This window comes from Pholcus phalangioides, unplaced genomic scaffold (assembly GCF_987345545.1).
Source record: "Pholcus phalangioides strain wild (caught in Gottingen) unplaced genomic scaffold, Ppha-v1.0 ptg000011l_1, whole genome shotgun sequence".
Lineage (NCBI taxonomy): Eukaryota > Metazoa > Arthropoda > Arachnida > Araneae > Pholcidae > Pholcus > Pholcus phalangioides.
The window spans coordinates 60,747,447-60,799,189 of record NW_028301604.1 but is presented as its reverse complement, the minus strand read 5'-3'; the positions used below and the strand labels follow the sequence as shown (position 1 = coordinate 60,799,189).

Genomic DNA, 51,743 nt, shown 5'->3' with positions numbered 1-51,743 from the left:
TGAAACGAGCGCCAGACAAAATTTCTAACAGCCAAAAACCCGTTTCTTTTTCTTTTTATTTACATCAGCGGAAAAGGTGGATGTTTTTTTTTCTGGGGCTAATCAGCAATTTAGTGACGTTGAGTAAACTTCCAGCCATTCACGTTGCGCCACAACGTCCCGGGATATCAAGAAATTTATAAAAGTTCGGTATTGAAGAATTGCTAGTCACTCTGGGTTCCTGCAGTTCGCTTGCTTCAAAAACTCACGAAGTTTCTAGTGAGAAAACAGAAACTACTATGGGAGTCGATATTTACTACGCTCCGGCCAGTGCCCCAGCTCGAGCTGTCATCATGACAGCTAAACATATTGGTCTGGATGTTAATCTCCATATAGTCGACCTGAGAAATGGAGATCATATGAAGCCGGAATATTTGAAGGTAAGCAAATAATTTTAATTTTTTTTTTCGAATTTTACAAAACTCACTTGAAAAAAGTTTTCACAGACAGCTGTTTTAAAGTGTTCACAATTAGTTTTCAATGACAGAAGTAGTTTGAAACATTTTTAGTTTCGTGTACTTTGATGTGCGAGTAATATAATTTCACAGCAAACAACGCCGGTCCTTTCCTCAGGACCGCCGGTCGATTAAAAATACAAGGAAAAAACCTCTCGATAAAAATTTAACATCTTACCAAATCCAAACTTTCATTTTAAATGTTGCACATGATGTTGCAAATCATAATTAAACCGCTAACAGACGCCGGCATTCGCTAAACCGGTTTATAAGAACGTGATCCTTGTGAGTTGATGCATAAAAATTCGTTTCACTTGCGTGAAGTTCGCATCCATCTTCGTTTCAGATTTTTATATACATTATTTTAAATATTTTCCTGGAGTTCCGTGTTTTGGAAAATGTAGCACCATTTTAACGATTAAAGTTTTAACCCTTAAATGTTCAATTTCGTTTTCAAGCGGATACATTTTTGTTTCATTGTTAATAACACGTATTGAAAGACGGAAAAATCATTTAAACAAAAATCTATTTCGAATTGTACTGCTTATACAGGGCCTTAAAGATTACTGACGTACAGAGCCTCAAAAATTACATATGAAATAAATATAATGAACGTTAGATTAAAAATTTGTAAAAATGTAAAAAAATGTGCAAACAAAACATTTCAACAAATTAGTGTCAGATCACAGCCATGTATGTTTTGCCATAAACAGACTTGTCATTAATTGGGACATCTACCAGCAAATTCAAAATATAAAATGGAAAGAATCACCTCACCTTATGTGCAAAGGTAATTCTGAATTTTTATTCTCGAACTGGCTGCAGTAATGAACATTTAAAGAACCATTTCCATACGGGGCTGTCTTAAGAGCATCATGGGCCCCCGGGCCAAGTGATTTTTCTGCGGCACTACCAGGCAAATTCTCAAAAATTTCAACCATATTTCATTTTTGCGAGGCTCCTTCTCTTGGAGCCCCCGGGTTGTGCCCGGATGGGCCCTTGCGTTAAGATGGCATTGTTTACATATATGCAAAGCTACACATTTAAGGGTCAAGTTGGTTTCGATTTTGTTTTGTGTCAACTCTCAAAATACTGAGATGACATTACTATTCAGAATCAGAAAATGCCAAGCCTGTAATAGATGAATATATTTATAGTAAAAGTCGACAAGTTTAAGTTTGAGGGTAAGGTTCTGGTAATTTCACTTGAAAAAAGTTGGTAAAAAAAATGACTTCGTGTTGAAAATCTTTTTATACGTTTTTAATTTTTACTTTCTATTGAATGAAAAAGGCGTACTCGTAAAAAAATAGAATTAGGGCTGGAGAACTCTGGATAGAAATTCATTGAATAAGATTTTTAAAGCTGCAGAATGTTGATAACCATTTCGCTCTATGAATTTTGAACATAGGTGTAAAACACGATGAAGTTGGAAAATGTTTTGTGGCTGCTTCGAGTTATATTTGCAACAGTGTGTAGCTTGAATGAAATTGCGTACTGACTTAGTAATGCATAAATTTAAAACGTTATACATCCTACTTTAGGTACTTTTTTAATTTTGAATCTTTTACTCTATATCGCAATTCAAAACTATCAACATATTACACACATATACCTCCAACTGTTCAGAGTTGCCGTTGATTCGAAATATCGAGTGCTTGTCGAGCTTATCTTCTCTCTATTTTCTTTTTCATCATAAACAGTTTCATTTCTAAGATGGCAAGTTTGATTAATTAAAAATTATCGATCAAAGATTAAATACATCGTTTATAGCAATTTGTTAAAATGGTATAAGGGATCAAATCTATATTCTATCCCATATTTGACTGAGATCAAGATGTTCAGTTGGAATTTTCGAATCTAGAAAACTGACAAAAAATTCCAGATTAGTTTCAGACCCAGATATCACAAACTTAGGGGTTGTTTTCTCTCTGCAGATATATATATTTTTTACCTTAGGAGTTCATCCCTGACTTTAAGGATTGTGGGTGTTTTATCATTGAAATAAGGGCTGAACCGACACCTATATAGATTCTGATATATTCCCTATAAATCTCTATAGTTGGCTGAACTCACCTGAGGTTAAAAAAAGAATATCTACCACGAGAAAAAGCAACTCCACATTAGTGCGCACCAGGCCTGAAATGGGTACGCTATTATATTGAAACATTGATGCAAGATCCTTTTTTCAAGTCAAAATCCAAAAATAAAGTATAGGAAGTCAAAAAAAGTTTTGAGATCAATATTTCTTGAAACGGACTATAAAATCAAGGCGTCCTAAGTATATGATCGATGTCGTGAGAGAAAAAAAGAGGAGGTGCCGAAAAAGAAATTGTTTTTAAACACATAATTAAAAATATATTCATAACCTACTACAGTATAAAATTTTCCAGTTTTTTTCAGCTAGAAATCACAGTGAAAAACGCGTTGTGCTCAACAGAATCGATTCGAATCTAGGACAACAAAACAATCATCATCTACTCTTATTACACAACTAAATTCATTTCCAGTAGTATAGCAACTTTGATTTGCAGAGAAATTTTGTGCCCACATATTTGAACGGAGAAAATAACCTAATCTTTTTCTTGAACCCGATACCTGAACTGGTTCAAAAAAATAAATAAAAATAATAATAAAAAATTATACGACTGAAAAGTAATCTAGTTTGAGGCAGAATGTATGTTTCGCCTGGAAAACTACTCATCCGGTCAGGATATTGATGCCTGACATCGAACCGCGAGTCTTTTATAACGGGGTCAGAACAGACGCTTTAACTGTGTTGATAGTCACAATGACAAATAACCAAAAAAAAACACCCTGACGCCTTCCGTATTTCTTGTTTACGGGTGCCGAAATCCTTCCTACCTGTGGGTACGACCTCTTTTTCGCTTCAAGCTTTTTAATACCTACAGGCATGACTTGGTTTAATCTGCCGAAATTTCAGAGCGTGAAATGGTTTTTACTCTTAATTATTTTTAGGGTGTAATAGTTGTAATTAAATTTTGTGACCTGTATCACTGTTCGACATTCCCAGAGAAAACTTTTATATACTCAACGCATATGTTCTAACTTACTATTCTTTTGGTCCTGTAAATACTTGATACTGGTACTTATTGATTGCTTGTTAAATCAGATATTCAATTTAGGTTCTTTTAATACAATTGTCCAATAATATGGTAAAATTTGTTTATAGTGAATGTAAATGAATGGGTATATATAGTAGCTCACGGAGATATCAAAGAAAAATATACAATATTGTCTGAATTGTTTTACTTATCTGAGCACCTCTTTCCTCCACAAATGCACTTGTAACCTCTTTTTTTAAATTATATATTTTCTGTTTTGTTATTTTTTCTTCTCTTTTGTATTTTTTTTCGTGTTTATTTAACAATTTATTTTTTTTATCATCAACATTTGATTTACTTGTAACAAGCGTTATATATATGATTTTGGTTTCATTTAATTTATATATATATATATATATATATATAAAATTTAAAACTAAAACATTTTATTTTTTGACGTGCATACGTCTTTTAAACTGCTTAAATTCTTTAAACACTCATATCTCAAGTACCTAACGCAAGTCAAAGACAATGATTTTGTCAGATGCACATGGCAGAGGTGCATCCAATATCACTCCGGTTCCAATATCTCTTTCCGTCTGGACACCAGGCCCGCTGCCTTGATTCGTAACAAATTTTTTCCCGCTGTAACTCTAAAAGTTCACAACGAAAATAAACGACATTGGTATCGTTTGTTAGCTAATCTCAAGACAAAGCCGATGATATTAACATAACTTCATTATGTCGGTATTCAACACGCGATCGAAGGCACAAAAACGTATTCGCGTCAGAACTTTTGGCTACGTCACAGACCGTTTCATCATGACATAGCCTACCACAATTTTTGCACATTACGATTTTTGCTCTTTAAAAACCAGATTTTTAAAAAGATACTTTCAAGACAAAGTCAAACTAAACCAATTAACTGATTTTTTTAACTGCTTTTTCATGAACCAGCGAAACTTTCTATGCTGAAATGTAACAATATTAATGCCGATACTAAATGTTGACAATATTCGAGTTGCTGAACGTCTATTACTTTTTTTATATTTAGATATGGCTTTAACTCATTTTTTTAAACTGATTTTATTTTTGCGAGAGGTTAACATGTTTGACTAATTCATCATTCTTATTCCGTGTCTGCTACGCGTCATTATCGTTGGTGGAAAAGTGTAAATGACGTTTCATGAGAGCCGCGAAATAATTTTATTAATTATTTATTCCATAATTATAAAGATCAGTTTGTTTTTCTGCAATAAACGCGAATTAAAAATGCGCAGCATAAATTATTACAGAATTCTGGAAAAAAAAATTGATTCTCCTAAAAAGCTATTTTTTTTTTTTTTTTTTTATTCACTCGGCTTAAACGGGTCAGAATAAATAGAACACTTAAGTATTTCATTCCTAGAATGGTCCTATACGTCTAAGGCCGGTATTACACTATAAAAGTTTGATAAAATCCCTTTTATAAAACTCAAAAAATTCAACCAATAAAGCTCATAGGTTACATTCGAGCAAATGCTACCTATAATCTTATTGGTTGAATTTTTCAAGTTTTATAAAAGGACTTTTAGAAAACTTTTATAGTGTAATACCGGCCTTAGAGACGTAGTTTCGTATAGGCATCAAAGCATAGATTTTTTAGGTACCATTCCTAGGGTTAAGGTATACAACTGCCTTTCTTAGCACTTTTCTATAAATTGGTACTGGAGTCAAGGTTAGAATTTTTTTTTGATAGAAAGTGTCTCAAAATGGCAAAAACAATAAATTTTGGACTATGTTATTTTCTATGAAACTCATTTTTATGTCAAATTTTAAGCAAAATTTATGTGTTATTTGAAACACGATTGCAAAAAATTCTATGAATGAAATATTTTGTTATTTTCGCAGTACATTTATCTAGTGATAATGCAAACTTGGAACTAAAATTTTAATTATTGGATGTGGTAGGCTCATAAGTTACATCCAAATCTGTTGATGTACGTGTGAATTTTTTTGAAATTTCATTTAACATATCGTGTATAAAGCATTGTAATTAGACAAATACATGTGATATACCTTAGATCTTGATTCATAACCTTTACAATATATACATAAAATATTGTATTAAAATTTTGTTACGATACTATCAATATATTTTCAGAAATTAAGTTCCGTAAAATATCAAAAATGACATTCTACGTAGAACACGTTAAAAGTTTTTATTTACAGAATAACGTTGCGTTTTTACATTAAGTAAAGTTAGTGTAACTTAGTTTCGAAGCGTACCATAAACGAAACAAAGACTGTTTTGGAATCGCAAGAAATCATAGGGCATTCCATAAGCACAATTCATTTTATTATGTGAAAATGGATAAAAAAAAAATCTATATATTTTCTAAAAGGGCATTTTAAACGTAGTCGGATACCTTAATCCAGGGGTTCTTAAAAAGTTTCCACCCGCTGCACCCCATTCCCTAATTAACGCTTATTCTCGGCTTCTTGGAGAGGGTTAACAAAGAATCTTTTCGAAAAACAATTGTCAGAGCTGCTGCTCTTGACAAAGGTATTGGTGGTGCAAGGTTTGAGAATCTCTGCGTTAATCTATTATCTTATTGAAAGAAATACTTATTGTTAGGCTACACATGACCTACTCGTATTTGGTCGTACGAGAGTACCAGATGAAGACAGAAATTGCAGAAAACAAGACTTCACCATTGATCAAATTTTTTTGTTAGTCAGTAACGTGTTGCAGAGGATAAAATTATTTTGTCGGCAGATAGAAACGGAGGCCACTGACCAGTCTAGCAATGCAATGCTTGTCGTTCGTTAATTTGATGCTGCTATAACAGAGGTCGTCGAACTCAATTCATGCTTGTATCTATGAAATAGGCCAATCTTTGTCGAGCACGCAAACGGAAATTGGAGAATTTTTTTTACTTTCTCTTTTATAGGATTTAACTCAATATAATGGTTGATGTGGGGGCACTATATACAGAGAAAAAAACCACGCTATTTTCAGAATTAGTGTGTATGCTTTACCGTGGATTTTCTTTTGTTTGATGAAAGGATTAAACATGCTTTATGACGCACGCGGTAATACATGGTTTCTTTGTATTCATTAAAAACTAAGAATAATGGGTTAAAAAATTGGGAGACATAAATTATTACAAATTCATTCTAGAAAGCTTGAAAATATTGTGTCGAATTTGCATAGAAAGAAAATCGCGTAGGCGGAAAATATTGAACATTTGCTGCGAATGAAACAAGATTTTTTAATGAATATTAAGTATCAGTTTATATAAAAAACCTTTTTATTTATGTTTTGGTGATGAAACTGTATTTTTGGAATTAAAATTTTGATTGTCACTCCACGCCGGAACTCTGAACGTACTGTTACATAATTTCGTTTACTCAAATTTTTTTGTTGAACCCTCGATCGATAAGTTTTTTCACATGTACGATTGATATAACAACAAAAATTTGATGTTTTACTATATATTTGACATGAACGGCGAACGTGTATTGTATTCTTTCAATCTATCAGACGGTTAATCAGTCCTCCCACCTGTTACATTTAACCATTGAATGTTTTGATTCACGAACAAATAGTTTAAAAATCAGATAATTAGTTTTGTCTACAATTTATTTTTTTAGGGGCGCGGTAGCCCGGTCGATACGATGCTCGCCTAAAGTACCAAAAGGTGTTTAGAGGTGTCGCGAGTTCGATACCCGGTTCGTCCTTGTCAGAAAACTTTCCTGACACAGGGGTACAACAAAAAACGGTGACTTGACCGCAGCAAAAAATTGCTACCGCAGGGAGTCCTCCATCGAGGGGTTAGCGCACCAACCTCTCGATGAGTATAAAAAACAAGCCTGCCGTTCGGAATCGTCAATAAATTGTAGGTCCCGGTCTAATTAGCCCTCGTGTGCAGGATGATGATCAAATGATGACAAAAATGATCAAATGACAATTTTTTTTAAAACCAAAATCCAAACTTCCACGACAGATTAAAAAACAAAAAGGAAAGAATAAAATGATAATAACAACATATTCAATAAGAAATAATAGGCTTAAATCACACACGAGCAACTCCAATTTCTAAGTCACTTGATTAAAACTCTGGCTATTTTTCGCGTTTTCGATCGTTTTAATCCTACAAGTTATCCACGATGTTTATCCTTCCAATTATTCACATAAAATAAGACTGTATAATACGAAATATTAAATATTTTTTACACCGACATTTATTTTTATATTGTATAAGTATATCTTTACTCGTATAGAAAAATGTATTGAAAATATACGAAATTCTACACGATCCCGCATATCATTCGTCTTGATAACATTTCTGATTTATTTTTGTTTTTTTTTAGATGAACCCACAGCACTGTGTACCCACTATCAATGACAATGGCTTCCACTTGTGGGAGAGGTATGAAGAATAGTTATCATTTTTTTTACGAGATTTCTATGGTGTTCGTGATAACAATACTCTGAACTTCTACGATTATTTTCTGTTCTATATGATAACGATTTAAAAAAGTAATGAAAAACCTCATATAACTCGGATCAAAACCACAGTAACTTTTTAGTTTCTTTATTCAAATCTTAATTTCTCTAAATTAGTTTTTTGGTACACATTTTTTCCCGTAATTCAGGATTTATATTGCAAGCAGGTTTACTGCCTTTGTATCGTTATTTAAATTAGTTTTATATATTATAAATTAGCTTTATATATTATAAATTAGCTTTATATATTATAAATTAGCTTTATATATTATAAATTAGCTTTATATATTATAAATTAGCTTTATATATTAGCTTTATTTATTATAATGGTTATATAGTGAAATCTAAAAATTCTTTCCAAGTTCAAGACGTAACATTTTGTCCTTGACTTGATAGACACTGTGCCTGTAATTTTTAAATTAAAAACTTCATTTTCCACCACACTAAGTCAATAAGAATATCAAGGCTTTTTAACAGAAAAAATTGTTCTTTAATGGATAAAGTGAATATCATTTATGTTCTATTTTGATTCTGACATTGAATAAAACTGTTTTTTCTTGTTTGACCATGGACCATTCCGGAAGGTATTTTTGCTCCAGAGTTTTTCCCTGTTTTAAAAATATTCTTATAGACGGAAAAGTAATTGCAAAAATATAATTGTTTTGGGCACTTGGCACAAAGGTTTTATTGTGATGAGAGATAAACGAGAGTTGGAATGCATAAAGCTTATAGACTGTTTTTGTCTGTTTTTAGCAGAATTATTTTCATTTTATTTATCCTCAAGAACGCTAAAATAGATTTTTTTTTTCCAAATGGTCTGAAAGTCTTATGAAAGGAAACATTTGAAAGGAAAATACATTCACTTATCAGTCTGAACTACTGTATTTCCTTATCTAGTAGACACTTGAACGTGATATGGCATTTACCAACAAAACTTATTTTCATATTTATCCATGAATCGTGTGTGTTTTAGGCTATCTATTTTATATATTATTATAGCCTTTAATTGATATTTCTACAAATGCGTGAAATCTAATTCTCAAAAGTTGAACTAAAATGTTGAATACTTTATGAGAAAAACACTTCAAGAATGGATTCTTCTTGCACTTGAGAATTAAATATCAACAATAATGTAAATTTCTTTTGTTTATTCTATAAATTTTCGTTTTCCCAAGTGAAACATGTTTCATATACTACACGTACAAATGCTCATACTGTATTATGAAAATTATGTATAATTGAATATTATAAGTATATATATTCTGTGTATACATATTTTAGCCGAGCGATTATGACTTACCTTGCGAACAAATACGCTCCAGACAGCAATCTATATCCCAAAGATCCCCAAAAACGTGCTGTTGTTGACCGTCTGTTGTACTTTGACATTGGAACTCTATACAAGGCTGAAGGAGATTACATGGTGAGTGTGGTTTCATATACTGCGAGTGTAGTTTCTAGGAGTGTAAGTAGTGTATACTAGGAATGTAGTTTTGATGGAAAGTTCAAATTTTCGATTTTACTTGCAACTTAATAATAGTTCTAGGGCTAATTGATTTTAGTCCAGTTGGATTGCGTTCCGTGGAAACTGAATGTTTATTAAAACTCAGTCGTAGATAAATGCCGTTACAGAAATAATGCATTCTAGTTTTACAAACAGCACCTTCTTTTAGAAAGGCCCAAGATTTTCAGCCATGCTAATCTCAATTTCCATATTTAACTTGGTTCTAATTTTCTCTCTGATTAATGATTAGACATTGTAACAAACTGAACTATTCAATGTATACCCCATAGGTCTATTAACTAATGTCGCGAGCAAAAGGAATATATATATATATTGGTAATCAATGTGCACCGAGTGTTCAATAAAAAAATTTTCATTTTAAAATAGATTTCTTTTACTATACTTGGGGTGGTATTTACCGACACGGTATATACTGTAGTCATAATTTTTGTGTAGGAGATCGACACGGATTGGTTAATACCCCCGTTAGTGTTTCAAAAGAATTGAAAGATTTTCAGAAACTATAATATATCGTACACCAAATGAAATACTTATAAACATTATTTTTTACGATCACCTATGACTCACGTTGGTTCAATTATGGTTCTCTTTTATTTTACTGTAGAACTACAAAATTATTTTTTTAAAAATTGCACATTGTGTGATTACGTGTACACAAAATAAGATTCACTTCTCTGCCAAACAAATAGTATCACTCACAAAGACCATTTTCAGAATAGAGTATATGATACTTAATGTGAAATTATTTTAAAATGTTGATGTAATGTTTCGTTTTCTAGTACCCATTTTTGTTTGGTGGACAGAAGAAAGACCCTGCAAAAGATGAAATTTTCAAAAAAGCGCTCGCATTATTGGAAACATTCCTCGGTCAGACAAGTTATGTAGCAGGGAGTCACCTCACTCTTGCAGATTTGTCCATCATTGCCAGCTTGAGCTTCATAGAGGCAAGTTATCAATTTATATTATTTACAAATACAAATATAAAGGTCACAACAGGCAAAAATGCTCAACGAGATGGCTGAAAAAAATGCCCATAACTATGGATGTCAAATAGATCTGAAATACAACAACCCATGGTAAAATATAATACACTGCCCACCTCCAAAATTATGATATTCATTCTTTAAATAAGACAAGCTTCTCAACTCAACCCCAATTTATTTTTGAACGTGTGAATTAAGGACAACTGGGGGTAAGACATTCCATTTATTCACAACCCTGTTAGAGTACTGCCATACAACAACCTATCAAACAATACCATTACTACACCGCACATGCACCTCGTCCATATTCTTCTCTACGCAAATTCTAACGAATAAGCACATGTCGGAATGTGCGTGTATGTGTTATGAACCTAACGTGAAGTTGAATAATCCGGTGACTATGCATAATTTCAGATCATTTCAATAAGTTTGATAATTTTTGCAAATTTATCACATTTACCAGTGATTATGTATAATCCCTAGCTGATTTTTGTAAATATGACAAATTGTCAATGAATTGTTTGAATTTCCTGACATTTTTTGCTCAAACTTCAGTCTAAGATGATGGATTGAGTTGGTGATATTGATCCTCGGATATTGATTATGTTTAAAAATGTTCATAATGTGAAGAAAGCTGTCATTAAAAAGACTGATAATAATTTTTACTTATGTCCTTTTTTTTTACTTTTACATAAATCCTTATGACACGTATTTTCATTTAAATTTAATTCTTTTGGCAAAATACGCTTTATGCATCCATCACGTAAACTGATAAGTGGTTGAATTTAAGTGATATTTCCGCATGATTTTCACCATATTTTCATACTTGCCGACTACATTCGGGAGTAATAATCGCCAGTAAAAGTGATATAAACGTAGGAAAATTGATCAAGCTTACCAAGATTATTGACGATTATGGATAATCACCGATTTATCACTTTACCATAACACACACATACAGCATGATTCCATGATTCCCCATACCGCCTTATACTGGTGAACCGTTGATCCTAGAGGCATACTTTCCAATTAGAAAAAAATATCCAAATAACGTGTAAAATTCAGATACGTCATTCATATTGCAAAAGGTTGTATAGTTATTGAAATATAAAAATTAACTTTTTTGGAATGTTTTTTGTACTTTTGTATTGTATGCGTACAAAGTGTTTCACAATCGACAGATGGTTTTCAAAATGGGATAGCAAGAAAACGGTGACGGATTAGTCATTCTTGCGGAATATAAATGAGCGAAGTTAAGAATTTCAGCTACAGCATTTATGTTGAAAGGGAATGTGTAGTTATTGAAATTAAAAATAACTTTTTATATGAACAGCTTGTGCCCAAAACCCCAATTGGAAAGTTGTATTCTGTCTCTCCCGATGCCAACAAAAAAAAGTGTACGTTTCTAAGTGCAATATTTGCTGAGATATTTGAATTCAAACAACGGAAGAAAGTTTGGAAAGAACAAAAACTAACGGACAACGCTTCTTTCCCCACTTTTCTCAGATTTTTGAATCCTGTGTGTGATATCTCTGCGAATATTGCACTTAAAAACGTGTAAATTTTTTTTGTTGGCATCAGGAAAGAAAGGGCAACAAATTCTTAATTGGGTTTTGGGGCACATTTTGGTATCCATTTTCATTTAATTTTAGCAAATATAAAAACCCTTGCAGCATGAATGACGCAGCTGAACTTTCTGACTTCCCACATTTGTATTTCGCAAGAATGACTTAAATATTCTTTAAAATTCCGTCACCGTTTTCTTGCTCTATCCCATTTTAAAAACCGTCAGTCGATTGTTGGACATTATGCACTATGTACAACACATCATAGACCATTCATTGAAATTTTATCCATATTTTATCACTCCAATTTTAAATTTTTGTTACATCTGTAAAAAATTAATATCGAATAGGATTTATAAGAAATTTATATTTCAATAGTGAGAGTATTTGGCAAGAAAAATGTGTGAAACTAAATGTTATTAATTAACTGATCTGGGTAAATGATTAGTCAAAAGAGGTGCAATAAGCTTGCATTTTCAAGAACGGTTTGCAAAAAAAAAATGCAACATCCGTTTCTTTTTATATTCTATTTAAAACCTAAGTTTTAAAATATTCCTATAGATTCTTGATGACTACGACTTCAGTGCATACCCAAAGGTTACTGCTTGGATGAAGAAAGTGAAGGCAGAGCTGCCTTACTACAAAGAAGTAAATGAGGATCCTCTGAATGGATTCAAAGCTGTGATGAAGAAATAACTTTCCGTCCCAGTGGCTTGCTCATTGCTATCTTCGAATACAACACAAAAGAATCAAAATTTTTGTTTCTTTACAATTATTTCTCATAAAAAGTGATTTTGAACTTTCTCTTCATTTGCGCTTTTCTTCTTTTGATACTTTGGATTGAAAGAAAAACATATTTCAAGTTTATAAACGATTGGTATATTGAATTGTCATTGAAATAATAAATAAAATAGTCAAAATCTCTATGTATTTATTTTATTCGTCTTAAACACTTTCTTTTTAAAATGAAGTACAGTAAAACGTCTCGGAAGGGTATTGTCGTGTCTATTACGGTTCTACCTATATTGTAGACTTGGATCTTTCTGGTCGAGACTGTTCAAATTCTCCATCAAAGAGCCAAAGATATGTTACGCCAGTGTCAGGAGGGGGTAACGTTTTAGCTAAATTATTTTTCTCTGACCAAAATATGGAAAGCTTTATTCGATGCTCTAAAAAAACTATTTTGAAAGTTCTGGATACGCAGTTATTTATCAACTTAAATAAATATATATACGAGATTCGGGAAATAAAAACAAAATCAAAACAGATCATAAAAGGCTTTATTACAGCGTGAAATACATATCTATATATATATAAATATAGCAGTTATTTTCAACCCCTACATGAAGATATGAGAACTTTTATAGCCTAAGCTATATTATATTTATATGCACAGACTCCCGAATTTTCCAGTCGTCACCATACTGGGTGAAATTTTTGTACAGTGTATTACGTCGTCTCAACTTTTAAGTGTCATAGCCTGGCTACAGTAAAAATGTTGCTGTCAGGATCAAAAATACTGATCCTGGTCTCTCTGGATCGAGGAATCTCTTTCTTACACAAAGAACTGCTGGCATCTGCACCATCAAGTAGACGCGGTGCGAGAAGCGCTATAGCTGTTGCACCTAGGGGAGCTGTAATCAAAATTGCTAGTACTGCCACAGTGACAATCTGCAATCAAAAAATACAATATGTATAATATATATTAAGAATAATTTTTTTTTCATTTTATCACTCAGATATTGGGTAAAAGAAATGCAGTGTAACCTCGTTACATCGTGGGTGTTGGATGACATGGTTCAGATCCGCACTATAACCTAACGGGGTATATAAGAGAGGATTTACTCTCTTAATTCAAATAATAACATGATACGGGAACATGATAAAGCCCACGATATACCACCAGGGATCTTCACCTTCCGAACACTGCGAGACGGATTGAAATTGCCCAAGAAGTCCGCGGGCCACCAACTCATACTGAGGTATTTGTAATTGTAAAAAGAATTCCCAGATATATTTATAAGAGCTTATAACTCATAAAATTTACACTGACATCTTGATAGAAGGGGCCAATAAGACCTGAGCTGTGTTGGGGCAAAAATAATTGAAGACTTTTACTCATCCTAAAATTATATTTTTTATTGATTATCAATTTCGATGGGCGCGATAGCCCAGGTCGATAAGATACTCGCCTGAAGTATTAAAGGTGTCGAGCGTTCGATACCCGGTTCGTCCTTGTCAGAAAACTTTCACAGACACAGGGGTACAACAGAAACGGCGACATGACCACAGAAAAAATTGCTACCGCAGGGAGTCCCCCATCGAGGGGTTAGCGCACCAACCTCTCGATGAGTATAAAAAACAAACATGCCGTTCGGAATCAGCAATAAATTGTATGTCCTGTCTAATTAGCCCTCGTGTGCAGGAAATGACCGTGGTGCGACAAAAATGATCCAATGATCAATTTCGATTAGTTCTGAAATCACTTTTTTCATTAAATCTGGAAAGTTTCTGATTAATTATTGAGTAGTTAAATTTTGATTATGATTAATTTTAATCTGAAATTACTTTAAATGATTCTTTATTACAATAACTCTGAAATTATTTCTTTCAGTAATTCTAGAGTTAATCATCTTCCAATGTTCTTCTAAAAATGGTCAGCGGGACGCGACAAACTCTGAGGACTAAATGTGGCCCGCGGGCCATGTTTTGAAGACCCTTGCTCTACGCAGTGGTCTATACTAAAATGATTTCACAGATACGCTATTTCTAAAACACTATCACCGGGATGCACAATTCCATTATGTACAGAGGTTTTAACCTGGGATACGCTCATTGGCGAAGATCACGTCATTTAAGATCGAGGGAAATTCTAACTCCGAACCTTTCTCGTGACGTACTAGCCGAAGAGCCGAACATTACCGATTCGGAGCTATGGCTGTTACGTTTGGCAACTTATCGCCAAACACCAGGATTCATTAAAGATCACGATATAATATTACAAAGATATAAAATTTTATAGCAACATAATATAATTATCATAATAATGATATACAATATAATATAACGACTCAAAAAAACATGCTTCCGACTACTTTATTAATAAATGCCCCTGTAGGTCGAACTTCGTTCGGGCTCGGACGTCACTTCGCTCCTCCGGCCGTTACAGGGGGCCCCTGCCCCCGGACTGAAATTATCAACTATGTTGTCACCACAACCGGAAATATGGCAAAACTTGTAAGTTGAAACAAGATATTCCAAAAACAGACCGCGGGTAAAACTATTAAAAAAAGAATTCGAGTGGAATTACATTGATATTCGAACCCACAACCCCCGTACTCTAACCATTACACCGACTGGCACACGCCGATTGCGGCTAAAATTAGATATATGTACTATTAAACGTTGCCAGGCAGTATATTGGCGCCAACCAACAGTCGCCGGAACAACGCGCCAATAAATATGTCGCGCATGCGCATTACATCGAGTTCCGAAGACAAGATCGGGTGTGACGATATAGTGACGAAATAGTGATCTTAGCCAATGAGGCGCATCCCATGTTAAAAAATCCTATGTACGGTATGGAATTACGCCACCGGGGTAGGTATGCAAACTACGAGATAAGAATAAAGTATCAAAAGCTTTTTGGTAACCAATTCAGCATTTTAATTACCTGGACTCAATCTCGCAAGGCAATTGGCAGCCCTTTCCTTACGAAATTTAGATAAAAGCAATATTAATAGAGAGCTATACATGAGGCCTCCCTTACCTGGACTCCATATTGCTCTGCAATCGGTCCAAGTTGTTCTTTTTTAGCAAAAGCCAAAGCGACAGGACCAATAGCTGCCTGAAAAAATAAATACTGAAGTAAATCAAATTCATCTGACCATGGGCGAGTGTCAAGCAAAAATTTATAAAATCGTGTTTTGGAATTTTCTGAGAATTCAGCTATTTTATGATTCAGTCAAATGCATGTAAGAATATTTATTGAAAAACCTGTCAAACGTACTTATTTTTAAAAAATGATGATTTGATGTTAAGAGTAAGGGTTTTTTTTTTATATTTTTGTTTTGGTTATTTATTTGTATAAACAAATAAGGACCTATTCGGAGAGATATTGGACTTATTTCTATAAACAATTCAAGTCCAAGAACAGTATTGCTTTATTGATAGAGAATATCATTAGGAATAAGTCTCAGACAAACCTGCACTGTTGCTTTTGGCATTCCAGCAAAAGTTACGAAAATTTGTTCTTTAAGTGTCAGCCCAGACATATAAGCAGCTACCAATGAACCTACCATTCTCAAAGCTAATCCTAAGAAGAGGATTGCCAGACCAAGTCCTGGAAAAGAAAACATTTTTATTTATTTTTGAGCTTTCATTTTCATTTATTGCAGAACAGGGCCACCGGTGCCGTATCTACGAGTAATTGGTTAAATTTCTTGGTCTTTTATTTTTGAAACATATGACAACCATATTTTTATGGGCATCTTTTTATCAGCCACCTCGTTGGGCATTTTGCCTGTTGTGGCGTTGTATTTGTATTTGTATTTGTATAAAGGCGTTTCGCGGACACCCTAAACAGCGAATCGTAAATAGCTTTTTTGATTTACCAAATTTCTGGATATATAAAAAGCAAGGGGCCCACATAATTCGTCCCTCGAGCCAATCTTACATATTCAGGAATTTTATGAGGCCTGCAAAAAAATTTATAAAATTATGAGTTCGGAATGCAATACGAGACGTGACGTTAAATGTAATACTGTACATATGGGCCTACGTAATACTGTATGCATAGACCTACGAAATACGATCCCGTAAACTACGAAAATAGACGGAAGCTCGTAAAAACCACTGCATAATTTAAAACGAAGTTTTCTATTGGTTTCATTAGTGTTATTAATTTATATTTGGACTGCAAAGAATTTATTTAGGTGTTAGGGTGGATTCACATCTACAGACACTCACCGTGTCGTGCAAGACTATCACCTCCTAGAGATAGAAGGCCTCCGCACGCTGCTCGTGACGTCAGCAAGTAGTCCATTTTCCCCCCGAATAATCAGGGAAAATAATTCCTTGCTCGTGCCAGTATCATTGTTGTGCGGAAAAGAAATGACCAGGCTCAGAATTGGAGATTTCTATGCCCCGTATCCAATCAGCATGCGGTATTTGTGAGCCAACCAGGAAGATTCTAAGCCAACATAAGAAGAAACGAAAAAGGATGCTGTGGTTCAACATATGAGGCAAACTTGCTAGGTAGTTTTAATGACGTTACAGATGAACTTGGCAACCCGTGAGGAGGCCTTCTATCTCTAGGAGGTGCTGGGCAGACACGGCAACCATTCTTTAACATAAAAATGTCTGTCTGTACCTGCGCAGCCACGATAAGATGGTTTTATATTAAAGAATGTTTGCGGTGTCTGAAACGACACGGTGAGTGTCTGTAGATGTGAATTCACCCCAATTGGGACATCAAACGTGATTCTAAGTGAAATATGGCTCACAAGCCGAAAACATTGTACACTCATTAACAGATTAGTATATTGAAATTGACGCTGTTGAACTGTTTAAAACACTATAATGTCAGGCAGAATTCGACAAGGTTTGTCAGTGCTTATGCAGGGCCGAAACTAGAGGGGGGAACTGCGCTGGGTGGAAAAAATTAGGAGTCAGCAGTTTTAGGTGGGAGCAAAGAACAGTGGCTTGTAAGCAAAGAACTACTGTTATCTTTAGTATGTATATTGTGTGAATGTGTGTTTGTACATGGAATAAGAATAGCCCCCACAAGGGTGGGGTTGACAGAGCCCTAGCCCTGGGATCCGGAACGATTGTCATCTTTTTTCGTTTTTTCATGCTATAAATTAACTAAAGAGGGGGCCCACTAAAGGTCCAGCCTAGGGACCCTGCTCCAGGATAAAGGGCCCATGAGAATAAGGCGCATAGATTGCAGGAAATGCATTGAAAACTTTCTGATGGTTTGCGTAATTTTCTGAAATATCGGTGTTCATAGAGGTTATATAACTGTTTTGCTAAAGTGAACAAGGTTCTTGTAGACTGGAAAAACTTTACGCAGGAACATGAGAATAAATAGGATGCGATTCGCAATTATTTGTTAAAAATGCAGATGGTTAGGTTATTGTTTTACCTGTATAAAGCATAAAAAAGGATAAGCTATTTCTCTTTAATTTGGAAGAAAATGCGAAAAAGCGGCTCTTTTATATTTTGGATTTCAAAGAAGGCAAAGCCATTCTTTTTTTCGAAGAAATACTTGCCTATTGTACTTGGTTGTAGTTGGTTCACTCTGATTTCTGATCCGATCAGACCAAATAAAAATGGTTCGATAATTCTCCATACAAATGCCAGAGCATCCCCTACAGGATCCTGAAAAAAAAGTCTTGACTGATGTCTCTAATTCTGTAATTCTCATTTTTATGGCTCATGACACGAGAAAAGAAATTTTACTCACTCAAAATTATATTCATTTATGTATAATGGAAGAAAAAAAAATTCTATATTTACGTCTTCTTCTTTCCAATCTTGTTTTTTCCACCTTATAGCTGCAGTGAATGGAAGACAAATGCATCCCAGAGCACCAGCTGCACCGAAATCTAATTTCTGACTTCCGAACATAACAGATAGGCCCCCAAAAGCCAGAATCACCACTCGGAAGACGTTTCTGTTTTTCTGCACAATGATCAACATAAGATATTAGTCTCCGAACAAAAATAAAATTAATGCTCGCATTAAATTGTTGATCTGATAACCTGGCAGAAAGGGAAATCCATGCATTTAATGCCGCACTAATAAAATAGCATTTGCAACATTCCTGAAACATTCTTAGCACAAATTATATTTTTATCAGCTGGAATTTTATGGGGTCATAAGCAAATGGAGCTGGTTCTATTCGAAAAAAAGGAATGAAAAATATTAAAATTCATCTAGTACCCCGCTGGATTTGTGTTCATATCTATTACAACACAACCTGCTTCATTCGAACTTAGTTAATTTGAATTTTTCGGATAATTCGCACTTTTACGCACTCTACCTTGGGTCATCTATCTAATATAATGTTAAAAACAAAAATACAGCAACCAAAAGTATAGGAGCAATTATCTCGAAAAAACTAATACACAACTCTGAAATAAAACTAAAAAATAATAATTATTATAACAAAATAAAACACACTGTCCATAAAAATAAAACATTATGTTTGTCTTATCCAAGTTAGATAGCTTCTCCATTCATCCCATTATAAACATTGTATTTTTTTTTAAACGAGTCAATTGTGGTAGAATTCACAACTCAGGGGGGTAAGCTATTCCAGTTATTCACGACCCCCGTTAGAGGAAAATTTCCTACAATACCACAACCTGGAGTAATCCCTTACTAATCGATATACTGGTGTCCCCTTGTTGAAACACTCTTGACTGACTGTGTATTACTAACAATCTTTTATTATATTTTTTTTCAATTTTATTATTTAATAATTCTTTGTTAAATATTAAAAAGCAAAAATGTAGATGTTGTTTACCTTGATTTCCAGAAGGCATTCGATCGGGGCCAACATGGTAAACTCTTGAAGCATTTAAATGATATTGTGTATGTGTGTGGGATTGGGAGCAACTTGCTGAATTGGATGGAATCGTGGTTGAGAGATAGGTGACAACGGGTTATGGTGAACGGGGAATTCTCTGATTGGACAGGCGTCACGAGTGGAGTTCGTCAAGGAAGTGTCCTGGGCCCGATACTTTTTTCCCTTTTTATCGATAAACTCGATCAGGGTATCGATGGGAGGGTTAGAAAATTCGCAATGATGTGAAGCTAATGGGGGTAGTCGGGAATCCAAACGATAGGGAGATGCTTGAGACAAACTTGGATATGATTGCAGCATGGGCTAATGAATGAAGCATGACTTTTAGAGCCGACAAGTGCATGTTCACTTGTTTTGGTTCGAACAAACCCACGGTGCTCTTACGAGCTGAATGGTGTCACTATCGCGGATGCAACTAGGGTGACCGATTTGGGAATTCTCATTCACGAGCTGCTTAGGTCTCCCGAACATTGTTAAGCAGTAGTAAAAAAAGAGAATAGAATGCTTGGTTTCACTTTCAAAAAGGTGTCTTCACGTTCTCCTAAAGTCATTCTTCCGCTTTTCCGAGGCTTAGTTCGTCCTGGAATGGAGTATGCGGTAAGGTTTTGGAGACTATACCTACAGAGGGACATAGACTTGATTGAAGGGGTGCAGAGAAGAGCTACGCGTGTCCTCGTTAGCACATGTGGCTTGAGTTATGAAGAGAGACTTCATTTTGGAATATGTTTACATTGGATGGATGCAGATGTCGGGAATATAGGATCGAAGTGTTCAAAATTTTCAACGGTATGGATAGGATGGACCATGATTTATTAATTCGCCGTCAATCGACTGTTTTTACAAGGGGACACCAGTATCGATTGGTAATGGACAATGCTAGTTTATGGTGTCGCAGGGAATTTTTCTCTAATAGGGTTGTTAATAAATGGAATAGCTTACCCCCGGAGGTAGTAAACACAATTGAGACACGTTTAAAAAGAAATACGATAAATATGGTGGGGTAAATTGAGAAGCTATCCATACTTGGAATTAGACAACCATAAATACATTTCATGGGCATCGTATAACATTTTATCATGTATATATATATTGTTTATAATTTTTGTGATTGCATTTTTAATTGGGTTGCTGTATTTTAGTAATATATGACATCCATACTTGTTATGGGCATCTTTTTTTCAGCCACCTCGTTGGGCATTTTGCCTGTTGTGGCCTTGTATTTGTATTTGATTATAATGCCTTTACACGTGCGTGTGTATGTATCTTTTGAATAAATACATTAATTACATTTTGCGTAGTAAAGCTTTGCAATCCCGGCATTCATTTTGACTTACCCTGTACAATGTCGTAGGGAAGTTAGGCCTCCCCCTTAGTTGGTTGGGGGCTCGTGATCGTATAACAAAATACACTTAATCAAATTCATTAAAAACACTCTAAGACACATTCAAGAAGAGTCGAGAGAACGAACGCTAGTTTGAGAACAATATATTCTGGCGTATATCATGTAGCTAATACCTTTGGCGACATAGTGCTAATTATTGTGATTGAATTTACTTTAAGAGAGCTCTTTATAATTAAATTACATCCCCGACCGGCCAGATGAACTGGTAGTTTTTCAGTAATTAAAGTTCCAACCTACATGAATGCGGCTCGTATTTCAGGGAATTATTCTTATATCCGAGAGATTCGTCTCTCTACAAGAAATGTATCTATAGCCGTGACCATAGTCCGGAGGAACTGTGAGGGGTCACTGGAACTCATGGTGGTGATGTCACGTCTAGTAGAGATGAAGCCGATTCCAAATCTCATATCCATCGTCCAGGGAGGAAGCCTATTTTTGTTCTCCGAGTCCAGGAACATAATGCATCAGATGCCGCATCGTGTCCTCAGGTTCGTGTTGATCCTTTCGCATCCACCACATTTGTCGACAGGTTTCTTCGTCCCGGAACTTATGGCATATCAATCGGGTGTTTCGTTATTTCATATTATTATTTTCTTTCTTTTAATGGTGATTATGTTTAACGCACGATTATTCTAGGTGATTACGTTTAAGGCATTACGCTAACACACCGGGAGCCGAGGTGGAGCAGACCTCACTCAATCGCAGCCGTAACCAGAAGGGAAGAGAAAGTTGCTCTGAACTAGCTGCTCCAAAAACTGGGTTTTCCCTCGCTGAGCGAGCTTGGCTTGTGTTGTTACGGCCATTTGGCGCTACGCTCTACATCAATATTCGCTGAGATAGTTGAATTCCAAAACCGGCGAAAAGTTGGGGGAAACCCCACGAAGTAATTTGCGGTGCGTGCTGTTTATGCATCCTGTGTACTTCTCGAATGTATTCAGGTTGACTCCAATGTCTAACAAATAGTTAATTCTAGCATGCACTGTTAGGGTGAGTCACCCGAGTAGCGTAGTGGTAAAATGCTTGTCTACCACCGTGAAGGCTGCCGCCACGATCCCAGGTTCAAAACCTGAGGGAGGATATAGACAAGATATTTTCCCTAACGAACTTGAGGTAACCACCGATATATAGCACCTTCATTTTCAACCCATCTCATTAATGGAAGTAAATAGCAATATAGCGATATGGCACCAGAGTTGGTGTTTGGTGGAATAGTCTATTAGGGTGAGTCGAGTAAAGCTTGAGTATATTAATATGCATATTTAAAGTCACCTAAGCTTTACTTTTACAAAAATTGCCACCAATCAGGCATGTAGTTAGCCAAGATCCCTCGTGTTCAACCAGCACCTCCTAGAGATAGAAGACCTCCGCAGGCTACTCGTGACGCCACCGCAAGTGGTCCATCCGCACTCAAAATATTCAGAAAAAAAAATTCCGCTGCACGTACTAACATAATAGTTGTGCGGAAAAGAAACGGTCGGGCATAGAGTTGGTGATTTCCATGTCCCCCCCCCCCACATCTAATCACCGTACGGTATTTATGAGCCAACCCGGAAGATGCTACGCCAAAATAAGAAGAAACGAAATAGGATGCTGTGGTTCAAAATGTGGCAAACTTGCTACTTAGTCTTACTGGACTACTCTCATGACGTTCAGATGAACTTGGCAACCCGTGCGGAAGCTTTCTATCTCTAGGAGGTGCTCGTTGAGAACGAATTTAACGTGTGTCGTGAATGTATTTTTGAAATAGAAACCTATAACCTGACGTCATAGTCAATTCAAGTGGTAAAAAAAAATACACACGTCTACCACTTAAGCCTAAAAGGCTTATCTCAATTTTTTTTTTTTCATTTTTACGTTTTTCCAGCTTAGTAATGTTGGGGAACTACCTGATATTATTTCTGAGGATGGAGGTCGCATCTTATTTAGAAATAGTAAAAAAAAAAAACCACCAAAGAAATAAGTCATAACTCAAAAAACTTAAAATCCTAAAGGAAATTGGCAGTATCTCAGTTCCCTTTGTTTTTTGAGATTCGCCTTTTAGACGTAGGACGGCAGTATAGTGTCGCAACTAGATAAAAATTACAAAGATATACGAATGCAATCCGGAAATAGTCCAAAACTTCCGCCCATTCCTGTTTTAACTTACTATATAAGTATAAACAATGGATAATAATAAACATTTGACGTATTTCACAAATAATTCTATTTTACATAAGAAGTATAAACTTAAAAAATATATCATATAAAAATTCATTATTTCCGTTCATGCCAAACAATAAGCCATTCTGTTATTTGCCTTGAGTTTTGCGTGCCAAAATTTTCATGTTTCATAATTTCATAAAATAGGTATTTCTATTGTGTATTCACCGTGACTTTTAATTTTCAAACGCAAAACTATGTCAAGTTAATATCCACACACACTCACGCATGTGCGTGAATTCCGTAACTTAGGTTTTTACGTACAGTGTAAATTGTGTTTTATACAGTACTACCACCTCTTAACGGGGACCCCTCAGATGCGGTCACCCCTCTTTTACGGACGAACTTTTTTGTCCCACCGGTGTCCGCAAAAGAGAGGTTTTACTGTATAAAAAAAGCAAAAAGAAACAAAAAATACCTCTTCAGAATTAGGTATGTACCACGATATAAGTCCAAGTACAATACCAAACACGATGCCAGCCAGAACTTCAACTGGCCCTTTGGCTATGGTCCATGCCAAATTTCCTGAAATGGAACAAATCAACCAGTTATAAAGTGGATAAAATTTTTCTCCGAGGATGATGTCACTCTCCGCTATCTATACGAAGGTTTTAAAAGCTGGCTGATGCGAAGATATATTAAGAAGAGAAAATTCAACTGCCTTTGTGCGGGGAAACATCAGACATCACCCGGAAAGTGAAAGGACGTCGGTTCGATTCCCCGTAAGGGCAGTTTGATTTTCTTTTTCCTAAAATATATCTTTGCATCAGCCAGCTGTGAAAAACCGTCATAAAACTTTTCTCGTCATTTGTATCATCAAAAAATGTATGAAAATAATGTAAAAAAGAATATTGGTCCTCAATTTTCACTTTTTTGGTTAAAAAAGAGTCATGGTTACTATTTTCGAACAGTTGGACATAAACCAGCTTATCTCCTAGGCTTCGGAATTTAATGAAGACGGGATTCTTTCTTTTCCGTACAGTAATTCCAGTCATATTACCATAGGGTAATTTACTGCCGACTGAATCTCTGGTCAGAATTGTTTCTAGAGGATATTATAGTGATGTGGCTCCGTTATTTTTGCGGAATGAATGAAAAGACAAACTGACCGGAGGCTGAAATGAACGGCATTGCCATTGGATAAATGAGAATTTACAGCAACATGAGATGAAGAATATCATTTTATTTCTCACCATCTTCACAAGCCACTCGGGTTCGTAGGCGTCCTCATATATGATCTGGTCAGATGATTTCTGCCTCATGCAGATGGAAAAATGTTCTAGAATCTACAATGTGTCTGGTCCGTTGAGTTTGATGTAGTCTCACACTGAGAGAACGTGTGCACTGAAAACTAATCTAGGGTTGTTTTTTTTTAAATGCATTAATAGCTCAAAAATTGTTCCTATTTCTGATTCTCGTGGGGCTTTTCGGAATGTGCAGTCGTAAAAAAAATATAAAATTTCAACGAATATTAATTTTAAGAGACGAAGCTCCACGGTAACCAATAACTATCCACAGCAATAGAACTCCATCACCAGCGTTCTAGCTTGTCAAGCCACTTTTGCTCCGACTCTAGGATGTGATGGGCTAGCACTTCAATATGCACTTTGGTAGCGAGTCTAACAGCAGGTACTGGTTTGCTGTCATAACATTAACTTCATATCGCTTAGCACCATTTCATGTGCTCTTTTGTCCTCTTAATTGACATCTGCACCGTAACTAGTTCCGAAATTCTTATCATCCATTCCGGTTCTTTGTCTCTCCTCGACGATTCCCACCTCTAATTTTGCCAAGAATGCATTCTTATCTAGGCTCATTTTTTCAATATTTTCCATGTTCCGTTCGTGTCGATTACGTGTATCGTTACTCCAAAACCTTTTTTTTTTCTCGTCGAAACCTTAAAAACTTCACCTGTCACCTCAGACATCTCCGCTTCCAAACCTGTATCCTTCCAGGACTTTTACATTCCTTGAAATCTGGGAACCCATATGCTCTACAATGTAGACAAATTATAATCCATTCAAAATAAATCTACCAGCTTCATTTGAAACTGCCGGTCATCCTTCAACTCCGTTACTGAACTTAAGCGCCAACTCAATATACAACCGCTTTCCACTCGTAGACATCTCTCGATTAACGTTTTCAAAATCCTCCACTGCCTTTTTCATATCAACACCTCCAATACTCTAACCCCCAACCTTCAAACTTTTGTAGTATAATTAACCATTCCCAAAAATTGAAACCCATCTTCGCATCCACTGACCGTTCCAAATTTAGTTTCTTTGCTCGAACAATAACCGATTGGAACAATCATCAAACATTATTTATCGTACAAGAGTTTCGGATTTTATTTGTAACATCGTCTCCCCTGTCCAATTTAACCACCGCATTCCATTGCAAGGGCCTCGGCCAAGCAATATTGAATATTGTTTTGAAACGTGCATTAATAGCTGAAAAAATTGATTTCTGATACTCGTGGGGCTTTTCCAAATAAAAAATTGAACGAATATACTCAATTTCTTTACAAGAAACAAAGCCCCACGAAAACCAATAATTCGCTACAAAAATAGAATACTATCAACAGCCACTTTAGTACTTTCTCGTAGCGCTTGGACAGCCGCTGTCGTTCTAGTTTGTGGGACTACAAACCCACTTTCGCGCCGAGTCTTAGAAGTGGTGGGCCTGCACTTCAAGTTCAGTGCGCAAGTCTAACAGCAGCTACTGGTTTACTGTTATAACATTCACATCGCTCAGCCCTATTTCATATTTCATGCGCTTTCTTGCACGCGCCTCAACTGACACATCGATATCTGCCCCACAATTAGTTCCGAAGTTCGTATCATCATTCATTCCGGATCTCTATCAATCTCCTTCACCATCCCCACCTGGTTACAGTTGCCGAGAAAACATATGTGCCGTAGTTTCCCAACCTTTTTGTTCTCCATTGCCCTCTACTTCAAAATTTATTTTCCCTCGTCGCTCCAAACTGAAGCGAACCAATAAGACCGGATGCTATACCCATAGCTTCTATCGCCCTGTGAACCAATCCATCTCCCACTTTGGGAAAAATATTTTATTTTTCAATGTATTACTTCAAAACGAAAGAGGCATTAATAGCTGGAAAAAAAGTTCCGGTTCTTGTGGGGCTTCTCCAAGTATGAAATTTTGATGAATATACTCGATTTCTTCAAAAGAAATAAAACCCCACGGTAACCAATAATTAGCTGCAAAACACCCGTCTAGGCTATAGAAGCTTCTTTCGTTCGCTCGCTCGCTCCAGTTGGAAGCGTTTGGGCAACCGCTTCCTTCCCAGATTGAAGCACTTAGACAGCGGCTTTCGTTCTAGTTGGCGGGCCTGGACAAGCCACTTTCGCCTAGACTCTTAGAAGTGCGGGCCAACACTTCAAGTTCAGTACGCATTTTTTTAGCACAAGTGTAATTGCAGCTGCTGGTTTACTGTCATAACATTGACTTCATATAGCTTAGCCTATTTCAGGTGCTCTTACACGCCTCAATTGGCACCTCGATACCTGCCCTCATAACTAGTTCTGAAGTTCGTATCATCATCCATTCCGGATATCTGTCCGTCCTCTACCATCCCACTTCCTTAGTTGCCGACAAATATATAGGATCACTTTTTAATGTAATGAAAAATTTTTGCGGTTCATGTGGGACTTCTCCAAGTGCCAAGTGTAAAGAAATTGAATATATTCATTCAAATTTCACAAGAAACAAAGCCCCACGTGAACCAATAATTCGCTACAAAAAAGTAGCTGCCTAGACTGTAGAAGCGCTTGGACCCCCGCTTTCGTTCTAGTGTGAAGCGCTTAGACAACCGTTTTCGCTCTAGTTTCATAGCGGTTGGGCAGCCGCTTTCGCTTCGACTGTGGTCTTGCACTTCAACGCGCACCTTGTTAGCGCAAGTCTAACGGCAGCTACTGGTTTACTGTAATCTTTTCATATCGCTCAGCCCTAGTTCATGCGCTCTTGCACGCCTCTTAATTGATACATAGATACCTTGCCCCATAACTAGTTCCGAAGTTCGTATCATCATTCACTCTGGATCTCTCCCAACCATCTCCACCTACTTACAGTTGCCAAGAAAACATATAGGATAGTTTTCCAAACTTTTATGTTCTCCATCGCCTTCAAAATTTATTTCCCTCATCGCCCCAAACTGAAGCCAACCAATAAGATGCTATACACGTAGCTTCTATCGCCCTCTGGACCAATCCATCGCCCACTTTGGGAAACATCTCATTTTTTAATGTAATATTTTATTTCGAAACGAAAGATGCATTAATAGCTGAAAAAATTGTTCTGGTTCTTGTGGGGCTTCTCCAAGTATGAAATTTGGATGAATATACTAGATTTCTTAACAAAAAACAAGCCCCACGGTAACCAATAATTCGCTTCAAAAAGTATTTTACTCTGTAAAAGCGCTTAGACAGGAGCTTTCGCTTCAGTTTGAAGCGCTTGCACAGCCACTTTCGTTCCGACTCTTAGAAGTGGTGGGCTTGCACTTCAAGCTCAGTACGCACTTTGTTAGCAGAAGTCTAATCGCAGTTACTGATTTACTATCATAACATTGACAGCTTCATATCGGTTAGCATATTTCAGGTGATCTTGCAGGTCTCAATTGACACCTCGATACCTGCCCTCATAACTAGTTCTGAAGTTCGTATCATCATCCATTCCGAATCTCTGTCCGTCCTCCACCATCCCCACCTCCTTGGTTGCCGACAAAATATACTGTTTTTAAAGTCAACGGTTGCAGAAATATCCGCTGTGCAAATAATTTGGGACAGCCTGCATATAATATAGTCTGAAAAATAAACAAGAAAATGTCATATTTGCTACCTGTTGCGAATGTGATCCCCAAAACTATCTCAAAACCAGTGAGTGCTAAAACATCATCGATTCCAGCCACAGCAATCACCATAGTTGGAATGCCAGTAGTTGTACCAATACCTCTCTTTTGGAGTTTCAGCATTACCGGAAGAACTACTGCAGGCGATACAGCTGACAACATAAAACTGTTGGGTATATAATTTAAATGAACATTAAAAAGAGAGAGAGAGAGAGAAAAACACGAATATATTCACACAACAAAATCTCAAAGTAACGTAATTTATTGTAAGACCAAAGAAAAAATATTGTATTTCTATCGATGCATTGAGCGAGCTTGCATTGTTTTTATAATTTGCATATCATAAAAAATTGAAAAAAATAATAAATTAGAATTTCATAACACTAAAATGTGTAACACTTAATGCAATAATAGTAAATGAAAATGATCACACACGGGTCCGTTGAAAAACTGCTATACAGTGTACACGATTTTGTTTTCTGCAATTAAGTCAGACATTGTAAAGTTTATCTTGGAATATGTGCAATATTTTTATTCTTAGATTTCGTTTTTCTGTAGTAAATATTTAAAACAGTACACTCTCTCTCCAGAAGTGCATAATAAACATTTATTAAGTACTCGCCTGTACTTCGAGGTCAGAAAATATGAATAAGAGCGAGTTTTGGTATAAAACGGATGTTTTTGATGGGGCGTAGGAAGTGAAGTACTGTATCGAAGTCCGGGCTGTCCGGCTTTTTTGTTATCCGGCGCGCCCTTAGGTGCCACATTAGGTCGAATAGTCCTGAGTCTACTGTGTATTTAATTTTATCGCTCCTTTTAATCGGCGCGGGAGTACGCAAGTTATGGAACAAGCAAAACTTTCGCATATCTATTAAATAGCAAGAAAAAAAAAGTTTATCTATTGAAAGCATATAGAATCAAATCAAATGGATGTTGAGAATCAAACGAACGTTTGTATTTTACCCCATTAAAAAGCTCCATTTCCAAGGCATATCTAGAAGATAGCGAGTTACGACTCCTGCTGTAGCGCATTCTGCAATAAAAGGCACTAAAATAAGACTGATGCATGTTCTTGTGCTGTTTTTTAGTACATCTGGGTCAACTTCCAGTCCTGCTCTCAAGAGAATCAATACCAGCGCTACATTCCTGCGTAACGAAAATATATTAATTATTATTTATTTCACAAAAAATATGATCACACGGGAAAGGCTAACAGGCTTTAGCCCTTGGGGCCGGGACGATTTTATAAAGATTTTTTTTTTTTTCACACTATATATTTACTGCAGAGGTGTCCGGCTGCAGGATGCGGGGGCCATCACGGTGATCTACAACTACCCCATTGTATTCGTATGGAATTATACGTGAAGTACAGGGAGGTAAATTTGTAGTTAAAAAATTCATAGAAATTGAAGGAATTGTTGTATTTGAATGCGGTTTGCGGAAAAGTTATTCTCACGAAGGAGATTGTTCTTTTGGTACTGAAAAACATTTAGTTCAAATTTTTGTTTATATAGGGCGCTGCACGGGAGCAAATCAGAAAATTCTATATAGACCTGGACTTTTCTTCAAACTCTTCTGCGTCCAAAACGTTTGTAAAGCTGCAACCGGCGATTTGTAACTGAGGTAAAACAACTTCATCAACTTCATTATCCACCAATATCAACATTACAATGAAAACCTTATGAAAGAGTTGTCATAGGAAAAAAATTCAGAAATGAGCTGTTAGTCGTACACTTTGCATTTTATAGGACTCTGCTTTGCATATTTCCAGTGATTAGCTTCCGTGCAGTGCCCTTTATCAAGAAAATTTAAAGTATAATTTTTTCTGTACTAAAAAAATCCTCCTTCGTGAGAATAACTTTTTCGCAAACCGCATTCAAATACACTAGTTTCTTAAAATTATATAAATTTTTAAACTCTTCGCGAATATTTGGGGCACCCTTCCAGTTGTGTCCTGGGAGAACTAAATAACTTTCAAAATTAAGTTTTTTAACAAAACACGTGTTCATTTTTTGTAAAATGGATATGTTTAAACGAGGAGAGTAATTGAAGCAGTTCTTGTGTACGCAGGATATTGTTGAAGATTCAGAGAAAAAATTAATCCTATAGTGCAGCGTCTCTCAACCTCTGGTTTGCAGGTAGACTTAGTGATTAAATTCTAACTGACCGAATTCTTGTAATGGATATAAGTACAGTGATGTCGTCATGGTTTAAAATAGAAAATTAGACTTTTGTTCTTAGGCGAGCTCGTCATTTGGAGGGGGATCAGGGGAGCCCTGGCTTTAAAAACCACAATAGAAATGGGCAAGCAAGGTGAAATATATGTATACATATATATTTAGTTTTTTTTTGTTCGGAAAAAGTTGTTCGTTCCTGTTCTTAGGGTAACCATATCTCAGCTAGGAAAGATACGGGAAGGATATAATTGTAAGCAAAAAAATTGAAATTTACGACGAATTCGCTAATTATTTCTGAAATTGGAGGGAGAAGTAACGAGTTGCTGCAAATTTCAGTAAAAGAAAATTAATTTCAATGGAATTGATTACATCATGACTTGGGTGACCATATTTTTTTAGAAAAACACGGGAAATAGGAGTTCTGTAAAAAAGTAATACCGTAAAAATGAAACATCGGCAATTTTCACCTAAAACGTCGCCACGAGTCGGCGAAATCACCAGATATTGCTAAAAACCATCAATTGGTGGGTTATGAAGAAATACTGGAAATCACAGTGAATTGAAATGTAGTTTACGGATAAAAATTTATAACATGACAAATATATTCAGATAAATGAGTGTAATTATCGTAATATAATTTATAAGTGATGAAAATTATTTTCCTTCGTAATTTCAGTAAAGATTACAAATCCAAACATGCTTCGTTGAAAGAAACGGAACAAATCTATGAAACAGTGAGAATGATCAAAATGCAGGAAAATCACTGAAAATACGGCACATTCATGCATATGTATTTTATTAATGAATTTTAATGTCCCGTATTACAGGCATATGGTCTCGTCCCTCATACTGTAAGTTAGTGATCCGTCGAATTGTTTTAGACATTTTACTGATCCTTGGGTTCCTAAAGGTTGAGAAACGCTCAACCTATGCTATGGTGCATACTGTCGCTAACAGCAACATCTACTTTTAATGTTTCTTTTCCGTTGCCAATTGGCAACTTCATGTTTGAGACATTCATTATTTACATTTTTTCATTGTTGTTCGGAAATCATTCATTAGATAGCAGTATTATCCCTCAATTAAAATAAAGAAATGTAGATCTTCTGTAACCTCTCTCTCTCTGTTAAAAAAGAAAATATCGCACTGTAGAGTTGAAATGTTTCGTTTGTGCATTTTTTCTATAGTTTGAGTCACTCAAAGAAGGTAGTTATAAAATTTGGAAAGTAATAATACTTTAATACATTCATTTTATGTGATTTTACGACCTCTGTACGTCGTCTGGAAGATCCTGTATAAGCAGCACAATTCGACATGCACAATTCGAATAATGCTTTCAGAATATGACTCATAAGAACAATATTCCGAATGAGAGACATAATGGGTAAAATGAAGTAAAATATTAAGTAAGATGTCAATTTACCTAATTTGCTACTATTTTCGCTCAAACCGAATTTATTTCGAGTTTAGTAAAACATACTCTGTAACTTTGTACTTGGAGATTTTTTACGATCTCCCGCAGCGTTAAAGATATTGTACATGTGTGTGTATGTGTTTTACTGTAATCACTAGTGAAAATGAATTACTTTTATTGTCCTAACATTACTTTTATTACTTACTGTCTGTTTCCCATTTTATCATATTCGAGACATATCATACCCGTATGAATTCGCTTCAACAAAATACATACAATTTCAATAAAATACATACAATTTCAATAAAATACATACACTACATATTTTTCGTAAAAGCAAATCAATATACCGTATTTTAACCGTGTATAAGGAACTTCTTTTTGCCAAAAATTAGGTTCCATAAATAGAGGAAGAGAGGAGGGTTTCTTATACATATTATTATATATATTATATATATGGATATCAAAAAAAATCCGTGATGAAAGCTTTTTTCCAAATTTTAAGCCCAAAAAATCAGGGGTTCCTTCTACAGGTTAAAATACGGTATGCTGTTAACTTACCGAATGTTTCCAGCCCAATCGTCTGGAATATCATTGGCTACATCGATGTGCGGGGCATTTCGAAGTATGAATCCACATACCATCATACCTACGAATGTTAGACACCAAAATGTTGTTAAAAGAAATAAACTATAAGATGGGGCTCATTTGATCATTTTTGTCGTACCAAGGTCATTTTCTGCACACGGGGGCTAATTAGAATGTTACCTACAATTTATTGCCGATTCTGAACGCCAGCCTTATTTATACTCGAAGAGAGGCTGGTGCGCTAACCCCTCGATGTGGGACTCCCTGAGGTAGCAATTCTTTCTGCGGTCACGTCGCCGTTTCTGTTGTACCCCGGTGTCAGGAAAGTTTTTGACAAGGACGGACTAGGTATCGAACTCGCGACACCTCTAAACATGCTTTGGTACTATAGGCGACTATCTCATCGACCTGGGTTACCGCACCTGCTATAAGATGCGTATCGTTTAAAAAATATCCTCTTGTGTTATTCTCTATGTTGAAACGAATTAATAATAACCCAATAATAGTAATAATTTGAAGCAAAATAAATTGCCTCTAACACTATTGTGTTGTTGTTGTGCAATGTGTGATATCTTTTTTTATTAATTTATTCAGTGAAACTGGTTTTTAAAAAATAAAGAAGAGTAGATGAGTGATCAGTTTGAATTATTTGCACATTACAAGAAGTGCTATATACTGTGTACATGTATCTTTATTATTAACGGGATTCTTTTTTCGTAGATTAAATTCCACAATTCAACAATTTCAATCATTGGAAACACCGTATCATGCTTTATAATTTATTAATTAATGAGAATTTAACAAGTTTTATCTCATCATTGTAGGTCTATAGGTTTCAAGGTGATTGCAGTCGGCTTTACAGAAAAATGGGATTGCAATTACAAAAAAACCAATAGGCCTACGTATTGGTACTCTGAATTTCAAAAGTTGGCGTATCGTTTATGCTTTTATAATAAATGAAAGAAATTTATGAGAGCATAATATGCTAAAATTATACGTTTAGTCAATAGTTTCAAAATTTAATTATATATTCAGTATAGGCGCAAGGGCGGCGAGACACTTAACACCATGAAGGCAACGACAGTCATAGGTACCTGCCACAGCTTCGGAAATGATTATCTAGAGGGTGATTCAAAAAAGATGGGAAAAACTTTAAGAGGTGATAGTAGAAACCAATACAAACAATTGTCATCAAAGAATGCATGGCCTAACATGAAACGCAAACGCGATAGCGCGTTTCGAAACGGCCGCTCCGCAAACGTTAAAACGGCATTTCTGTTGAAATTTATCGGGAGAAAAAGAACACCATTCATGCAAATGTAACCTGAAGAACAAGAAGAAACCGTATGCAAATCTGTGTCACACTGAATAAAAAGCGCGGACGCCAGCCCTGTGAAGGCATTCCAGCGTGCAACCGTTCTAACAGTTGTAACGTACGGGATAATGGCGCACTTTAGTAATACTGAAAAAGCAGACATGCATGAATGAAGTGCATATCTGCCTAATGAATGCGTAAATGAAATGCATGTTTGCTTTTTCAGTATTACTAAAATGCACCATATATTATCCCGTACGTTACAACTGTTGGAACGGTTGCACGCTGGAATACCTTCACAATAGACGTCAAGGAACTTTTGGCGACTTATTGTCGCATCTAAAACACATTCAACCAAAACAACAAAACCCGTTTGACGTTTAACGCGTTAAAGTTTTAAAAACGAAATGTGTGAAAACTTTCGATATTTACGGTAAAACTATGTTCTTAGCATCATTTAGGTTTTTCACATCCTCTCCATGACTTAATACTTTATCACCTATTGTATTATGGTTAATTATGAAATATTTACATACCCACGAGAGAAGGAACTCTGAAAAATCGAAAGATTTGTCCGCCAACATAGCATACAATCACTAGAGCAAAAAGACCGAATATCGGTCCACCAGGTAGAGCAGGATCACCAACAAAGCCCCACAATGTACCGTACAACAGCACGAGAAGTAAGATGAGTGATATCACTGTTGATAGAGGAACCAATGGTGGACATGATGACAAAGATTGCAGCCAGAGATCTTTCTTGCTCTGTTGTTGTTGTTCCTCCAGATGCTCTGTCTCTTTCGGCTTTTCTTCGACATTTTCATGATGTGCATTGGTCATGCTATTGAGTTTCTTTTGATGAAATATTAAAACAAATTTCATTATTCAAATAAAAAATAATTAGCAACTAAAAAAACAATTTATTGAAAGATAAATGTCACACACTACGTGGGTACAATAATTTACATCGTTAACTCATTTAAGAATCAGTAAATGAAAGAATTATGAAACTGTTACATAACGTTTATTTTTGAAATAAGCTGGGGCTTATAATTTGTAAACAGCAAAAATACCTATAAGCCCTTTGACTTCGTATTCCTGATTTTTCAATAGAAGATTTTGCTCATCATAAGCCAATTCGATTCCTCATACACAGGGTAGAAAAGTTACAATGTTTTATCATTTTTAACGTAAAAGCAAAATTGTGCTGTGTCTTTTCAACTGAATGATATCAAGTTACATAAACTATATATATATATATATACGATGGGTTTTCACGACCATCTCGAAAAATATCGGATGCACAAGTGAACTAGAATCTCATGTTATTCGTTAGACGAAGAAATGTTCCAAGGCAAGAGAGTCACCGTTTTTTCGAGATTCTATTCGACGTTCCTATAGCACCATCAGATGACGTCATTGGATCGTGAAATGGTGGAAAATGTATAACTAATTTTACACACGAGTTATCGAATTTAGTGGCTCGACGGAGCCGTTATTACAAAGTTAGAATGAATACTTAAATCAAGTTTCAAAAGGATGCTGTGTTTTCCAATGAGAATGACGAAGCACAAATGCCACAATGAGCCACTGTGGATAATATCTGTATAATATTTTTTTTCGCATTTTCACGTCCACCCATAATCACGAATAACTATATACATATATATTTCCTCCTTTCTATTGTTGAAAAGCAAGTCTTGGTTCATATAAATTAACTGAAATGGGACTTGCATGGTACCGTGATAAAGCAGTTTTTGTTTTTATGAACAAAGAGCAAAACAAACTATTACTTATTTTATTCGTATGATATCATTCATCATGTTCCCATTAGCTTTACTTTCTTTCGACCGTATTTACTTCATAAAAAGGTTGAAGGACTGACTGCATGAATGGATGAAAAGGGATTTACATTATATACTTATATATTTCATAACATCCGCAGAGTAGGGCAAAGTTTTGTTGCAACTGGATATAAAATTACCTAATTAGCTATTGTCATAAGATATATTTCATTCTGATTAATTCAAAAGCGAGGAAAACATAGTGAGAAGAGTTCTTATTTATCAATATACACTAGAGTCTCTATATAACGAACTTCTTTATATTTAACGAAGTTTCCTGAATAACAAAATTTTTACCGGAGCACTCATATTTTTGTTTACTTATATTGAAAACTATTTCTACATTATGAGAAAGGCTTTCTACAAGGTGATACAGAATTCATGGGACAAACTTAAAGAGATTATAGAACATATCTAAACAAGCATTTTTCGTCATGGAATATGTGGTCGAATATCAAAGGTTAAGGTGCAAACTCTGTAATGGTGACACATTAATGACGTCAGTGTGGTGATGAGGCACCTTTAGGCACCCTATCAACATAAACCTTATCTAGGAATCACGTGCGCGATTCCTAGCAGATGGTCTCGCAAAAAGAAGTCAAGAGAGAGGAAATATGGTTGGAGGCGGGTGCCATGTGTAATCCGTTGAAGTAGAAATGCAGTGGTTAAATAATTTAGAAATTTTCCCGGAAGAAATAAGTCTACTTCAATATTTTTCCGAGGATTTGTTCGTCCTGGACTGGAGTATGCCGTAAAATTTTGGAGACCTTACCTACATCGGGACATTGGCTTGGTTGAGGGTGTGCAGAGAAGAGCTACGGGTGCTTTTTCTGGAACACGAGGCTTGAACTATGAAAAAAAACTTGATTCCTTGAATATGTTTACATTGGGGGACGCAGGTGTCGGGGGATACGATCGAAGTATTTAAAATTTTCAACGGGTTTGATAGGATGGACTATGAGTTATTAACACACCGTCAATCAACTACTTCGACAAGGGGATACCAGTATAGTTTAGTAAGGGACAATTCCAGGTTGTGGTGCCGCAGGAAGTTTCTCTCTGATAGGATTGCTAATAAATGGAATAGCTTACCTTCGGGGGGGGGGGGGTCGTAAATTCTAACACAATTGATACGTTTAAAAAGAAGTACGATAAACATATTGAGATAAATCGAAAAGCTATCCCCATACTTATGTAAGACAACCATAATCTTTTTTACGGCCAGTGTATTATGTAGAATTAAGTATCAGTTTTTTTTCTGTGACATATGCTTTTATATTGGGTTGATGTATTTTGTTTATATTTGACATCCATATTTTTTATGGGCATCTTTTCTCATGGAAGAGTAGATCACTTTGCTCAAGAATATTAAGAAGTCAACAACGAACACGACAATACACAAACTCCTAATGCACTTCGACACCAAGGGGTTTTGTCTTCAGAGGAGAAGATATTTAACCACTTACCACGCTGACCGAGGATCCCACTTGGATTGAATACGAAATCTTATCTCTCGTTAGTCAGCGGAAAAAAGTGCGCCTGTTCACTTCAAAAGTCGTGGTCAAAATGAAGCTGGGAGCCTGCGTGTAAGACTAATGCAGCGTCCTAATTGGATGCTTGCGAAATGGAGCAACCCGATTGGTCTATTAAAATTTCTGAGAATTCCCGCTCGTAATGAATCTAGTCCATGGCGCTGCGAAGGGTGGTGTTGACTTATTGTCGTTTACTAATATATTTTTGAAGGCTCGAAGATAAGTGAAATCTAAATCAGCTGTGGACTTTACTTAGTAAAAAACTATCGCTTCCTGAAATTTAAATCTATGGTACCCTTTCCAATAGTGCGCGTTGATGGTCGATTTTTCACATTCCTGGTTCTTAACACAGTGAGCGTGCTCATTTAATTTTGCTTTTATGGGACTCCTTGTCTGTCCTACATAACCAAGAGGGCAATCACCACATGGAATGTAATAAATGCCCCATGCTCCCACTTGAAAAAATTGAAAGAAGTGGTAAAAAAAAGTGTCTCCCTTCCCGAGAATGCAAAAAAAGAGTGTAATTCCATCAAATGTCATTTTGTCACGTACCCAAAGTGCACAAAACAACATTATCTCTTCGTCCCGTAGTCTCTAACATTGGTACAGCTTCAAACAAAATCGATAAATACCTCTTTCCGATTCTCTCCCCACTCACTAAATGAAATAATAATACAGTTAGAAATTCGTAAAGCTTCGCTGAAATAATACGTACCGTTGAACCTAAGGATATTAACATAGTATCTTTTGACATAGTTTCAATGTTTACTAACATTGCCATAACCGGTAGTATTAGTGGTCTAGAAAGACGACTTAAAACACAATTTTTCACAGACTGAAGTAGAAGAAATATGAAATCTCATATTCACATGTGTCTCACAAACAGCTTTCAGTTTCGATGACAAGTTTTACACCCAGACAGACGGTCTAGCAATGGGAAATACCCTCTTCCCGATTTTGTGGGACATATATATGAACGAGTTTGAGAGTAAACTATTGAATGCCGTGCCCTTCTCATTTTATCGGAGACATGTGGATGATACTTTTGTGCTTTGGGAGGGTTCCACACATGACTGACTTAGAGAAATTCTCACTCGTTATGAATGACATAGACCCTCACGTTCAGTTTACAGCCGAATATGAAACAAACAACTAACTTTCTTGGACGTATTAGTAACTAAACAGAAATCACATTTCCAAACCTCTGTCTATCGTAAGCCTTTCTCGGTCTCACCACCACCTCATTTTAGATCTTGTCATCCCATGAAACAGAAACTCTCGGCGTTTCGTACTTATGTAGCGCGAGCATTTACCATGTGTTCAGATCGAAACACATTAGACCGTGAACTTGAAACCATCAGAGCAATTGCGAAAGACAGGGGTTCAATACTAAGATCGTTGACGAAATGAGCAGAAAATTCATAAAACCAACGAGAGAAACTACTTTAGAAAATATTTCAAAGAAAGTGTAGTTGTATCTTACTATCCAATAGTTTCGCTCAAGATCAAACCGATTCTCTAAAAGTTTAACCTAACAACCATAGATGTGCCTACTAAAAACTTAGGTTTCAAGCACCCTAAAGATGGTATACCACAGAATAAACAATGGGGCATTTATTACATTCCATGTGCCCTCTTGCTTATGCAGACAAGGAGACCCATAAAAGCCCACCAAATTTAAAAGCAACAAAAAATTATTAAAATGAAAACACTTGGTTACTCATTGCCTCTTGCACTTGGCGATATCTATATATATGGATTTATTTTCCACTGTTTTTACACTCTTTTTATCTCCTTTTTTCTTTTCTTCCTTTTTTTTTTCTCTTTCTTTTCTGTACTGCATCTGATCTTGTGTTGTTTTTTTGCTTGAATGACGTCACTTTAGGGTTGCAGAATTTTTAAATTCATTCTTGGCCTCTATTGGCGTTCAAAATATTGATATTTAGAAATTGACCCATAGTAATTTCGCCGGCTTTTTTTATATTTCTGTGCACATTTAAATCAGTAGAATCAGCGGTAATTTTTTAAAAACTTTTCGATGACGTCACCTTGGGACCCTTTTCTAATGATCAGAATCTTGGTGATAAAAGGCAAATAAAATAGACGTTATAAAAGAAGTTTAGGTTCAGTACCTCTATGAAAATCCGAACAAGTCACTGTTTACGGATACATTAATTAACATTAATCAATGATTATTAACATTAATCTATGGTAATTAACGTTAATATGGTAATTTACATTAATCTATGGTAATTAACATTAATCTATGGTAATTTACATTAATCTATGGTAATTTACATTAATCTATGGTAATTTACATTAATCCATCTAAGCCAGTGGTTCCCAACCGTGGGTGCGGGAAAACATTTTTGGGGGTGAGAGATGGAAAAAGAAATTACAACGTGTTGATTGATTATTCAAAAAATTCAAATGATGATAAAAATTGAATTTTTGAATTCCTAAAAAATATGAATCACACCAATATTTCGACACCTCATCTTCTGACTTCTACTCGCAAAAATGTGTCATACGAATTTTGCGTCGTAAAAGTTTCTTTTTCGATTAGCGATCGAACTTGTTTTAGATTTCGGTTGAGAAAAAATACTATTATATTTACCATTACATATTTAAACTATTTCGTGGTTTGTTTACATCGGTACATCGTGTCATGTATTAGCATGTTGTGCTTAGATTTGATGCTGTTGTGAACACACGTGACTCAGGAACAACGTCAAAAAATTCAGTGAATTGTCAAAAAAGAAACATTAATATATAGTTGTTGCGGTCGGAATGAATAAGTGAAGAACTATTCAATGTGAATCTTTTTTGTCCAAATCTAATACAAATGTTAAAAAATAGCAAGTTTTTTTTAGTTTCGTTGAATTAATTAAAAAAAAATGAAGCCAAAATTAAATATTAGCTTTAGACGAAAAGCCATTAAAAAATAAGTAAAATAATTCATAGAAATTGATTATCGGATAATTAATGTAATCAATTACGAAAAAAACCCCTGAAAGGGGGTGCGGGAAGGAAAAAAGTTTGGGAACCACTGATCTAAGCACTGGTGTAACGTAGGAGTGTGGTCAGTGAAGATCATAATTTAATGTGAAGATGACCACAATATAAGTAACAATAATAAAACAGAAATGCAGAGGATAATGCAAACACAAAATGAAATGTCCTTTGGAACATCAAAAAGTTTTGCAGATGAAAAAAACAAACGTTCCATACGATACTACTATACATTTATTCACTTTTGAAACGTGAAAATTTTTATAAATGAGTGGTTCATTCATTCTCTGGTTTCATTCTCAAAAAGTAAAAATAAATATTTTTCAAATAAATTAAATGTGGTTATGTATTTGTTGAGAGAGAAATTCTAGTCACCATTTTTTTCCTCCAAATTTACAGTACAAAATTTCAGTTTCGTTGCTGTGTAATCTAAATTAACAACTGAGTATTAAATACGTATGTGTCTTTTTTTCCAATACACGAGAAACGTTAAACTTATATTATTCTAGTTTCGGTTTTTCAAAAACTTAAAAATTTGAAAAAAATTACTCTCAAAGCATTTGTTCTTGTTTAAAAAGCATTTTTGAAAAAATTGAAAATATATGTAACTTAAATTCCAGTAAAAATTCTGTCACGTGGGAAACTTCTTTGAATATAATTTTTTTACTCAGAAAAATCACCAACGAAAAAGGCAAGCTTTACTTGTATTGCCTTTGTAACACTTGCATTTGCCTTTTTCGTTAGTATTTTTCTGAGTATGGTTAGGCAAAGTTTACCTACTCTTCCATATAATTTTTTGTAGCTCTTTCACTACTGTATCAGTATATTATATTTCATATTTTAATATGTATATCAATTTTAGCTTCTGAAATCTGTGCACGGGGTTTTGTTGAATTGAAAGAGTTTCTATTTTTGAAAGCAAAATGTTTTGTGTAAAATCTAATTTGTTTCATGATTTATGGCGATCCCAATCAACATTGACTTCGATGGTTGATAATTCTTTGGTTGAATAAAAGACATTGGATCAGTGAGTCTCGTGGGATTTTTTCCATTTTTGTTCATCATCATTTCTAAATGGATTTTGTTTAGTGAAAAAAAAAGAAATATTTTATAGACGCTGGTTCAGTTATACATTTCTTTCAAGTAGAAAAACAAATATGCAACTGCTGTATAGTCTTAATGGCGTATTCGAAAAAAAATCGGCACTTGTTCTACTAATGTCTTGGGTATCATATTTTAGGATGGAAACATACACCTTATGTAAAAATAGTTAAAATATAGAGAAGAAAAAATTCTTAAGTTTCTTTAATTTAATTTAATTATTATGTAGAAGTAATTCTCATTATTATTCTGATTCATTTGCAAGGCATCAAATGGTCTACCAATAAATAAATAAAATGCCGGATTTTATTGCTTTCACATGAATTAGATCTTGTTGTCCACGAAGGCTGGTGTTTGATATTCCTATTCGAACTCAAACATATAGAATGCTCTGAAACAGAAGAGACGTAGCGGGACATTTTGATAGTATATTAATATGATAATATTGATGAAGACGTCTACTGCACCCGGGGAAATTGAAACTTTTTCAAAAAACACAATATTCTTCATACTTTTACTGAGCTGATTCAAGTTTTGAATGTAAGAATGAATTTGACTGTTTCGAAGAATACATCAGCTACCATTATAATCATATTTATTAAGCTGTGTTCTTTCTTGTATGAGATTTCTAATTTACTTGAAAAACATTCCCGCGAAACATGATTTTACTTCAAAAAAATTGGGCACACAACACTTCTCTAATAGTAGTATGGTGAAGACATCAATATGTTTTCATTCCGTACAAAAGTAAGAACGACTCTTTAATCGACTAGCTTTCTGTGACCGTAAACATTGATTCAGATTTAAATAGGATTCTATGTCGCATTATGTTAAAATATGTTAGATTCTAACACATAGACATACATATAAGCATTCTATAACCATGTGGGGTTAAATTTTTTTATGACAAAATTTCAGTTACTTTTAGGAGTACAAACATTGCAGATATTTATTGTTGAATTTGGTGTTGAGGAATGTGTTGTTCATCATCATAGGTTGGTTATACTCGATGCAGTGTATTTAGGTAATTCATACCAAAGAAACCAGGCCCTGAAATAATTTTTAAAATATTAGGTACTTAGACATTAGAAAATGCTCTTACCGTTTGTCTGGTGGTATCTACTATCATAGAGAGATTAGTTGAAAGAATGTAATGACGGTTACAAAGCACTTTTATAGGGAGCCGTATACACTGGGTTTTTATCGCTCTAAGCTTTCAATTCAGAGCGTAACTTTTACGTTTTTAGTATCCACTGAAAAAATAGAGTCCTTAAATATTTTTTCTCTGCGTTGTCTTCCTCGAGATCCTTTTGTTTTCCTTTTTATATTACTTTGTCCACCAAATCAGCTCGAAAAAGATGAATTCGCATTTTATGATCTTTTATCCACTAACGATTGGACAGAATTTCGAAATGGTACGTTGACAGGCGTGGTTAGAACATCGAGAGTGATTAGGTTATTTTATTTCATTAGTTATTGAAAAATTCTCATCTTATGAAAACAAATCGGTCATGCTGAGTATTGTTATAAGCTACAAAACACTTATGTTTATAGACAGTAAAATTGGATCGACTGCGCAGCTCGTTAAAATTCTTTTTGAAAATGAATATAAATAATATTAAGGACTAGCATAATAGCCGGCGCTGCTTGGGGTTTCTTAAATTACTGGGAAGATTGAAAAAGTGACAAACCATTATAAAGGAATGAACTATTGCATATAACACTGGCAGCATTAAAGAAGTGAAAAACCATTGTAAAGACATGCATTAGTATGCATGCAAAGGTATGCGGGTAACGCGCACTTTTTTTTTAAAATCAGTTTAAAGAAACGAATGAATCGCTTTAGGCAGTTTAATTCATCATTTAAACCCGATGAGAATAATTACCACAGATTTCGTTGATAAAGCAAAATGCATTGGTTAAGGCTGCTATATTATTCGATGATTTTATTTTACTGATGTTTATTAACTACCGTGTTTCTTGGCCTATCCCCTGCGGCACTTATGTTTTAAAAACGTAATTTTGGTGGATTTTCGCGTGTACTTTGTTTTTTGCTTATAAAGAAAAAAACAAAACACTATTTCTGAGATATTGACTATAACCATAATCATTTAACATTAAAATTTGAATTAATTAAATTTTTCTCATTTATTCAAAATTGGCTCCTAGTATATAGCAATAACTTTTTAACGAATGCTTATTTTTAGAATGCAAGTACATATTATTAAAATTTAAATTAAATTATTTCCTGGACAAAATGAGGCAGACACATTGATGCGAAACTTACATTAAGCTCACAAATAGATTGTGATGTTTTTTGCTCACTGCAGCACTTATTCCGAGAAATACAGTAGGCCTAGTATTTGAGTGAAAGCAGTTTTTAACGCTTTACACAGTGTGCCAATTTTCAATTATGCGCATTTTTGTCTTTTTTTTGCGTAGTTATCGGTGGTATATTCTTAACGGAGAATGTTATATCGAATTTTATCAGGAAAACCATTCAGGTTGTAGTGTAGAAATTCATCCATTTTCTAAGACTTCGACAACTAATGACATTTGTATTGGAGAATTATATCTACTACTTAACCCTCAAGTGCGTGGTTTTGCATTTATGTTAAGCATTTTTTAAACTCGTATTGCTGATATTGCACGTATAATTTTATAATTTTGCGCGTATTTTAAAATAAGAGAGGAACAAGAAATGTTACATAACACTTATACATTTATGTACTTTAATATTACAACAAAATTATTATAAATTTTTCTTTTAACCTCAAATGGATAGAAAAAAAAACATAAAATAAAAACTTGAGCATTATTTAAGGGTGAAAGCAATTTCTTCAATCCTAACTTAATCTTTAGAAAGGTGCACACAGAATTCAGTTCAGCTTTGTCCAACAACTTCTTTTCAGCTGGCTTATGATAATATATTCTGCATACTGAAATCACTTTTATTTAGTTTATAGAAATTTGAAACATCTCAGGTGTGTATTTTCCAACTCACCTCTAATTCACTCAAGATAATTGCATTTAAGTTCGTCGTCAGTTTTTGATCGAAGCGTATTGATGCTCAAACAACAATTAAACAGTGATGAAATATGTGTTGCAAGTGAGATTCTTGGAAATCGTACCTATAAAAATAAAATTTACTTAAAATTATATAACTTTATTTTCACATTAGTTCATTCATCTATAAAGAATGATTGACTATGATCATACGATATAGCAACATTTAACATTCCATTACCAAATTTAATGTTCTATCTAACTGCTGTTCAGATTAAGAATCCACTACTTTATTTCTATCTGTGTCAAAAATGACGCCACCATCTTTATTCTTTCGGAATCTATTGATTTTTGGATGAGTACAAGATTTATAATTCTGAAAAGAAAAAGAAGAATAACCAATATTGCAATGATTGTTTGCACAGTAATCTCTTGAATCTGACAAAGCGGGGGGGGGGGAGAGAAAGAATATATGAATCAACCAGAGAAAAAAGTGAAAAAAATTATTCAAGTTACAAAAATTTTGTTGCTATAAAATTAGAAAATGATTAAAGGAAAACATGAAACATTTAATAAGACGATAATTTAATCAAAAAATGTACTTTACCTGTATTTTTTTGCATTGTGCATGTCTTATAATATAAGGTTTTGATTTCTCACAGTCTTCATCCATTCAAGTTCTGAACTCACTCTTATGACGGCGTCTACAAGATTTAAGTTCTCTTAGGAATTTTCTTCATACGAATCAAAGGTGTAGAGAGTGATGCACGAAGTAAGAATTAAAATTTAGTCGCGAACTAAAATCATCATTTCATGAACAAATGTTATTCTTATCAATCAATATATATGTGTATGTAGCATGTTGAAAATTCTGGATTCTTTCAATATCAGCCCCAAACTTCAGTTCTATGTGTAAAAGCGCATCTAAATAGGTAGTATGGATAACGAATATGAGGCATACTGTTCTACAACAATTTTTTTATGCTGTCTAATCAGCTAATAAAATATAATGAACTCATTGTTTAAAACCCGTGCCGATGGTCTGGATCAGCATTTCTCAACCTATGGTCCGCAGGCAGATTTGATAATTCGATTCTAACTGAATGAAATATTATTCAATATTGTTGTAATATCCATATGGGTTCAAATAAAAATTGTGCCTTCGTACTTAGATTCACTATACTTCATCACGGAAAAAGCGGTTAAATTGTGGTTCTGAATACGGGATATCACTAATTGTTGCCAAAAGATGGAATTTACAACAAATTTGCTAATTCAAAAACGGGTGAAGAGAAGAGAAATGAAGAGCTGCTACAAATCATAGTAAACAAAAATGTATTTGATGAAAAAACATTCAAATGATAAGATAACCATACTTCATGCAGAAAAATAAGAAGTACCAAGATCTTAAATACGGTAAAATACGGGACGTTTCTAATTTTCATCAAGAACGTTGCCATAAATCAGCGAAATCCCTAATTGTAGTTAAAATCACTGAAGAATTGAGGGAAAAACGTTGAAACTGGAAAATATGTAAGACGAATATTTGCATTTATAGCCATAATTATCATAACAAGTTATGAAACGTTGTTTATTCACGATTTTAGTGAACATTACAAATTCAAATAGGCATCGTTGAAAAAACTGGATAAATGTATAAAACGATTCGGAACAAATAAAAATACAGGATTGTCCCGTAATACGGGACACAAGTGGTCCGTAAAATTGTTTCAGACATTTTACTGGTTCTTTGGTTCAGAAAGGTTTACAAACGCCAGTCTAGATCAAGGGTACTCAAACTTTATTATATTTGCAGCACACTTTGCGAATTTCATATACGAAATGTTCCCCAAATATGTTGCAGTACCCATGAGATTAACATGCTCACACTTAACAGTAGCAGCACACTATTTGTGAATCACTTAGATAATCACTGTTTTTGTCTCAAGTAAAACCATACCATATATTTTGAAGCAGAGGGAAGTACAATATTTCACTCAGCTGCCACGTCATTAAACACAGCGGAAAACGTTTATAGATACTGGGGCTTATAAATGAAGAACACCTTTTCATTCATTTAACCTGTTTATTAATAAAATAAAGAGAATTCAAAACACGCGTGCTCATATACACCTATACAAATAAATGAAATATTGCTTCATTATACAAGGATGACGTCACTCTCCGCTACCATACGAAGGTTTTTTAACAACTGGCTGTTGCGAAGATATATTTTGGAAAGAGAGAAAATTCAACTGCCCCTGCGGGGAATCGAACCCACGTCCTTTCACTTTCCGGGTGACTACAGAGGCACCGAATCTCTCAATCTTTCCTTGGAGCTCGTGTACACTGAAAGGGACCGTACATGGACGGCCGGACCAGACTCACTATCTAGTGCCTCTGTAGTCTAGTGGTCTAGGGCGTTCACCAGGATAGTGAAAGGACGTGGGTTCGATTCCCCGCAGGGGCAGTTGAATTTTCTCTCTTTCCAAAATATATCTTCGCAACAGCCAGTTGTTAAAAAACCTTCGTATGGTAGCGGAGAGTGACGTCATCCTTGTATAAGTCGCCATCTGGTGGCAGCGTCAGCAGTTGTGAGCTTCGCCTGAGTCTGGTCCGGCCGTCCATGTACGATCCCTTTCAGTGTACACGAGCTCCAAGGAAAGATTGAGCGATTCAGTGCCTCTGTAGTCTAGGGAGTTCACTCGGAAAGTGAAAGGACGTGGGTTCGATTCCCCGCAGGGGCAGTTGAATTTTCTCTCTTTCCAAAATACATCTTCGCAACAGCCAGTTGTTAAAAAACCTTCGTATTGCTTCATTAACTAAATTTATAAGATTCAGAAATCTCAAAAAGTTATAATTATTTTTAATTTTTTAAAATAACTTTTATAAGCATGGAATTGTGAACTCAAATGTTTTCTTCTTGAACAACGTCGAGAAAGCCTCAATAGATCTCATTTGAAATTAGAATAGAACTAAAGCGAAGTGTTACATTGCGTACTTTTAAACATAATTAGAATATTGATTAATTCCTGGCTAAAAGGATTATGAGCTTCAATACCGTGGGAAGAAAATTGATGTTATTAGAAAGTGATCTAGTAGTAGGGTTAGGATGAATTATGACTCTTATCTGTCGGGTTTTAAAATGAATGAAAATTAATTAACGTGAGCGCATATAATTTCTGTGGTTTCTGCCTGGGAAAAGATATAGTAAACGAAATAAAACGGTGATATAAATACAGCGTAAACAGTATGCTTATTTCTTTTCAGCGAAGTGAAAGCATGATGATTATTTAGAAACTGTGAAGAGAAAACTTACACCACGAGTTTCTAAATTCTTAATTTCATACATCAAAGCTATATGCAATTAAAGTGTCATACATTTGAAAAAGTTAGAATTCATACACATTTTATTAATTTTCAATTAAACATTAAGTTGCGCTGTATTGATTATTTTTTTCAGTAATTTAGTAGTTCTATCAATGGTTAGAAAATTTGTTTAAATTTTATTGCTATTTTTCTATAATTTTTCCATTAATAAACGAAACGATTTTAGAATGTTCGGTACATAAAATTGTTATTTTGCAAATTAAGTGTTGACTCTTTAATTAAAAAAGAGACTTGTTATCTCTAATAGTCATTAAATTTTCTAAGAAGATAATTACCGATATATATAGGAAAGCTTTGGGCCAAGAAGATTTTCCTGGATTACATCTCTAACAAAGTCTGTTTGAATAGTTTCTATTTGCTTTGCTGTTTTGGTTTCTTTAGTGACCACATAACTAGTTGAATGAGTTATCCCTAAGTTTAATGAGAACCTTTCCGTGATGGAATTTATTAAGCTTTTTCGGAAACTACATTCAGTAGATCCACTGATCTATCCCGAAAGCCTTTTTGGATCCTTATCATGAAAATTGAAAAGTTTTATTGAAGAAACATATCTCTATCCAGAAGTACTGATTTTTTATTTTCTAACTGTTGAAGAGTGTCGATTGGACTTTGTTCCAGAATTTAGAGCAGCACATACAATAAATACCTTACAAAATACAGTGCATAACAAACTTTCATTTTTTTGTATAACAAGTGATACATGAGTTACTGGTCTGCGGAAGTTCACAACTTCTTATCACTATTGGGATACTAAGCTTCACCTAGCACAACTTTATAGCATCTAGAATATCTATTTTAAGAGATTATACAATGCTGTTATCACGTAACTTACGATCATACAATCTTTGTAGCCATTGTGATCATTCCTTCTTATATTTGTTTTCAACAGATATAATGTCTTCTTTTATCATCGAAACAGAATGTACCAGTTGTGCATATACAAGTCTGAGATTTCGGAAATTCCTTTATATGTAAAAGGGTTGAATTTTTCGGTTCTTTTGTTTTTATTATCTTCCCCTAGTCAGAAAAGCATGCTCTAAGTGTCCTTAAGATTAAAAGATCGTAAAAAAGGAACCATCACGATAACATTGCACTACGCAGAAGATTTTCCCCAAGGTGACCACGGGGACACCCCTTAGATAAAAATATGTGTTAACAATTGTTCTAAATTTCAGTAAAAATGAGGTTACTATTATTGTACTCAAAAATTTACCCATATGACGAATTATATAATCTGTAAACCATATTGTCCCCACTTATACTGTTTATATACGTACATGTAACGATAAAAGCAATAAATCCGGTGTGTGTGATTTTGCAATTTCGCATAAATAATCACGTTTGTACTTGTAAGTATGGTAAAATCAGAAAACTAATCGAGTTCACCGGACATTGTTCATAATCATCAGTCTAGGATGTCGAAAATTCCATAGATTGTAACGTTGAATAATTTTTCGTTGTTACATTTTTCGTAACTTGTGTATTTTCATTTAAATTAATTTTTATATAGAAAACTACGCGTAATGAAAAACTGGTTAGTGATTAAATAAAAATAATTTTGATAAATACTGTAATATAAAATTTATCATAATTTTCATGCATATAGTATGAAAAATAAACAACACTGTAGAGTAATATTAATTTTTATATTTCTTCACATATACTTAGATTTTGGCCAATACGCTTTCTCACGCAAATTCTGCATAAAAAGACAAACTTTTTAACTTCTGAAGCAATAAAAAAATAAAATAAAAAGAATAAATAATAATAATGAACAGAAATAAATAAATAGATAGAAACAAAAAAAAATAGTTAAAAAACAAACAAATAAATAAATTAAAAAAAAAGTAAATGAGTAAAAAAATTAAATAAATGAATAAAATATAAATACAGTCAAACCTCGTTAATGAGTCACTCTTGGGAGAGCAAAAATATGACCTAGTAAGTGGAGTGACTCGTTAAACGGAGTAAGCCTTAGCTGTGCCAATTCCTGCCTGAGTACAATTGGGACTTCCAAAAAGTGACCCGGTAAGGGGAGTGACGTGTTAACCGGGTGACGCACCAACGAGGTTTGACTGTACACACAACATATGTACATAACGATATTGTTATAACTTGTGCAATTCGACTGCGCGCGTGCGCACGCATGAACACACACACATTTTTTATAAGTTTACAATGTGAAGGAAATGTAATTATTTTTCATTCGTATTAATCGCATAACTATAGTCCTCCGACCATTAGATGAATTTTCGCTGCGTCATGTCATGTCACGTCACGTCGGATAATTTTATTCAATTTTTTTTTGTAAAACGATTGCACATCGAGAAAAGTTCATCAGTGACTGAACTTTTACGATTGGCATGTCCTTCTAGGATAAAATAGAATCGTTTGACGTGACATGACGTGCCGTAGCCAAATCTCATCTCGTGGTAGGAGGACTATACTTCCCATGTGAAAGATCGTAACAATAGGAAATGATGAATTTTCACTCTAAATATAAAAAACTACTGAAGTTATTTGAGAAAGAAATTACTAAATTTGAATATAAAAAAAAATGTGAAACAAAAAGGAAAGCAAACCATTAATATGAAGTGAAAAATCTTATACGTAACGGTGCACATACTTATTTTTAAGCGCAATTTCAAAGTTTTACATATTTATGAAAATTTAATCCCAAGATTAAAATGATAAATTTTATTTATTCAAACTAAAAAGTGCATCGGCGTAATATGTTAATTTTTTATTCAAATAAAGAAGATGCATGTCACTGCTTGTATAAAAAAATAAATATCTAATCATTTTTTTGCTCATAGTTCAAAAATGAGATTATATATAAACTAGTTTTTTTAGCTTATCGGACTTGTTATTAACTAATGAATCTAGAGAAAAATTGTGTGGACTTCAATTTTAATAATTTACCACCTTCATTATATGAAAATATTATAAAGTCAACAAGGGGTGATGGGGTGATTTTCAGTGTTGATAAACATGCTGTATGACGGAATATCACGTGATCAACCGACCTTGGAAAAAAAATATTTATTTTGTTGTTTGCAGCAGCATAAGCTTTTGTTAACAGGTATAGAGGGACGCTTTTGTAAAAATTGAACTTTTTTTTGTTGTCCGGAAAAAATTGAAATGTTACGAATGCTCTACGGTTACAAAAAAAATGAGCGTTTTATTTTCTTTTTGGGATATTCTGCGTGTGTGCTTGAAATGTTTAATTTTTGTTCGTGAGTTTGTTTTAAAATATTTAATTTTTGTTTTATTTGTAAAATTTTGTTCATAAAAATGATTACTCTTCGAGGTTTTTTGCATATTCGCAAGGAAGTTCATTATTCATTAAGCTTTTTAACGACAGTTCAATTCTTTTTTTTTTATGGTTTGCTAATCCTAAGTAATTACATCGTCGCTCAGCGAGGTTGTAACGACTTACGAAAACATCTCATTTTATTTTTAACTTATTATGTTACAATAAATTATTTATATATAATTACGAACTTATCCACATAAAAATAAAATAAAAATAAATTGACATATGAGTATAGTGTAACATTATAGAAAGTATTTGAATTAAATGTAGATTAAATTTTTGTCCACGTGCCGGGGACATCGTGGAGGCCCCGGTGCGATGCCATTTTATTTGACCTGAACCGATAATGGTGCACGTGCTAATACAATGCAGCTATAAGAAATGATTATTTTTCCCGGGACTTTTCCCATATTTTATCGAATACCCATTGAATCAATTCTATCTGCTGTTGAGTGTAGTTTTATAGTAGAAATGCCTTTTGCACTTACTTTGAAAGAGAAACGCGTCTGGTTCGAACTCGTCTATTCAACTACAATTACATTTGCTGCACATGTAGTATAGCGGTAAAGATCCCCAGCTATATTTAAGTGTTAGGTGTTTATACAGAACGCTCAAAACAAATATTTGACAAGAATTAAAACTCCAAGAATTATGTCATGTAAAACACGTGGAAGTAAAACGCACATCACGCTGTATGATTCTCACAATTATGTAGCAGAAATAAAGTTCTTTCTCACCATCTTTTTAATAAAAAAAAGCAATAACATACTTGAGAAGTTTCTTCTTGTTAGACATTAAAAATGCCGACTTTTCAGAATGAGCTCTTGGTATTCATCGCTCGCATGAGTTACTATATTTGTATACA

General features: G+C 34.7%; 2 protein-coding genes across 7 annotated transcripts; one reads left to right on the top strand and one right to left on the bottom strand.

Annotated features, from left to right (window-relative positions):
- The first annotated feature begins 221 nt into the window (after positions 1-221).
- On the top strand, positions 222-13,047 carry LOC149080650 (glutathione S-transferase 1-like). Its single transcript, XM_089239824.1, has 5 exons — positions 222-419; positions 7,913-7,971; positions 9,330-9,471; positions 10,353-10,517; positions 12,683-13,047. Exons 1-5 carry the CDS (start codon positions 279-281, stop codon positions 12,815-12,817), a joined length of 642 nt encoding a protein of 213 aa, XP_089095950.1. The 5' UTR covers positions 222-278; the 3' UTR covers positions 12,818-13,047.
- A 337-nt stretch (positions 13,048-13,384) lies between these two features.
- LOC149080649 (sodium/hydrogen exchanger 9B2-like) lies at positions 13,385-51,438 on the bottom strand. 6 transcript variants are annotated; one of them, XM_089239820.1, is made up of 14 exons: positions 51,367-51,419; positions 44,780-44,876; positions 44,414-44,548; positions 44,171-44,297; positions 34,214-34,529; positions 32,336-32,423; positions 29,147-29,329; positions 28,174-28,349; positions 23,732-23,838; positions 18,641-18,805; positions 18,394-18,502; positions 16,327-16,463; positions 15,891-15,968; positions 13,385-13,792 (listed from the first exon to the last, which is right to left on the bottom strand). In XM_089239820.1, exons 5-14 carry the CDS (start codon positions 34,515-34,517, stop codon positions 13,595-13,597), a joined length of 1,545 nt encoding a protein of 514 aa, XP_089095946.1. In that variant the 5' UTR covers positions 34,518-34,529; positions 44,171-44,297; positions 44,414-44,548; positions 44,780-44,876; positions 51,367-51,419; the 3' UTR covers positions 13,385-13,594. The 6 variants fall into 6 exon arrangements, with proteins under 6 accessions (XP_089095946.1, XP_089095947.1, XP_089095945.1 ...); XM_089239821.1 differs by lacking the exon at positions 51,367-51,419 and adding an exon at positions 49,462-49,609; XM_089239819.1 differs by lacking the exon at positions 44,780-44,876 and having other exon boundaries at positions 51,367-51,438.
- Positions 51,439-51,743: the final 305 nt, after the last annotated feature.

What these genes read in the sequence shown, in the direction of transcription:
- LOC149080649 (XM_089239818.1), bottom strand. Translation starts at nt 42,295, where the DNA reads ATGATAGTAGATACCACCAGACAAACG. An exon ending in CAGAGTTCCTTCTCTCGTGG is followed by an intron (nt 32,424 to 34,213) that starts GTATGTAAATAT and finishes TAACATTCGTAG; the next exon opens with GTATGATGGTATGTGGATTC. An exon ending in CAGAGCAATATGGAGTCCAG is followed by an intron (nt 13,793 to 15,890) that starts GTAAGGGAGGCC and finishes TTTTGATTGCAG; the next exon opens with ATTGTCACTGTGGCAGTACT.
- LOC149080650 (XM_089239824.1), top strand. Translation starts at nt 279, where the DNA reads ATGGGAGTCGATATTTACTACGCTCCGGCCAGTGCCCCAGCTCGAGCT. An exon ending in TGAAGCCGGAATATTTGAAG is followed by an intron (nt 420 to 7,912) that starts GTAAGCAAATAA and finishes GTTTTTTTTTAG; the next exon opens with ATGAACCCACAGCACTGTGT. An exon ending in AGGCTGAAGGAGATTACATG is followed by an intron (nt 9,472 to 10,352) that starts GTGAGTGTGGTT and finishes TTCGTTTTCTAG; the next exon opens with TACCCATTTTTGTTTGGTGG.